This window comes from Oryctolagus cuniculus, chromosome 6, assembly GCF_964237555.1.
Source record: "Oryctolagus cuniculus chromosome 6, mOryCun1.1, whole genome shotgun sequence".
Classification (NCBI taxonomy): Eukaryota; Metazoa; Chordata; class Mammalia; order Lagomorpha; family Leporidae; genus Oryctolagus; species Oryctolagus cuniculus.
This window is the reverse complement of record NC_091437.1, coordinates 7,445,548-7,517,636: the sequence shown is the minus strand read 5'-3', so window position 1 is coordinate 7,517,636 and position 72,089 is coordinate 7,445,548.

Genomic DNA, 72,089 nt, shown 5'->3' with positions numbered 1-72,089 from the left:
CCCCATGCTGCTGATAAACAAGAGGCAGAGGTGTGCAGGACTGGCCCTGAGGGCCACTGGCCCCAGTACACCACCAACAAACCACACCATTTTGTGGTGGCATGGAGTTGTAATCTTCAGGTAAGAACCACAGTTCTCAACCGGGCTGCAGATGGCAGGGGGTGTGGACGGCTGTACGGACAGCGGGGCCACACGTATGGAATTACCCGTGCTGTGGTTCAGGGGAGTCTCTCACTGGGAATGCTGTAGAGTACTCCTGCTCCGTGACGAGGAAACCTGCAGTAATGTGCTAAACTGAAATGAGTGGCTGATGAGGACAGGCCCCCTTGATGGCCGTGTTTACTAGCTGACCAAACGGGGATGCTGCACAGACCTGCAGCTGAAGGTGGCCAGGAGCAGCGTCCACACCTGCAGACTAAAACCTCCACCTGCCTGGTCTTCTTCCTTCCTTGTTCCTTCTCTCCTCCTTCCTTTCTCGCTCGCTCGCTCACTCGCTCACTCAGGCTCTTGCTCTATCCCCCCACCCTCCCCCATCTTCCTCCCTCCCTCTCTTATTTTTGTTGTCCTGAGTAAGCGTGAGAGGAGTTCTTTTTCCTGCTACTATTCACAGACATGGTCCCTGATAGCCCGTGAGAAACAAGACTTTCTACTGAACTCTGCTGTAAGCTGTGCTGTATCCTGATGTGCCCAATTCTTCTGTCTAGGACAGAGAATAGAAAGGAAAATAGGATACTGTCCCTTTGTTTTTTTTAAAAAATTGGTCATCTTGTTCATGACATAAACCACTCTAATGAGAAAGGGGTCTGATGCACACGGAGAACTTGGACTGCAACTTCAGACAGGAATAGATGAGTATTTTAGATCCTCCCAAGAGCACAAGCAGATAAATACTCGCCTGTTAGGACCTGCAGGTGGCTCGGCCCTGCAAGTTACATTACGTAGCTTTAATTCAAGGGTAAGATATCACATCATATTTTACCTATTAAATGAAACCATAGCACATTCCCTTCTTTTTCATGGAACATATATGTCAATACCCAGGCACACATGGACATAAAACTAGGCTGAAAAATTCAAATATTTTCAAGTAATTTTTGGAAATAATATGCGTATCTATTAATATTCTGTAGCTAGACATATAAAGTAGAAACTTTGCTCAATTCCATATATCTCACAAGTTAAACTTTCATAGCTGAGAGACAAGTACGGCTTGAACAACAGCGACGTTGCGGGAGAGATATCACGGCTTTTGCAGTAGCTGGACTTCCCAGGCAAACGAGAAGGAAACGAGGGAAAATCTGGGATAGTCATCATTGTGCTGGACTTCAGTTTCTGCTGCAGCCACTCTGGAAGCTCCGAGCGCCTTTTCTTTCTTGAGATTTATGACATTTCATAACACTGTATGAATTACAAATCAAGATGTACTATGGAGACGGCACCGTATTGATTTCCTAAGCCTATAAGCATCAATCTCACTCACAACAACTTTCAGAAACAACCTGATTCTATTTTTCCTGGCCTGTTTAAATGTGAATGAACTCATATCATGTTTTGCTTTCTGTTTGCATTTTTCCCTCACAATATACCGGTATCCTTTGCTTTATCTCACTTTACGACAAGACACTGCAATGTTTCAATGTTTCTTTTATCTGCCTTTGGAGTTCTTATTGGCTCATGATCCGATATCTCCTGCTAACATGTACAGTCCATTTTTCATGAAGGTCTCATCTAGTGACGATACACACGCCTGACATAAAAATTACTTATGAACTTATTTTTCATAACAAGTTTACAATATTATATGATGAAGACACAGACCAATGGCATACTAGGATATGAGGTCCAGAAGTCCACGGGTTCACGGTTCCTGCAGGCTATGATATAATACTTCCAGTAGGAGTGGTCCATTAAGAAAATTGTGAGGGTCGTCTTCAGCCCACATGCATTTTCCTAAGTAGCTGGGGAATTCCTTGGATAGGAACTGTTTCAAAGTCGCCATTTTTAAGTTGTAAATGTAAGGGTTTGCCCCTCCAACTTACAGTCTAGCCAAGGTGGAAGCCTGGTAGTTCCTACGCCAGGTGCTTTCTGGGCTACGCTGATTCACAACACTCTTTCTGAGGGATATGAGCCGCTATCGACCTTGGCCATGGGCTCGGTCATCACAAAGACCCCTACAGGGACAGGATCTCTTGGCTCACTTTTTGTGGAAATCTTATTACTACAAAGCTCAGCTGAACCAACCTACTGCGTCTTAGACTACAAAACAGGAACACAAGAGGGCCTTGTTACTCTCCTGGGTTCACTCTTCTGACACTTGATGAAGACCTGGTCTGCCCACCCGGGGCCATGATGCACAAGGCTTCAGAAGCAGTCGTCACATCAGCAACACTGTGCCTCTGCTGTCCTTTGGTGTGGATAATCGAGAAAAGGGACAACGTGTCACCTGCTGTTAGCTCCTAGTGGAAAAAAATGAAACTATCACAGTACACGTGTCACCGACGGAGATTTAATGGAAAGTTCTCTCAATGAGTACAGCTGTAAGCCATGAATGGCTAAGAACTTTTAGAGAAACCCTCTTTCTTTGACCACAGAGTTGGTTCCTTGTTTGCATTGAAGAATCGACACTAGTAGGGGCACTGGGGATTTCACAACAGAGGCAAACATCTCCTGGGCTCTGTCCGTGGCCTGTTTAATGGATACTGGAGATTTTCTTTGCGCAATGAGGGAATGCCTGGTGTTATCTTGGACTTGTTGAACTCTCTAATCCTCTTCATTTCTCAATCACAAAATGCAGACATAGCAAAGGAGTACTTTATAATGTTACTGTGAAGATTAACTGAGCTAAAGTCTCCAAATAGTCTGTGGAACATATATACTGTCATACGTGTTCCAGGCATGGCGATGAAGGTAACAAAGACGGATATGCCAATGCCAGGAAGAAAGTCTGCATGTGAAACTGTCTGATTCCCACATGTAGCGGTTGGTCATATGTGTCAATTTCGATGACTGTGCTTCCTTGCAGAGAATGTCTATTTTCAAATATTTTAATACCAGAGAGTTCAGATAGGCTACCTTGAAAAGCTGAGGTTGTGAAATGGTGTGCGCATGCGTTTGCTCTCCTTTCACTTTATACCAATAAATAAAAACACAATCAAGTGGTTTTCTGTGTGTGTTATCCCAAACTTGCAAATCAATCATTTTTTCTGGGTTTGAGGGCAGAATTTGTCCCACTGCAAGTATTATAACTTCTCCTTCCCAAATGCTTAAACGTAATAAAGTTCAAATCTGTAAGGGAGAACATGCCTCAGACGCAGCCTGCACGCATTCCATTCCCTGTGTTCCTACCTCCGGAATCCTGGCCTTGACCCAGTGAAAACTTTAACGAAGCAACTCAGAATTGATACTCAGATGAGGCAACCGACCAATTTCATGCTCCCAACAGAAAACTCAAGCTTTGAAAAGGTCACAGGTGAATTATTTCACTCTCTATTGCTCTAAGTTTCTGAAAGCATATTTATCGTTTGCAATAGCACTCCTCTGGCCAGACCCTGCACGTCCCTTCAGGGATTTCGAAGACCACGTGCAACCATTTCAAGCCTGAACAATGCTGTTACATTCCTCCTCGGAGACCCAAAAGACATCCCTTGAGACAGAGGAAACTGCGTTGTCAAAGGATGCTTCTTCCTATCCAAAGGACACAGTCATGAAGCCGTTTCTTCTGAATATAACAGTTCTGGCTCAGAAGGATGACTTCAGTGCCGTTTGGCTTAAAATTGGACTTGCCTTTCTTAGAGGTCTCTGGGTCCTGATTTTAGGAAAACATTTTATTTTAAGAGTCTTCTTGTCCCCACACAGAGAAGGCAAGGAAGCCCAGAACAATCTGTAAATCAGGTGTACAGGTACCTAAGCACTTAGCAAACAAACAGGCTCTACCAAGAGCTGCCATCTGCAGTGAGGAGACACTCCACTCCTTCCACACCTTCCACTCACTGGGCTACGTGTCCGGTGGACGCTTCAGGGGCTGTGATTTTGCTACAATAAATTATAAACTTGAACAGAAGGATGCTGATCATTGGGTGATAAAACCATTTCTTTTCATTTTCAAGCAATGTTCACCCACAACTTGCTCATCCACCATTTCTGTATCTTTGATTTCAGTTTTCCTCTTGACCACGGCATTTAAACCCTTAAAGTTATCGTTGTCTCATTAAATTTTTCTCAGTGGAAGTTATAGAAAATTTTTAAATGATTTAAATGTTAATCTTTTTCGCATTGTCATGGTGTCTAAAGCTCTATTATCCACACAAGAGCTGGTGCATGATTCGCTTTTTCAACTTCAACACCTTGGCACTGAGAAGAATGTCTGGCACTTGGCCTGGTGGTTCAGATTCTGCTTGAAATGGCTGTATCTCCTACTAGAGTGCACGGGGTCAAGTACTCCCCACACTCCGACTGCCACCTCCTGACCTTGTGTGCCCTGGGAGGCTGCAGGTTCCTCAAATAGCTGGGTTCCTGTTGAGGTGGATTCGTTTCTGAGAGGAGGAGCGTGGTGGGGGCAAGAGGCATGGAGTCACCACACAGATCCTGAGAGTCGGGTGAAAGTAGGCCACAGGCCGGCGCCGCGGCTCACTAGGCTAATCCTCCGCCTTGTGGTGCCGGCACACCGGGTTCTAGTCCCGGTTGGGGCGCCGGATTCTGTCCCGGTTGCCCCTCTTCCAGGCCAGCTCTCTGCTGTGGCCAGGGAGTGCAGTGGAAGATGGCCCAAGTGCTTGGGCCCTGCACCCCATGGAAGACCAGGAGAAGCACCTGGCTCCTGCCTTCAGATCAGCACCGTGTGCTGGCCGCAGCACGCCGGCTGTGGTGGCCATTGGAGGGTGAACCAACGGCAAAGGAAGACCTTTCTCTCTGTCTCTCTCTCTCTCACTGTCCACTCTGCCTGTCAAAAGAAAAAAAAAGAAAAAAAAAAAAAAAAAAGCGGGCCAGAGGCGAGCAGCCTGCAGACTCATTTATTTTAGTTGCTACAGCTGCTTATATAGCCAAGACAGCCAATCCGGTCAAGGGGCTGTCTACGCCCTAACCAATCACAGCCTGTTGCCAGGCAGTTTCCAAAGCCATCCAATCACAGCCTGTTGTCAGTCAGGCTCTGTTGTCAGTGGCCATCTTGGCTTGACCTTCTCACCTTCCCATTCTGCCACAGGTTCCTGCCACCCAGGTGGGAGATCCAACTGAGTCCCTGGCTCCTGGCTGTGGCCTGGCCTACAGTAGCAGCTGCAGACTTTTTGAAAGTAAACAAGGAGATGGAAGAACTCGCTCTACCATCTCTCTGTCTCCTCATTTCAAATGAATAAGCATAAATATTTTTTTTTTTTTGGACAGGCAGAGTAGACAGTGAGAGAGAGAGACAGAGAGAAAGGTCTTCCTTTTGCCGTTGGTTCACCCTCCAATGGCCACCGTGGCCGGTGCACCACGCTGATCCGAAGGCAGGAGCCAGGTACTTACCCTGGTCTCCCTTGGGGTGCAGGGCCCAAGCACTTGGGCCATCCTCCACTGCACTCCCTGGCCACAGCAGAGAGCTGGACAGGAAGAGGGGCAACCGGGACAGAATCCGGCACCCTGACCGGGACTAGAACCCGGTGTGCCAGCGCCGCTAGGTGGAGGATTAGCCTAGTGAGCTGCGGCTCCGGCAGCATAAATAATTTTTAAAAAGATGACTAATCAAATGTGAATATGAATTCAACAAGGAAAGGAAGGGACGGCAGGCAGTCCTAGGAAGGGGGAACACATCCTACAAATACACAGAGCAATGGAATGCATATTTAACAAGAGCAAGCAGATAAATGGACTGGACCCGAGTGGCTGGTAAAGACGTGTGGAAACAAAATCAATAAGAAAAAAGGATACCAGAAAAAGAATTTAAAAAAAAAAAAAAAAGAAGAAGAAGTATGGAGACAAACGCAGTAAGGGTCGCCTAGGATTGGAGATAATTTCAGATCAGGGACTCCCCTTGCTTGGAGCACCCTCGTCTTCCATTGCTCTGAGAATGAATTACATAGCAAAGTCACTGATTCAGTTCTTTGTGTGAGTGCTCTGTCATTTATGTTTAACGTACAGGCTCCTTAAAGACAGGGACGACGTCAGCATTGGGATGTGACATCGTAGATGGTGTGGAGACAACCCAACGCTGAAACACTCCACCTGAATTCCTGTGGTCACTTTCCATTATAAATATTTCTCCAAGGCAATGGACAAAACCCCCCAAAGTTAAAAGCAAAACAAAACTAAACAAGTTCTGACTGTAAGATGCTTATGTCCCCGCCACAAATGCCTACCTGGAGATCAATAGTGAGAAAAGGGCAGAGTTTTATTGCATTGCTGAACTCCCAAGATACACAAGTTAGCATCAGTGCAATTTCCCTCAGACTCAAGGCACCTCCGCGCCCATCACACCACCAGACACGCACAGGAGCAGCCAGGGAAACTGGCAGACCACGTAAAGTACATACTATGGGGTTAATTCATCTTCTGACCATGAAGGAAATAGCAATACTGTTTTTATTTTATTTTATTTTTTTTATTTTTTGAAAGGCAGAGTTAGACAGTGAGAGAGAGAGAGAGACAGAGAGAAAGGCCTTCCTTTTTCCGTTGGCTCACCCCCCGAGTGACCGCTACGGCTGGCGCGTTGTAGCTGGTGCACTGCACCTATCAGAAGCCAGGAGCCAGGTGCTTCTCCTGGTCTCCCTTGCAGATGCAGGGCCCAAACACTTGGGCCATCCTCCACTGCCTTCCCGGGCCACAGCAGAGAGCTGGCCTGGAAGAGGGGCAACCGGGACAGAATCCGGCATCCTGAATGGGACTAGAATCTGGTGTGCCGGCGCCGCAAGGCGGAGGATTAGCCTAGTGAGCCGCAGCGCTGCCCAGCAATACTGTTTTGTAAGTTTTTTGTGCCCTGTGTGTCATGTGCAAAGTGACTGCATCACTGTTTACATCTGTTTTAGGGGAAGTCTGTGTGCCTAAAATGTACAAAATAAGGATTTCTCAAGTCATCTTCATCACCTCCGTTTAGGATAATCTATTAAAGAGGAATCTGTGATACTTGCTGCTGACACGGGTGGCATAGGGCAATGCAGTCTGTACTCTGAGCCCTTACACCTGCTCAGGGATCACACGTAGACTCCATCTCCTGATCTAAATTAAAGCTGTTCCTCCTTTTTCTCTGTTCAAACTCCTTGATGATATTCTAACCCAATTTACATAAAACATTTCTCATCTGTTAAAGATACCTCAGCCAACAGATGGTGCTATGTATAACATTTTTATGATAGTGTATGGTATTTAAAAATATATATTACAGCTGAGTTGCAAGTTTAATTACACAGTTAGAAGATATATATGAAAATAAATTTCCTGAAAACATGTTTCATAAAACTTGTAAAATGTGAGAAAAACTTGCAGAGTCACAGAAGAATGTTAGAGTTGAGTCAGAGGTCACAAGATTTTCAATGATGCATATACACTTGTCAGCGTTCGAGAACATTCCTGTTCGTAGAGATGAGCTTTCACGTTGGATTCAGTCTGAGCAGTCTGGAAAGGATCAACTGGCTTCCCCCGACGCCAGCTCTCCCGGCCAAGAACATCTTCCTCTGTTGTCTTCCTTCCACTCCCAATACGTGGCCTCCCCGAGCCTTCCTAAGTGATGTACACACTGATCTTCTAAGAACAAACTTTCCGTTTTTAGTGGTGAGGAACCACTAAAAAAATCTTTGAGCAGCTCATTTAAGAATACAAGGTTTGACTTTTAATTCTCTAACACCAACCTACATTTTAAGTCTACTCTTTCCTTCCCTCTGTCCCACAATCTTAGAACCCAGTCAAGACCCTGTAAAATCCTGTGACCAAGTCATTCTGAGATTCTTTCCAATGGAACCTGCAAACAGTCACAGATCAACACCAGCCTTAACTGTTCCTTTTGTTTAATGAAGATTTTCTCTTTTTTAAAGATCTATTTATTTATTTGAAAATGCAGAGTGATACAGAGGAACAGGAAAAGATCTTCCTTCGACTGGTTCACTTCTCAAATGCCTAGAACAGCCAGGCAGACTAGGGCCAGACTAAGGCCAGGAGCCAGGAGGTCCACCCACTGCCCATGTGGGTGGCTGGAAGCCAAGTACCTCTAGGAAACTAGAGAAGAAGTAGAGGTGGGGCTTGATCCTGGGAACTCTGCTGTGCAATACGGGCATCCCAACGGGCAGTTAACCCACTGTACCACACCTCTACCCCTGCATGAAACTTTCCTGATCACAAAGTCACAGGCACTGTGTTTAACTCTGAAAGTTCATAACACCTAATATTATTCCACTTGCTTTAATTGGATCCCCTATTAATTTTACTGTATTATTTTTAACAGAAACAATTCAATTCAGTGTATTCCTGTTTTATTGAGCAAACCAGAAACACAGTAGAAGGTACAAGTGGTAACATCAACACGTGAAATTGACTGATTCAATCAACCATTCCCAATTTGATTCTGGTATTTTTGTAGCAAAATGATATGCTTCATTGATCAACGGATGTTTAGTCTTGTTATCCTGGAAAAACATAGAACACCATGATTTTCTTTTATTTCTTATTTAGCTTCCAAGGAGTGTGTCACGGCTGGTTTTCCTACTCTTGTTCGCCTTCCCAAATGTGCCCATGTGGATCACTCACTGTTTGTGAGCAAGTGAGTATTCGAATTGGGAGGAAAAGAAACAAGGAGACCAAAAAACCTCGGGACTTGTTTTTCTAGTGAAAAACCAGCAGGGTAAACTGACAGCATTTGTTCAGCTCCGTGCACAGCAGTACACACACTGAGAAAGCACAGGTCTTTAAAATGGGCTCAGGGTGCAGCACTCAGCGCATTTGTAAATGACCGACCTCTCACAGCTGGGACTTTGCAACAGTTAAGCTAAGCTTGATGACTATACCGTAACTTTCCAGTAGATTTAATCTTACGATTCTTATCTCTTGGTTGATATTCATAATTTGCTGAGTTGTTGCTAAATCTTTAAACATGAATATCTTTGGCTCTTTGAACTTATTAATATATGATATAATGTATCTTCGAACAATTAATGGCCAGTTTATTAACTAGCTTTTTAAAATTTTTTGTTTCTGAAATTGAACCACATTTTTTGACAGTCGCATAATGCTTTTTGTAGACTACTGAACATTTTAAGTGATATATTTTTATAACTCCAAATTTTGTTTTTTTTTTTTTTAATTTCAGGTCATTATTGTGTTATAATGTTTCCTTTGTAACTCCTCTAGATGAAATCGGAGAATTATCTTTTATATGCATGGAGATTAGAAGTTTTTGGTGCTGGCTTTTTGTTACTGTAGTTTTTATCTTATTTGTTTTTTGATTTATGGCTCCCTAGGGATTTCTCCTGCCTCTCTCCATCTTGATATTCAGCTAAACTCTGGTGAGAAGCTGTGCTTGGGTCTACCCAGCCAGTCTTCCCCTCTCTAAGCCTCCGTGTGGTCCAGCCCACTTTCATGTCATGCCTCCCATGTTTCTCTGCCTCGTTTATCCCAGCTTCCTTGCCAAGTGACTGGTGGGTGGCATGGGTCCCCTTCATTGGGTCTCTTCTGAGCCTGAGCCCAGCTCTGAGTCGGCCAGCACACGTGGGCCCTACAGACAGCTGACATCCTAGAACTCCCTGAGATTCCTTGGTTATTCACTGGTTTTGTTCCCCAAACAGGAGTCGGACTCCAGCCTACTGGAGCTCAGGGACGTCCTGCTCGCGTGTCACTGAGGTGCACACTGGCACGGACAGTGCCTCCTGCAAGCGAGCCACTCAGCCAGCAGCGTGCACATCTCACGTGCACGGTCCACCTGGCCTGGGCGAATCACGCTGCCAAAAGACATGAAGTGCAAGTGGAACACTGCCAGTCAAGAGGACCACAGACTCCCACTGTTCTTAATCAAAGCTTGGTCGCCATCATGAATAAACATTTCTTGATTTCCTGTATGCATATTAAGGCTTTCCCAAGCATACACAGGTCCGTTTTGGAGAGTTGTCCACAGCTCCATAGTCACTTCCGATAGTGAGGATTTTCAACCTCCTCATTCCATCATGGCAACCCTGAATCAGACCCCTTCTTTTTCTCTCTAAAGATCATTCCTATCAAATTCATCAAAGAGCAGCTGTCTATTAAGTGATCCGCTTTTTCATTTTCTTCAATTTGACGGGGATAGGCTCTTTCCTACTGGGATAAACAATATTGATAGATTGCATGTTGTTAACTTGTTTAAGAGTTTTGGGTCTTTATTATAGCTATATATTTGGTTTAATGTCAAGAACTATCAGTCCAGTTATGTTCTTGAGATTAATCTTTGCCTTTTCTGATCTCATTTATTTATGACTTATGTAAACTTTTCTCCATGTTAGAAATAAGGTGTATGTTGTATCTTTCTTTCAAAAACAACTTGAAATGTATTATAAAGCAAATAGTAGCTAACAGTGCTTTAAAAAATTACTCGTCATTTTATTATTTTCAAGACTTGAATTTATAGAGAGTTATTTCACTTTTCAAAGAGAGCACATGAAGGATCCTCGGAATATTTTGTTTTCCAGGAAAGGTAATTGATTCAAGTCTTCACATTGTTTTCTTGAGACAGAACATGGTGTGGTGCTTTGAAGGCGACAAGCCCCACTGCTGAAATCAGTGTGCCACTGGCTGACACCTAGTAAAACTGGCTTCCTTGCAGTGAAACGCCAACCTAAGCTCTGGATGTCTATGGCCATTCAAAGCTCTAGAACATTTTTAACTTTAAACCTTAGGATTATTCATATTTTAAATGTGGTTAAATGAAAACTATTCATAGCATTTTGAGAGTTTTTTGTGTGAAAAAATCCATTAAATAAAAATGGTTTAATAACCACTATCTTGATATAAAACAAATATAATTTTTTTTAATTACATGACTTCATTAATTGATTCTTTGCCTACTTCATAACAAAAGATTCAGGAAAGAAACAGAAAATGAAGAAAAATTTTAAAGCACATACAATAATAGTTATTAGTTGGATTTTAAAAGAAAATGTTTTCTTCAATTTAAGGATGTGAAAGATTAAGAAATACTTCTCTGAACATCAATACCATTGGATATTTTATAAAATACCAAGGTAAAAAACAGAGGCAGAATTCCAATTTACTATAATGGTTAATATATTATATGTCTAAAATTATAGGTTAGATATTATATATCTAAAATAATAGGTGAGAAAAAAATGTATAAACATTATATGAAAATAAATACAAAACTCTGCTTTTGAATTTTAGAATGTGTTCTGTAAAAGACAAAGTAAATTCCAACAAAATTTGTCCACAGTATGCATGTGTGTATATACATACATATAAACATATATATCTCTACATATACATACACACACATACCCACACCCACACAACTTTCTCCACATCTCTCTCTATTTCTTTACACATGCACACACACACACACACACACACAGGAGGGTACTTCAAAAAGTTTATTGAAATAAAAGAAGAGCCACTTTTCTATATTGATACCAAAAAACCTTTGAAAGTCATGTCTTCAAAAGTTGATGAAACAATGTTCTTTATGAAAAAAACTATGCTTGGATTTCAATTGCACCAGAATCAACTTCTCTTTTTATTCCATGAGCTTTGTAAGCACCCTCACATAAAACTTAAGTTGTAGCTCCCTACAGGGCGGACTTGTGGCTTTATTTAACTGACATCAAATCATGAACCTAATGATGAGAGAGACTGTACAACACAGTGAAGAGTTTGCAGCACTGAAATGCCAGTGGTAACCCTACTTATCCAGTATGAATCATCCTGGACACCTTAAATTCTGATTTTTTCCCCTAGGATTTTTATAACCATTGGCTCTGAAATAGGATTCTACAGAAAGTAAAAAATGCTGCTGGCTGTACAGCATATTGGAAACATCTATTTCACTAATCTTACAATTACCCTTCTGTACTGATTCAGATTTACACATCAAACCTCATAAACAACTCTGAAGACATTTTATTTCAACCTCAAATAGTGGCCTCACACTTCATGGCTTAGCTTAGAAGTAAATGACTCATGTGTTTTCTGTCAAAGAAAAAGTAGTTGCAATATTCCGTAAGTGCGATTATTTCTAATAAAGCTTGTTCGTGTTCCTTTTGCCGTTTGGCTCCCAGAATGTTTTGGACAACTGAAAGTATTAAACCCATCCTCAGAGAGGAGAGAGCTGGAATCGTAAAGGATATTCCAAAACACATGCCATGGCAGCACTGCTTTGGTTCTGCTAGAAGCAGCAACACTTCTATGCGTGCATAAAACACATTTTTAGTGGATCCATTTCTACGTGGCACAGTCTTGTATATGAGTTTGGATATGAGAGAGAATCAGTGTTCAACCCCCGGGAAGTAAAGAATGGTGGAATGTCGCTCCCCCTCTTCGTGGAGGAACGACACAGGACCCTGCGCTGTTCTTTCATCTGCTCGGCCCTCCCCGGGTTTGCTGCTGGTCCTTCCCAGGTTGGCTACCGTCCCTTCCACCTCCGTGGAAGGGCGGTTCCCCCTAGCCACTTTCCCCACTTCCGCGGAGGAGCGGCACACCGCCGGCCGGCTCTCTCGGGGGCTGCTCAGATGTTCCTCAGGTGTTCCCCTTAGATGTTCCTGGTGCATGTTGTCTCTCTCCTCCTTTATAGTCTTCTTCCACCAATCCCAACTCTGCTACCCACACGCCGAGTACGCTGCTCTCCTCCAATCAGGAGCAGGTCCTGCTGTTTATTGGTTGAACTGGAGGCAGCTGTGTAGCAGCTGTTTCCTCCTCTCCCAGTGCCATATTGTGGGAGAGCAGATGCATAGAATAAGTCTTAATTCGAGTAACAGTCTAGTCCGAGTTGCTCCCCACAGTGGAACACATCGGGTGCTCAGCTCCTTCTGTAAAGACCGCGTCCAGGAAGATGCCCAGGGATGTACAGTCCAGGAAACACTATTTGTGCTTACAAAGGAAATTATTTACATACAGGTCAGAAGGGGGCTAAGCACTTACGATGGTGCTGTTTTGTCACTGGGAAGAAGAGGTGGAAAAATTGCTCGAGCTCATGAATAGTTGATAGTTAAGATTCTATACCATACAGCAAAGGGAAAACCCTTGCTACAGATACCTTACTACAGACGAACTCTGCTTCCATCTCCCCAAAGACCAATATAAAACTTAGCATCAACACAGCGCTGTGTAGAAGACACCCAAGAATCACTCTAGAGCCTCAGCTGTTAATCTCTTGCTGACACTCATGCCCCAATAATTTGCCCTGATATGTTTTTCTAATCATTAGTAAAAGTTTGAAATGGACTTCAAAGTACAATTTTATATAAGCTATTAACTTAAATTTGGGGGCAAAAAGGCCATAGGATGAAGTAAACTAAAACAAAACAGCATGGTACCCCTACCACACATTTTTAAAAGGCTTCATTTCTAGAGTTGTACGTATAAGAATTTATTAGCAAATGTTATGTGCCATATGGTAACTCTGATTTATAAACTGCAGGTGTTTCATTCCAGTTTTCCAATTATTTAATAAAAATATTTTTATGGCTAGGATTTCTCCTTATTCTCTTCCAGTATATTTTTACCAAACTGACCATGACCTCATCTGGCCACTTCTGTCCAAGTGAGTTTCAAAAATGTTCTCTGCAGAAATCTGGGGCCAGAGCTGTTCGGAACTGGGAGAGAGACCTGCAGTGTGGGTTGTCTTTGGCATAGTGGTTCTACCAACTGAACCCTCTGGGTGGATCTACAGCAACACTCCTGAACAGAAGACCTAGACTGAAGCCCTTTCGTCCATTCTCCAGTCATCCTCCCGTGAACTCTGCCCCTCCAGCACCTTCCTCTTGTTGGCTGCGATAAATCTGCCTTGCGTCCCATCAGGGATGCTGTCCTGTCATTCCAATGTCAGCCTGAAGTGGCACTGGCTTAGCTGGGCTCCCTGAAACAGCCTCTGGACCTGTGCTTCTCCCAGCTGCTCTACTGCTCCACAACAAAAGCCTTGAGCTCTTTATTGACATGACCTTCACCTCCACGGGGTGGTCCGCCAGGAGTGAGTGAGGGACTTTAAATCCTACTTGAGGCTGCCCATGGACTCTGAACTTGCCACAAGCCAGAAGTGGTCCAACCCAGGAGGACCGTCAGGCAGCACACAGCTTCTGAGAGCCTGGGGGTTTTGGAAGTAGGGTGGGCACCGCTATGCCTTTTAGACAAGATCACGGCCTGGTTGGCGAAGCTATATTAAGGGATGTTGTTAGTTTTACAGTTAGCAGTTGGATTCAAGAAATGCATTAGATAATGAAAGAAAGCTCACATTCCTTCTCTCTATAGACCCAGACTTAATGACCCAATATTCTATTACTGCGAGGGCAATATCTGATGCTGGGTAGCCTTTGGGAGCTCACTGAGGAGATGGTGAAGGGTCTAAGTTGTGTCTTTGCATCCAGAGAAGCCGGGATGGTGACGACGACAACGATGATATATGTATATACCTTTATATTAATATCATCTCGAAAAAGCGGTGGGCATCACTTACTGAGCACTCAGCATGTGTCATCATGCTACTAGCTTTATGTATTATGAAAACATAAAACCACCATGTGGCCAGATACTGGCATTTTCATGTGATTCTGCACAACTTATTATTTCATTAAATATTCAAAATAATTCTACAAAGAAATATATGTCATGCCAAACTTGCAGTTGAAGTGATTGCTAATATGACAATATTTATCGAGAAAACACTGCTTTAAACAGTTGGTGAGAATTAACCCATTTTGGGGCAGCCATCCAGTCTGGTGATTAAAGGCACCGATGTGTCACCTGCATCCCTTATGAGCCGGCATGAATTCAAGTCCCAGCTCTGCTGCTGATGCCAGCGTCCCGCTCAAGGTCAACATGGGAGGAAGCAAGCGGTTGCTCAAGTACTTGTGTCATGGTCATGCATGTGGGAGACCTAGACTGAGTACCCAGCTGCAGGCTTTGACCTGGCCCAACCCAGGCTGCTGCATGCATTTAGAGAGTGAAGCAAAGGACAGCAGTGACCACTCTCGCTCGCTCTCTCTCTCTCTCTCTCTGACTCCCATGGCCCTCAAATATAAATAAATACTTTTTAAAAGTTAATTTTCCAGTAAGAGTCGACCCACCTCACACTCTCAGTGCCCCCATGGGGTAAAGCATAGCCAGGGGTAAGATCTAACACCAGACAGGAGGCACAGAGCGCTACAGCATCTGCCCAAGGCCGCACAGACAGGGTTTGTTCAGCTCGGACAGCGACCGAGTGATTTAGAAAGCAAAGGCACTCATTTTTCCCTGACCTGGAAGCAGGAAAGGTCAAGACCAAGGGGTCAGTGTCAGTATCTTGCTGCATCATCATGGGGACATGGAGTCAACCGGTGGGAACGGGAGACAGACAGGAAGGAGCATGGAGCCAAACCCATCCTCATGGAAACCACTGCTGCAGCCATGGCAAAGACACGCCCACCAGGGCAGGATCTCGAGACCTGGTGAGCTCTTCAAGACCCCAGCTCTCAGCACTGCTGTGACGGGAGTGGGGTTTTCAGTCCACGAACGCTGGGGAACACCGGGGAACACAGTTCAAGCCGCAGCAGGGACGAAGCCACACCGAGGATTTCTGAGTAAACATGCTAAGAGGCAGAAAATTCGGTGCCTTTTGCAGCATCACACAGTTGGGAAGCTACAGAGACAGAATTCAGTCCAGATTTTCTGATTCCAAAGATTTTTCTCTTAGGCACTATTCTACTTAAGGCTGAGAATTGATCAAAATCGCCCCACACTTGAAAAGCATTCTACGGTTCAGCGGGATGAAGCATCCGAGTTCAGTTTTACATTACGTGAGGAACTAACGTTGTTGAATTTTCATTACATAATGGACACAGAGCTAGCAATTGACATCACTTGTCTATTTCCATCTTCCTAAGTGGAATTATTATCCCCATCTGAAAGAGGGAAAACCTCGGGCTCAGCAAAGCTACGGCCTTTTCCAAATCGCCAAAGCAGATGTTCAAACCCAATCCATCTCATTCCTGGGCTGTGATGTGTTGCAGAGAGCAGGCGCTGGAGCTACTGCGACAGCACTGATTGCAAAGTTGAGCTAATGGGGCTTGCGGAGTGAGGCTGAGATTGAGAAGATCCTGGAAGCTCTGCACACGTCCAGGGAGGAGGCACCTGGCATCGTGCACGCTGGACCCAACTGAGCCACAGCTCACTGACCACGCAAGCTGTGCAGAGTTCAGCGTCACACCCTTCACAAAGCTCCCAGTGTCTTCTCTCCTCCAGGAAGCTGTGCCCAGCAGGGCCAAGATCAAAAGTTCGGTTGCCACAGGCCTTTTCACACAGATTGCTACCAAGAAAGTAAACGATCTAAAATAACAAACACTGCTTTGGGGGAGGGACAGAAGATAACAGACTCCATTGCCCTCACTTATTGCAAGCAAGACAGGCTGGGCTGCAGCTGGTGCCCGGGAAACTCATTACGGCCACTTGGAGCCTTGGCAAGTACAGCGAGTAAGCTGAGAGCCCAGCAAGGAGCCTCCTGGCCCAGTAGTCAATCAATCTGCTGTCAGATCGAAACAGGCAACACAGACCAGAGCAAGAGGCAAGGCAGCAGATGAGGCCCCAGGAGTGCACGTGCTCAGCTGAGCGAGAAAACAGGACTGGATCCTGACGGGGGAAGCAGCTCAGAGGCGGGCAGGGTGAGCTTCGATTTCCATGAAGTATAAAAGGCGTTCGACAGAGGACTGGTGAGAAAGAGGTGGGTCTGTTATTATGAACGACCTGCAAACGCCTTATTGTGTTAGCCAGGGCCCTGGTGACAAAGAGCTGCCCACTCGCAGGGGCAGCTGCATTTCAGAGGAAGCAGCAGGGGCAAGGTGGGGGGACATCGGGACGCCAGGAGCCAGGGGCAGCACAGGGCAGCTGTGACTGTGGAGGGGCACGGCCGCTCATGGGGCCGTGAGGCTGAGCCTGAGCAGGTGCAAGGGAAACGTTGTTGTTGTTCTTGCCAGGGTCGCCCACCGGCTAAAACCACCCCCAAGCTCTATACTGCAAAGGGAGCTCGAGTGACTCCCACATGAATTTTCCCATATAGTCATACATGCAATGCATATTTCTTACGTGTGCTATACATGCCAAGCACTGCGACACCCTGAAGCCAACACCTCTCTCACACAGTGCACAGGCTAGCGGCTGGGACAGTCAATTAAGCAAGCCCAAGTGTCAAATCAAGAAATAAATGCTTGTCATGGAAGCAAAGAGCATTCTGGGATTGCATCAGTCACCTCTAACCCCAGATTTAGGGGTGAGGGAAGGTTTCCACAAGGAAATTCATATTCAGCTGAGACCTTAAGAGTGAGTCAGCGTTAGGTGACGGAGCAGTAGGCACAGGGCAAGACCGGTTCCAGCAGAGGAGAGAATGGAGGAAGGCCCAGGGGCTGTGGACGAGCAAGGTCCAGCGGCCGGAGTATGAGGCAGGTGACAAGGATGTGCAGTGGTCTCCATGCACCTCGCTGCATGGTGGATGGTCAGGAACTCCAGGCTGCCTGGGTGGTCCAGTGGGAGGGCAGGACAATGCCCAGCCGGTGTCCACAGGCAGCCCCGTGCCAGAGCACCAGGTACTGGCCACTGCACACAGCGAGCACAGGGAAGCTGGCAGAGGGCACGGCCAAGCAGCAGGCTGCCATCACCAAGGCAGGGGAGAACAGTCCAAGGGTCTGTTGGGTGACACGTGGGCAGCTTTCACCACACAGGTACCACCAGCTACCAACACAGGGCACTTCAAATCTGCACGGCAAATGGAATTGAAATGTGAGTTTATTTGGGTGCAAAATATTTTTTAAGCTATGCATAGCTTTTTTCACACTATACTATTTTTCATGAACTTTTTTGAGGATTCCTTATGTGCCTGGATTACGAACTGTTTTACAGCAAAATAAAAATCTTCCAGCTCCATTTTCCACAGACTTTTTTGAATTATCCTTGTATGTATTGGTCATTTCAGCTCTACCCATCCACATGCAATTATACTGCAAAGACATGTAAACCACATCATCTAATTGTGCACAATGCCTGTAAATTGTCTACAGACTCTTCCACGGAACACACCTAGACCCACCACAGCTAGCCGGCACTCGGAGCCAAGAGCTTAGCACACCATGGAATCCTTACCTACGGAGTTTGCACCTCCTTTCAAGACCCCATTACCTCAGGGACCCCAGGTTTTATTGATCCCTCTCCTACACACACACATCCAGATTGAACACTCTTTCTGGGCCTATCGGGAGATCCCTGAACACATGTGTAGATGAGCCAGTTGCCAAGCAACCAGCTGCATCCAGTGTGCAGCCTGCCGAGGGCGAGGTGGGGCGTGTGACAACATGTTGAAGGTTGTGATCCACCTGCCAGCCTCTCCTTGCCTCTCAAAATCAGCCTTTTGCTTCCGCAGCCAATGTGGTCTAGGCTCATTCCCCGTGAACCCCAACGCTGCCATTTTTATGTTGGGCTCAGGGTGACAGAGGCACCAAGAGTGCAAATGTCGGGGAATATTTCAGGTTCATGTCGGCACCCCATCTGCCTTGCACAAACCTGGGAGGGAGTTTCCCCACCCTGCAGTCAAGGTGCCTTCCCTCCCTCCCTCCCTCTCAGCCAGGCTCCAGAGAGCAGAAAGGAGGCCACCCCCTGGCTGGATGGCACCGGTTTCACCATCTTCTCATTCCTGAGCACAGCCAGGGAGGTACTGAAGATCACCCAATCGTTCTAACTCAAATGAATGAGCTCCGAGAAACAGCAACACGGGTTCGAGCGTGGTGCCACGGGCCTGCAGGGAGGCCCCGGGACTCCCACCCGTGCGTGGCTCAGGCTCAGTCCTTTGTCTTCTGTGATGGTGGACAGTGCTTGGGAGCAGCTCACAGAGCCTCTGGGACAGAACTCAGCTGCTTCGCTGAGTCGTGCAACAGAGGGTGTGCACCAGCTGCTCCCCGCCAAGCTCTGGGCCCTGTGCTGAGCACAGAGTGGAAGGGGTAGGGTGTGGGCCTCCTACCCTGCCTCCCGTCACTGTGGAGGTGACAGACCCCTGAGACCGACAGCCCAGGAAGGAGAGGAAAACTCTTCGGGCGACGCACTCTGTGTTCTCAATGTCCTTTCAGCAGCACAGCTCGTACTGAGAGCTGAGCCGAGCAAAGAGCAATGTTCAAGAGGCAGACCGAAAATGAGAAGTGACACGCAAGGTTTGAATGCAACAGCGCTGATAGCCACTCGCCACAGTGTAAGTTCTAGTAGGAGCAATTAAACCAGCTCCAGGGAGAACTAGCAGGCAGCAAAACACACTTGTCTTGAAATGAAAGATGATTAGAAAAAGTTAAGGCCCATCACATGGGCATTCTGCAGCCCGAGTCTGATCTGCAAACTTCATTTCGAGAGGAGGCACTCTGATCCAGAATGTGAGAATGGCCACGCCTCGCGGTGGGCAGAGGCGGCTCTGGATCCAGCTGGCTCAGCTTGGCCACACGCTGCGTGGATGCCCCAAGCTAGGCACTTAACCCTCTGCCCTCCTCCTCCTCATCTCTGCCGTGGTTAAAGTGATAATCATCATTATTTCAAAGGGTTCCTCTAAGTGGGGAAAAGTTCAGGACTGTAAAGTCCTTACATCGGTGCCTGGAACTTTGTAACACTCAATAAAATTTCTTGACATTATTATGGCCTGGAAAATATGAATAATAGTCATATAGTCGTTCTTTCCTTCTAGAGTTATTATATTGACTCAAGTAGCAAGGTAGTGAACTAAATATAGAAAAACGTCTTTAACTTTTTATTGCAGTAAAATATATATAGCATAAAACTTTCCATATATTATGATGTTTAAGTGTACAATTCAATGACAAGAATTACATTCACAATGTTGTTCAATCATCACCACTATTTCCAAAAAGTTTTCTGACATAGAAATTCTGTAATTATTAAACAATTATGCCCCTTCTGTCACCTCTTTCCAGTCCCTGGTGCTAATTATTCCTGATATCTTATATGAGTAGAATCCCAGGAAACCTGTCCACGTGTGCCTGGCTTATTTCATTCCATGTAACATTTTCAAGATCCACCCATGTAGACACATGTATCTGAGCTTCCTTCCTTTGTATGAATGATGCTGCACGTTTTGCTTATCCATGCATCCTTTAAGAGACAGCTGAGCTGTTCCCACATTTTGGCTACGGTGAATAACACTAGCATGGATGTTGGAGCCCAAGTGGCTGTTTGAGACCCTGCTCTCCGTTCTAGAGTGTCTATGTCTAAGGGTGGAACTGTCCGGTCAGAGGCTAGCGTTACACGTAACTCTCTCTCACTTCAGGTGCCCTTAACAAAAATATCACAGTGGGTGGCCCAGAAAACAAGCATTTATCTCGCACACTTCTGGAAGCTGTGAAGTGCAAGGGCACGGAAGTGCAAGCTGGGTATCTGGCAAGGTCTTGCTTCCTAATTCACAGAAGCCCATCTGCTCCCTGGGCCGTCCTACAACAAGGGAGTCCCCAAGGGCATCTGCCGCAGGGCACAGTTTGTACTCACAGGGCTCCGCCCTCACGGGCCCGTCACCTTGGAGGTGAGGATTCCACACAGGAACTGCACAGGGGACAGATTCGGTCCTGAGCGAGACTTCTGAGGCCCTGCCCGCCCACTGTCGTCAGCAGGCAGCACACTTACCTTCCCGCCAGCAATGCGTGGAGGTTCTAATTTCTCTGTGTCCTCACCAGCACTTGTCGCTGCTATTTCTACTCTAGCAGGATTGGTATCTCAAGGTGGTTTTGAATTGTATTTACTTTATGACTACCGATTGCCTGTCTTTTCTTGGAGAACTATTAATTCAAATATCTTACCTATTTTTAAAAATTGTGCTGTGTTTTATTATTGAGGTATAGCAGTTTATCATATATTCTGGATATCGAACACCTATAGGATACTGAATTTACAAACATCTCCTATTCTGCAAATTTTATTTTGCTTTCTTCACAATATTCTTCAATGTATTGCAGGTTTTCATTTTCAGAAGCTCAACTTTTAAATCCTTTGTGCTGTCAAGGTCATGAACGCTGGCTCTTAGGTTTTCTTTTGAGAGTTTCATGGGTTTTGCCCGAACACGACATAGCAAACACAGTAAACTGTTCTCAAAATTACACGTTTTGTATACTCTCGGTAGTGAGTTTTCCACCAAGAGCCATGTATGTGATGTCAGTGCTCTCAGGGGACAGGACACTGTGCTTGTGCTCAGAACATCTTCCTGGCTCAGGTCCCTCCCTGACTGAGCCCCTTGGTTGTACCTGAGAAGCTTACACATATGTAGTCGGTTGGCCCTGAATGACACAGGCTACCAAGGGCGAGGGCCCCTGACCTCAGCGGCACAGACCAGCTGAAACGTTGATCAACTCAAGGAAGAAAAACGTCTATAAATCCATAATACATTCAAATAGGTATTCCTTTGAACTAGCAATCTTAAAAGTTATGTAGAACCTCAGTAAGCTAGTGTTTCCCTTTGCTGAATAGAATTCAGTCGGCAAGAAATTCATCCCAGAAGCCTATTTAGATAAGAATTCCTTTAATGCACTTTGAAAGGTCTTAACGTCCAAAATAACAATTAGTAATGTTGTTAGGAACTAAAATATTTCACAAGACCTAGCAAATGCACATTAGCAAAAGATATTTAATTTTCCCAATTTAAAGCTAAGGACAACACAACTATGTTTTGAATGCTATCAGTCAAACTACCAAAACGAGATGTTTACCATGAGCTATTGCATTTTCTCTGGAGGTGTTTCCTTAGTGACAGTAAGGAGGGACTTAACATCACACCGTGACTGCCAATCGTGAACAGTGTTTCACTTACACTTAGAAATGTATAAGATGTCAGAGGATACGACTATGTATATTATATGTTATACTATACTGCTTATATACACACATAGTCACACATTGTGTTTTTGTTTTTGAGCAGCAAAAACCCACTTGCTGGTTCACGTCACAAAGGTTGCAATGGGCGGGAACCATCTGAGCTGGCTCTGGAAGCCTCGAACTCAACCCAGGTTGCCCATGTGAGTGGCAGCAAGCCAATTACTTAAGCAGCCCCCGCTGCCTCTCAGGGGCTGCATAGGTTTTTAGACCCAAATTCCTTTTACATAATGGGCCTTCAGGCAGCAAAACATGTAATCACAGCTAGAGTTGGCAGTTAATAAATATTTGATGATTGAATGGAAAAGCCTATTAAAGCAAAGAACCCATTGTAGGGAACAGAAATAACCAACACAATTGCTCAAGCAAAGGGGGAGTAAAAAGCACCAATTTTAATGAGAGTTTAACATGAGAGTACTTCAAAGTGTTTGTAGAAAACTGAATTAAAAGGTGTTTATTTTCATGCAAAAAATTTGAGATCCCTGCATAGTAGGAGTGGTCAAGAAGTTCTTGGAGGATGTGAAAAATCAGGCATGGAATTCACAAGTGTTTTGCTAAAGTAAGTGTATTTTAGCCCCATTTTCCCACAAACTTCATGAGGTGCCCTCATGTACGTCAACACCCCAAGCATTAACCCCAAGGCACTTCCTATCCGGAACCTCCAGAAATGAAGACAAATTCCAGAAGAATCATACGGTAACCATGGAAAAAGTGACGATGCCACTCGGGCAAAAGCACATGTGTGGGACCTGTTGACTTCCTGGCAGAGGAAGTCTCCCACAGCTCCTTGGGCACCTCGGAGGCAACGACAGCTTATGTGAGAACGCTTGCCTACCTGTCATAGCCACTCCCACCTCAGAGGTGAAGCCGGGCCCAACAGCGTCCCAGGGCAAGCACAAGTAAAGTTCAAAGGCCAAAGTTCAAGGATTCAAAGGACACTGATCCTTTGCGCCACCCGCCTGTTTTTGAAAGTCGGTTTTATACTGCACTGAACGTGTTCTGATTTTACACCCCATTTATGACTGAAATTAGAATAAAAAAGGAGCTCTCGAAAAAGCATTTTAATCTAGCTAGTTATTTCAACAAAACAACCCATGCAACACAACAAGCAGTTTCACTGGGTGCTTCTCTTTTCTAGTAAAAGGTTGGCTGTCTCCGGGTTTGGCAGATACTTCATGGTGAACACCACACCCTTAAGTAGAAACCACCAGGGGCAAGGGAAATATCCATTCATTGTCACTTAAGGCAAAGAAACATCTCTCTGGGTTAATTTTGTTTCTCCTTGAGGTTGAGTGTTCTGGCCTGTGTCTTACATCCACCAGCCTTGTGCGTTTTTAAAGAAGCAGTTGTCTTGTAAAAGTGACAAACCTGTGTCTTCAACCCCTTTAAGAGGTTTAGCATATTAGAAGCAGGGTCTTGGGTTACCAGCATGAAAATGGAGAGGAAGTTACAGACTGCGATGGGAATTTATGTTAAATGAGATCCTTCCTGAGCTGGTAAAATACACGTAAACAAGGAATCACAGCGCCAGGCATTCATCACCTTAGAGGTGGATTTTTAAAATATCCATAAACATCTGTATGGTTCAGAAATGATGCTCATTTTCACAATATTAGGCCTGTGCAGGTCTCATAATAGAAATAAATATTTGCAATGAATGTGTGCTTTGTACAGTGTGGAACCATTAGATTTTTTAGCTGTTCAGTCTTAGTGTCACGTTTGTCTTGCACCAGCGAGTGACTGGGATGACACTGACATTCATACTTGAATCAGGAGAGGTTTCCCATCAGCTTTCTTTAAAATCGTGGCAGGAACTGCAGCTACAAAGCCATCGTGTGCATGGCAAGTGAGGTCTGAAGTCATTCTCCAAGACCGTCCTGCTGTCAACAGAGCATTTCCTTTTTTGATTAATACTCTTCCCTGGTTTCCGGTTTAGAACACTGCTTCCTAGAGCTAAACAGGCAGTTTATGGGGTGCCTTTGACCTGCACTTCACTGAACAAAAGTACTTGTTAATCCACTGAAATCCCAGGCTCTGGTCAGCGTCTTCAGGTGATCCTGGACAAGGCAGAGGAGCCGTAGGCTTAGGTTTTGTGCACGTGCACCAAGCGCCGACACAGCGAGTTAGAATAACATTTATAAATCTCACTGTGTCTTCTAATCCAGCCCATCAAATGGTTTTGGATGAAGTACATTTAATGATGAGAGTTTAAGAGTTCACTCCGAGTTCTTCATAAAACATTCTAAAGGCCTGTGGATTTATATCCACTTATGTAACCCTTTAAGGTTACTGCTCAGATCTCTCTAACTTCAAAAAACACACTCTATCTGCATTCCTCCACTCCCTTCCTCAACATTGACTTGTCATATTCTATACCAGAGTTACAAAAACAATTAGAACCCAAAGGCTCCCATTTATTAGAGACAGTTGTCACTGGAGAAGCACGTTACCCATACTCAAAGAACAACTATGACAAAACCCATGACGTTAGAACACAAAGGGAACCAGGTGTTTCTTCTCTCCAACCGCTTGCTTGCACTGCGTTCTCTCAATTCTCCCCCAGATACAAGCTGCCTCTATGTCCTTCTTCCCTTTGCACAACCAGGCGCCACGCTAAAACCCTGCCTGTAGGCTGCAGTGAGAAAAACAATCAGAAAGACAGCAGCGGATGAGCTATGTGACGACAGTGTGGCAGTTTCAGAGCTCAACATGAAGGGCGTCAGTGTACATGGTTGTTCAGAAATACAAGAAAACGCCAGGTCTTCCCTATCCCTAACAGACTAGGAGCAGGCAGGAAGGAGTTCAATACCCACGAGGGTCTCCAGACCCAAGAGACAGGAGCAAAGCTACTTATACTAAAGAAAGGGCAGCAGCAAAGACACGCTGGCTCAGAATGCAGACTTGGTTCCTGGGTTTTAACGTTCACTTGCCATGGTGCTGGCTTGTGCCCTTAGAAAAGTCACTTAAAATCCCTGAACTCTGATTACCCTCCTGACTCCAAAGAGGCAGAAACTGAAACACCCCCGTTGCAGTCCAGGCTAGCAGGAAACACAACCACGATTTGAATCAGGGGTATCTAACTCAAGCTCGAGCTCTCTTTGGTGATGCCATAACCACACTCCCCCCCCCACGATTTCACAGAACACCCCTCCTGCACACAGAGCCCACAGGCTGTAGTCTCACACAGGTCAAATGCTGGCGTTCGAGGCTATAGGCAGGGTGCCTGGCTGGGCATGGAGATTGGATTTGAGATGTGGAAGAAGCAGTAGGAGAGGAGATGGGAGGAAAGAAAGGTTGGCGTGGTTCATGTGGACAGGTCTCCTCATGCCACATTTGAGAGGCTAACTAGCTTGATGTAATGATTTCTGAAAACTCTTAGCCCTGCTGCCATGAATACGTCTGAGTACGTGGCTTCTTTGTATGTTTACATAATTTCACATGAGAGATGAGCGATTATTATTCATGCCCATAGACGATACTCAGGTGCCAGTGAGGGCTCCATGATTCAGCAAGCATCCAAGGTAAGCATTGCTTCGGTGAACACAGAGCCCCGGCAGCTGCAAAGCGAAGGAAGGAACTGCCAGCTCCTACAGCCGACTTGTGCCCCCAGCAGCCAGGCCCAGCACAGCGGAGAAGGAACGGGCGCTGCGGTCCACGTGGGAACAGGGATTCGTGTCCCCTTAGGCCACGTTAGAGGCCTCCAGTGCAAAAGCAGCTCTCTGGAGAAGAACTTTTTAAAAAGCCGATCACTCTTCAACCCTCCTTCTTTTTACTCCTTTGCCCATAACATCTCTAACTTCCTCTAGACGGTGGCTTTGCGACAACTTGAATTTTCCCACATTTTTAAAAAATTTCATTATTTTGTAGCTTTTTAGAATGCAGCAGTGACTTTAGTGTCGCAAGATAGATGGCAATAACAAGTAATGAATATATCTCAATATTTAAACCACACATTGCAATCTATTTTATAATGAATGCTCACAGGGAGGCACCTCACTTAAATGAAAAGGCCTAGATTCAATCAAAGGACAACTTAGAAATTGTGTTACTGAATTATTTAAATATTATTCGCAGAACCATGGTTTTCTCCAAGTGGAAAAATGCCCTGTTTCATTTTTATCCCTACTACTCCTACTACCAAAATTATAAGAATGTTTACACCATTTTTTTTATTTGACAGGCAGAGTTAGACAGTGAGAGAGAGAGAGAGACAGAGAGAAAGGTCTTCCTTCTGTTGGTTCACCCCCCAAATGACCACTACGGCTGGCGCACTGTGCCGATCCGAAGGCAGGAGCCAGGTGCTTCCTCCTGGTCTCCCATGCGGGTGCAGGACCCAAGCACTTGGGCCATCCTCAACTGCACTCCCGGGCCACAGCAGAGAGCTGGACTGGAAGAGGAGCAACCAGGACTAGAACCTGACGCCTATATGGGATGCCGGTGCCGCAGGCAGAGGATTAACCAAGTGAGCCACGGCCCCTGTTTATGCCATTCTTAAAGGGAAGAAAAACAAACTCATGATGTTTGTATTTTAACTACAACCTCAAATAAATACTTGTTGATGGACACTAAAGCATTTCCTATCAACTTGAAGACAGAGGCCTTTGGCACTCTCACACAAAGAGTACAAATAAAATCATGTAAATAGAGATTAAGATTATTATCTTCAGATATACGGGTTTAAAATAGTGAGCAATTTTAGACTATTGAATAAGACAAATAGAGCAGAATAAAATAGATTCCACCACTTATTTATGAGTTTTGTGATGGGACTCTCATTTCCTGGAAACAACCAATGTTGACATCAAGAATAGGCTCATATTTAGGCTCATATTTTAGGGTCATATTTTATTTCGACAGTAATTTGCTATGTCCAGTTTAGCAGGTGTAAGACGTCCTCTGAGACTTATTGAGTGGAGATGCATGAGTGTGAGGAAGCTCATTTTCCAGGGGAGTACCTGACATAGTCATAAGTGGCATTTATGCAAAATTCAAAAAAAACACACATTTTGATGACTATAGTTTTCCATAAATATTTATGAAACTAATTACAGAAATTTGTCCTAGTTTGTTAGGGAATGGACTAACCAAATCTCAATAGAAAAGTAGAAAATTCAATAGGCAGAATCTTATTACATCTATAAACTAAGACTGGGATGGTATTTAAATGACTTACTGTAAACAACTCTCTCACTCTCATATATGTATATATATGTATATACATATGAATTACCTGAAAACAAGAAAAGGAACTTAATGAATACATACAGATAATAAACACTCATTCCACATATTTCAGAATACTAAGCCTATCATCTTCATTGATCTTTGACCAAGGTACAGCCATTGAACACCATGCTACCTTACTGCCTTGGATTTATATTAAATGATCCCAGAGCTGGTAACGGTGTGTGTTTCTTCCTCTAACTAGTTAATTTTTTATTTATGCTAAATTTTCAAAGACATTGGTGATTTTTAAAATCAGAAATACAGCCATTTTGCTTTGAATAACATCATCAAAAAAAGGAAAAAATATCTTGCTCAAAGAATGCCAGAAAACATTTGTAAATCATGTATCCAACAAGGCATTTGTATCCAGAATACATAAATAATTCTTACATCTCAACAAGAAAGAAGAAAAACCATGCAACTGAAAAATGAAAAGGGAAGGACTGACATTGTGGTACAGTGAGTTGAGCTGCCTCTTGGGATACCTGCATCCCACATCAGAATGTTTGGGACTGACTCTAGTCTCTGCTTCCAATCCAGTCTCCTGCTAAGGTGTACCCTGGGAGCAGCAGGTGATGGCTCGAGTATTTCAGTATCTACCACACACATGGTAGACTCCGATGGAGTTCCTGGATCCTGGCTTTGGTCTGGCTCTTGGTTATTGTAGACTTTGAGAGTGAACTACCAGATGGAAGATCTCTCTTTCCCTCCATCCTACCCCCAGCTTCTCTCTCTCTCTCTGTCTCTCTGCTTTCTACATAGATGAAAAGAAGTAAACATTAAAAATGAGAAAAAAGGAATTAAAATGGCTATTTCTCTGTAGAAATAGTTTTACAGTTATGTGACATATTAAGCACAGACTCAACATGACCAGTAATTTCACTCCTACACAGAGTTACTGAAGTCAATGAAAAGATGTAGCCACACAAAAATATGTACATGAATGTACATAGTAACATCATCCATAATATCCCCAAAGAGGAAAGACACCCAACACCCATCAAGTGATAAGTGGATAAATAATGTAGCCCATCCATATAACGGAATATTTCCCAACAGGACATGGAAAGGTAGTAGTAACAAACGGGAAAAACATAAATGAAGCTGAAATATACTCCACTGACAGAAGTCAATCCCAAAACATTGCATCCTGTTTGACTCCATTAAAATGATTTGTCCAAAACTGGAGAATTTTTTTAGATGTTAGCAGCTGCTCAGAGCTCGCAAAGGGGTGAACTGGGAATGACTGCAGAGTTTACCTCTAGGGTGATGAACACAAAACTAAATTATTGTGATAGTTATATGACATTTTAAATACACTGAAAACCAATGTGTCTGGTGATTTTTATTTTTTAAAATTAATTTTATTTGAAAGGCAGAGTTAAAGAGAGAGAAGGAGAGATGGGGAAAGAGAGAGAGAGCCAGTTCACCCCCAAATGGCCACAATGGCTGGAGCTAGGTCAAACTGAACCCAGAAGCTTCTTGTCGAGTCTGTCATGTGGGTGTAGGGCCCCAAGGACGTGGGCCATCTTCCACTGCTTTCCCAGGACATTGGAAGGGAGCTGGGTCAGAATGGAGCAGTCAGGAATTTAACCTGTGCCCACGCAGGATTCCAGCACTGCAGTAGGGGCCCAACCTGCGACACCACAGCGCAGGACCCGAACCTGGTGAATGTTATGGCATGTAAATCTTATCTCAATGAAGCTTTTAGAAACTTTGTTCTTTTTTTAACCTCTATGCAAATATTACCCTAAGTTTAAAAATTATTTTTATGTTTTATCTATGTTTTTGTGTTATTTTTCAAACACAGTTTTATTTTTCCTTTGGAAATAAGCCACCCCAAACCTGCTGTGAGCTGCAAATCTCTTGCAACGAACAAAACCTAACAGAAACATCTGCAGAGGAATCTCCACAAGGAACAGCAGGGAGGTGAGTCCGTGTACCCCAGGACGTGACAATTCTCCAGATTCGTATTAAACTGTGATCCTCTTTTGTAGATGCCATGTCCAAGAGTTTTAAACGTGTGTGTGTTAAGGAATAACATGAAACTAATATTACAGGCTTCAGCTGCTCAGACTGAATGCTATTATAAGGTTGAAACTCTTCCACTTTTTATAGTTAAGACCAAAGGAGCTTAAGAAGAGGTTCTATGGTTCTGAAAATCTCTTCCATGACACCCACCGGCCAAAGTCACAGAAAGCAACAGAGAAGCAACGTGAAGTCATGAGCACAAGATAACATGGTAATACGCTCTGGCTTTAAGAGGTTGAACAGACGTTAAAACAGAAGAGACGGCCGGCACCACGTTCCCTAGGCTAATCCTCCACCTGCGGTGCCGGCACCCTGGGTTCTAGTCCTGGTTGGGGCACTGGTTCTGTCCCGGTTGCTCCTGTTCCAGTCCAGCTCTCTGCTGTGGCCCGGGAAGGCAGTGGAGGATGACCCAGGTGCTTGGGCCCTGCACCCGCATGGGAGACCAGGATGAAGCTCCTGGCTCCTGGCTTTGGATCAGCATAGCACGACGGCCGTAGCGGCCACTTGGGGGGTGAACCAACGGCAAAAGGAAGACCTTTCTCTCTGTCTCTCTCTCACTGTCTAACTCTGCCTGTCAAAAAATAAAAACAAACAAATAAATAAATAAATAAAATAAAAACAGAAGAGACAGTATGTCAAAACAAAGGATTAGCTGATAGATTTCTCTGTCACATGATAAACATAATTTGGAGGTGATTTTTCTACGGTAAATTAAAAAAAAAAAAAAGACTGGGGACAACACGACTTCAGCAGCAGTCATGAGATGAGGGATCTAGCCTGGGATGTGCAACTGAGCACAAAGGCTACCTATATGGGTGCCTGTGTCCCCTCCTACCAGTAACATGGGGTGGGGCTTAGTCTCTGTTACTTGGCTTCTATGTGTAGGTACAATGGATCAGTGTCTTTAAACAGTAATCATTATGCCAAGCTATGCTGTGATATGATTAGGCCATTAGACACAATAATTATGTAACTAACAAGTAGTATGACAATCAGAAAAAAACCTAACCCTCAGTATCTGTGAAAAAGCAAACAGCACACTGGAGTGACATCTGACATAACCTCCAGGTCTCACTTTTCTGCCACCACCAGTTTTGCGGGTTCTGTTTTCCGTTGCTGCCTTTGTCCTTAGGGTCTCAGTATAACAGTTTGCTGTGCAGCCTCCAAAATGTATTCTCACACTTGCAATGGCCAGAACAACTCCTAAAGGCCCCATAGTGATTTAAAAAAAAAAAAGTCCAGTGGAGAAATCCCGAGAAACAAGGACCTCTGTGTGAGGACGTTTTCAGTGTGCGAGATGGGCTACATAAATCAAGCACAGGCCGCAGAGGTGCATGGAAGACACCGTGGAGCGTGGACAGGCCCCTCCGGTCTTGTGCTGTGCACGGACCTGGGTGCTGCCGCGGGGTATTTCACAGAGGTGAGAGCACTCTTCCCAGATGCCTTTAAAGACAGGAGGTTCCTCTGGTGGACTTCATTTATTCAGACCTGCTCGTCCCCCTGAGCATTGATCCCACCTTGGAGGGGCCACAGTTTGTTTTCCCACGCCGGGATCTGCGCTTCCTGGTTGCCTATGACAACAGCTCCCGGCAGAGCCCTTGGGGTCTCAGGCTGTTTGTGATCCTCCCTTCCTCACTCCTTGTCCTATGGATTCAACCCCACTCCCTGCACCTCTGTGATCGAAGATGGAACTGGCTGATCTGCTCACGGCAAGCATTTATTTACTGGGCGGACAAAGCCCCAGGCCTCATTTGTTGAAACAGCCCAACCAATGGAATTTAATTTAATGGAGAAAAGAAGGCACCACATTCTAACAAAAAATGACCAAAGAACAGACACAAACACAACAATTCAATACTACTAATGGCTACAGATACACAGAGCTAATGCTAGATTGACTGAAAGGTTGATAATTGGATCTATAGCTATACACCTATATTGGTTCCCTTTTTGCCCAGACAAGCCATTTCTAAGAGGTCTAGAAAACATTTTTTCAAGCTCCTTCACCAGGATCAAATAGGTTTCTGATCGATCTGCTCATGGCAAGCATTTATTTCCTGGAAGGACAAAGCCCCCGGTCTTAGTTTGTTGAAACAGCCCAACCAATGGAATTCTAACAGGGAAAATAAGAGACACCTTTCTAATAAAAAAGGACCAAAGAACAGACACAAACACAACCATTCAATAGGTACTAATTCAAATCTCCCAGTTAACCTAAATTTCTTCCCCAGCTATGTTGACCTTCACTCATATCACTGCTCTTGGAACAGGCATGGGCAGTGGAGCGATGGGTTCTTCTATTTTCCTGTGGCTTGGAGTACACCATTCACAGCGAAGCGACCACTTGGGATACCCGGGTTCTCCAGGAGTTGAGATGGACTAGAAATAACAAGCATGAGCCTCGTTAAGAGCACCACAATTTCTACAAACGTCACTGCTATCCCCACGCAGTAGAGTGTGCGGCTGCCGTTCATTAGTCTCTAGTCTTCCAGTTTGTTACCAGCATGGACGCAGCCTTGAACAAAAGATGTCAAAAACAGAAAGCTTAGATTTTTGTATCTAAAGGGGACTTTTTAACGGTGATCATCCCTGTGCTAATGAAAGGCCCGATTCACTTGCAGGTGTATAGTTGCAGTCTTGCACTGGAGTCCCAACCACCTCTTAGCAGAAGTCCGGCTGCCATGCCTGGCTGCTGATAGAATGAGACCGACGTGTTCCCATCCGCCTCAGCCCACCTTCACTCCTAAAATAGTCACCTGTTCACAGTCAGTGTGTGATCTTTTCCCACCATCCGAACAACACAAAGTTTCTGTGGATTTGTAAATTCAAGCTGATTATAGTATTCAAACGCAATCAAGCCAGGGTCTATTTTGGGTTGCTGGAGTTGTCATAGCAATCAATTTAAAACCCTCTGATGTATAATTAATTGGCTAAATTTATACAACCAAATTATAATACAAGTATCCACAGGATATTCTATCATGTGCTGTTAATTCATTATATTAATTATCTCTGGAGCACACGGGAAGGTTTCCAGTGCGGAGAGTTCTGGAAGATACGTGAGTCTACAGCTCCACTGAGTTCCCTACAGAAACGTGATGTTTCATGTAAGTAACCAGAGGAGGGGGAGGAAGAGGAGGAAGAAGCAGTGCCCAACCCCAGCCTGGATCGCGCTACGGAATCCACTAGCTCCAAGAGTCAGGATCGACGGAGCACAGAGAAGAACAACACTGGAATCAGGGCAGGGGAGGAGATGAACCACAAGGATGCTGAATGCGCTCAGCTACCACGGCCACCGAGGGCTAGAGAGGTGAGACTGTTGAGCCCGGGAGAAGAGGGCGTATCAATGGCCTTCTATGTATGAGTGGTTTCCACGCAGAGGACAGATGACCTGACATGCTCCACTTTTTTTCCTGATATCAGCACCCAAAGAAATAGGCTTATTTTCAGAGACTTCAGTTAAAGATAAATAAAATGGCCTTGCTAGTGAGCACAGTTAATCACTGAAATTATTCAGGCCATAGATTCTCTTTTCTGCAGGGTTATAAAGCACAAATGGCTTTGATTCGAACTTTAGCCAAGGTAATGAGAGCTGATCTCTGATGCCTTCTGTCAAGGTTCATTAGCAGAAAACCAGAGCTAAAAATCATGAAGAAAGCCACATGGCTCTTCAAAACAACTTCTGCAAATTGAAGCTCGGTGACAAGTGACTGCAGGTAACTCAAAGCTACAAAGGGACCTTTATTGCTTTATCATTTATTTTTGAGAGAGAGAATGAGAAGGAAGAGCCCCATTCACAAACTTACTCCTCAAGTGCCCGCAACAGCCAGGACTGGGCCAAGGACAAACCATGAGACAGGAATTTAAGACTCCCATGTGAGCAGCAGCACAATGACTAGGCTCTGACTGGTGCCTCCCAGACTCTCCATTAGCAGGAAGCTGGAGCCAAGAGCCAGAGCTGAGACTTGAACCTGGGTAGGCGCCTATGGGATGGAGCCCTCCTATCCAGCATCTTTCCTGCTGGGCCAAACACCTTTCCCACAAAAGGGTATTTTGTGTTGCTCAGGCCATTTTACTGAAGGAAGTTGAAACGTATGAATTCGTGATTGTTTCAGGTTTGAAGAAGGTCTAATAAAGTTCTCTAAATTGAAAGATGCATTTAACAGGTAAAGTGAACAAATGTCCTTTTACATACAATGGAAAAGATATACATTTCTATACAACTTGTTGAAGCATTTAAAAAGTTTGAATTTGGAAAATTGTCGCAAGCACAAAAATGCTCTTAAAAAGTAACTACAGAATTTTTAAGCAAATATATGGATCTTACCCCTGAGAATCCTAAACTCAAGAGCAAATTAGATTAGCCTCTAGCCCAGCTTCCTGCGAATGCACTTGGGAAGGAAGTTGAAGACATGTCAAGCACTTGGAAACATCACACATGTGAGAGATCAGGATGAAGTTCCTGGCTCCTGGCGTTAGCCGGGTCCATCCAGACTTGGCTGTTACAGGCATTTGGGGAATGAAGCCGTGGATGTACAATCCCTCTCTCTTTCTCTCTCTGTCATTTTCTGTCTCTCCCTCTCTCCCATCCCTTTACAATAACTGAATCTTATAAAAATTAAAAAATGCAAAGCCAGAAATATACAATAATTGTGAAATAGCTCGGAGGACACAGAAGATGGAGCTACAGACTCTACTTGGGAAAGCAGAGTTGAAGTGGTTTTCAAGAATGGACAACAAGGCTTCAAATAGAAGGGACATGGTAGGCAAGGCTGAGAAAACCACAGAGAAATGCGAGAGGACTGTGTTCCAAAGAAATGTGACAGTGTGGGGCGACTGGATAGTAAAACAGGAGTAGAACACCCATCAGAGCCAGACGCTTGCAATGCCAGTTACAGGGTTAGGAATTCAGCGCTCAGTGGGAACCCACGTGCGTAACAGCATCCTTAGCCTCAGCTGGGAGCTCTAATTCAGCGGATGCTGCTGCTGCTGTCTTTCCAGGCATTGGAGCTCAAGATACAGGGCACAAGGCTATGGGGAACCAAAGACGTGTGTCGTGCATCTTTATTTCCCGTGCAGTCTGATGAACTCATGCAACATTGTATAAGAAAGGCCAACTGTATCATTTCTTTTTACCCAAAAATGTTTTTAGAAAACGTTCTAGTAGATAATGATGCTGACTGTTCTGCTAGATTGGAATATCAGACAGGCAAATTGACAGAAATTTCCCATGTCTACAATCACCGCCCAGTGCACTGGAAAAATGACTGGATTTTTTTTTTTTCTTTTCAATCCCAAAGACAGAAAATGTACTTGAGTGGATAAAGTAAGGCTGACTAATTGACGTGCACAGCTGCCTTCCAGGCTGTCATCCACTTGACAGGATCGAGCAGCCTGACATTCCAAACATGAATATTTCATAGGAAAACTGCAAGTCTTAGCAAGAAGCAGCGGAGGGAGTTGGCAAGGAGGGCAGTGAGAGACGCTTGTAACCTCGTTGCCACCGGGTACACATGGCCAAGCCTCCAGTGAGCTTGGAATGGCAAAGCCCTCCAGCAACGCGCAGGACTTGGACTTTCAACTCAAAGACTTTAAGCCCTTAATGTTCAAATAATTGCTGAGCATTTTTTTTTTAATTTTAAGATGTGAAGTAAGAAATGTTTACAGGTAACATATATGGTCTGGTAGAGCTTGTGTGAAAGAAGCAGCTACAGGCTGCAAGGTTTAGGAGTCACTGTAATCTGGGGGATTACAGGACAGCGGCTGTCAGGAGTGCAGATCCCTAACCTGCTCTATGTGTGTGCAAAACGCACCCGATGATCGGCCAGGGCTAGGTAACTGCAAGTGCACTTGTGACAGCAGAAACGCGACGCTTTCTGCCTCTGGGCTAAACTTGCAATTACTGCCTTAGAAACCAACGTGACCACTCCAGCTGAAGCCATACCTAATGGATCTAAGTGGTGTGATGAACATACAGTCCTTTAAAAATCCAGGCTGGAAGGAAAAAGTAAATAGAAAACTCCCACAGATCTGCCAACACGGAGGAGCAGCGAGCGCTGTGGGCTCGTATGCTCCATTCATGTGAGAAGGAATCACCCACGAAAGGCACAGTCCAGGGGCCCGAACTGGGGTCATTTTCCTATTTCCACCTTCTCAATATACTTCTGTTTTTGGAAGAATGATGAATTTCAAAAATACCATGCATTCATAGTAATATGCAAATCAGGTCACTGATTAATTATCTAATTCTAGTTTCTAAATACCAGAAAATATTCTAATATTCTAGTAAATGTTTTGGAAAACCTATGGAAACAGCAGAAAAATGTGGTAATTTCCAAGTAGTGTAGGGGACAAGATATGTAACTACAAAAGTAATGTTATACATATAGCAGCATCTTTTATATTTTAGTATCACTAAATATCAGTAAATATATATTTTAGTACTAAGAATAAATCAAGAACATTCAAATAAAATATATGCAAATACGTAAATAAAGTATAAGTATTTTTTTAACTTTCTTTTGATTCCAAACCATGAAATATCTATTGTTCCAGCCACAACTGTTCTTTCTCCAATTATCATTTTTGATTCCGTGCCAGCATCTGTTGTTCTAAATTTTCTGAAAAATCATATTCACTCCTGGATTTCCCAGTTCATGCATGAACCAAATTTAGATTTAGTTCATACTTCTTCATTGGGTTGAGAGGAGACCAGTTTATTTCCAGTTTTACCATATAAAATGAAATCTATGTCCTCCTTTGATCATTCTTCAGTGTATGGTAACCTGCTTTTGTCAGCACACTGCCCTCTGAAATGCCAGGGACTACATCTGGAAGACATGGGTCAGGACAAAAAATCAAATTTTGCACGAGTCAACTGTAAAGATCCTCAATTTTAGTTCACTCTCTGGTGTCAGAGCCCCACTGATCAAAATGTATTTGAAAAAAAAAAAGTGTCTTTTGCTACATATACATATACGGATTTTGAGGGATTAATAAACTCTGTTAGCACGTTCCTAAATATAAGTAAGGGAATGTCTTCCTTTGGAAAATGTCTCTAATATTTAAAAAAATGTCATTGGTGAGGTATCACTCATTGTTAAAATTATGGGGTGAAACTAAAATCCAGATTCATTCTTAAAAACTGTGTCCTGTAGCATACAATGTAGCCCATTTTTTATTAAGTGTTCTGCTAACAAATAATCGGGAAATAGTCTGCCTGTATTCATTGCATTTGAAATCCACGGATTTGGGATGGATCCCTCTGCAGTTCAGGTCTACGTGGCCTGTGACTAGCAGGCCAGGATTAGACTCTGGTGCACACAGCTGGTGACAACTCAAGCTGCCATGTTCATTCCCATCGCCCACTCCAGCCCCCATCCCACCCAATGCACACCTGCGGCCTCCAGCGCTGGCCAACAGAATTCCTTCGTCCTTCAAGCATTACTCTGCTGGAAGCCAACAAAGACGATACCACCTGTCAGTCTTACCCTGTGGATATTTCTTTGAGTAGAAACTTAAATTTCACACCTAATTTCATAAGATTCCCATTTTACAAAGGGAGGAAAAACAAGGGAATTAGTACTAGCTTCCTGTTTGAGTAAATGGATTATAAACTATGCCTACCCAACCATCCGCCACCCTAGCACACGGAGGACTACGGAACTGTACCCAGAGCTCTCCCTGGATCAGGCCCCTGCCGTCTCCCTCCTGCCTGCTCTAACCTGCCGAGGACCTCACACTCGCAGTCTTGGGGGAGCAACTGTTTCCCACAGAAAATGGCTGAGACAGAGACACTCCCACTCCAGGTGACTGTAACCTGGTTAACAGGACGTCAGAAACCGAAACGCAACTCTGCTTCACTTCCTTACAATGGGACAGAGCAGAGAGATGCAAATACTGCAGAGCTGGTCCTCGATTATTTGGGTGAATTGGGATCTATAAATGTCCGCTCCATCTTCATCACGAATGCTCTCAAGCCACAGAACAGGCTGCATCAGAACCTGACAGCTCCCGCCAGTGCACAGCCAAGAGCGTCCACTGGGAAACTGAAGCTCACGGACGTCCCCAGGTTGCACGCAGACGCCAAGTGCGATTCCTTAGTGTCAAGTGCTGCAAGCTCCCTGGGGCCTGTGCTTGTGTGCTTGTGTGGCTGCACTCACACAACCGCACAAGGTATAGGGTATTGTTCGACTAGTAGTGTTGTTTTTAAGTTTCATAGTAGAACAAATTAAGGACAGAGATCCTACGTGGGGAGCATGTACCCCAGTGACTCCCGTTGTTGATTTAACAATTGGCACTCTTATTTATGATGTCAGCAATCACCCGAGACTCTTGCCATGAGCTGTCTAGGCTATGGAAGCCCCTTGAGTTCACCGACTCTGAACTTGTTTAGTCAAGGCCATATCACAGTGGAGGTTCCTTCCTCCTTTCAGAGAAAGGCGCCTCTCTCCTTGATGGCCTGTTCCTTCTGCTGGGGTCTTGTTCACCAGGATCTTTCATTTAGATTGTTTTTTGCCACCGTGTCATGGCTTTCCATGCCTGTGAGACTCTCATGGACCTTTTAGCCAGATCCGAATTCCCAAGGGTTGATTCTGAGGCAGGAGTGCTGCCATTCTATGAGTCTGCTGTGTGTCCTGTTTCCCCCACAGGATCATTCTCTCCCTTTCAATTCTATCCTTCATTATTTGCTTACACTGGTCTTATTTATGAAATCTCATCGACACATACCCTATCTTTTTGATCGGTTGTGTATTTATACTTATCACTTTACCAAGTGTGCTGGCATTGGTACCTGCCTCCTTGGTAAGACTGAGTTGAAATCCCCTGGCACATTTCTAGTTCCACCATTGGAGGTAACTCAAGTGAGCATGTGCCACATACTATAAGTCTTCAGATATCTATACATTTATTTGTTGTGGGATATGCATAATTGTGCCACCCCCCAGTAGCCCCATCACAAAATAGTAACCAGGGCCATTGTAAAGTAAAGACTCTGGTGAGGGGAGACAGCAGAGGGAGTCACCGCCTTGGGAGCCAGAGTTGCCATGCCACTTTGAACGTTGCAATGCTGCTATAACTCTGTTCTCACGGTGTGCTGATTGGAGAATTAGCTTTGCTGATTGGAGAATTAGCTTTGAGTACTAGAGTCCTTTGAAACACACACCTGCTCTATATCAGTCTTCCTAACTGGCCCCAGTGGAAGCAGCCAAAAATGGGTTTCCTGGCCTTTTTTTTTTTAATGTATGTATTTGTTTTGAAAGAGATAGTTATAGAGAAAGAGGGAAACAGAGATCTTCCATCTGCCGGTTCACTCCCCAGACAGCCACAATGGTTAGCACTGGGCTAGGCCAAAGTCACAAACAATGGCCCTGGTTACTATTTTGTGATGGGGCTACTGGGGGGTGGCACAATTATGCATATCCCACAACAAATAAATGTATAGATATCTGAAGACTTATAGTATGTGGCACATGCTCACTTGAGTTACCTCCAATGGTGGAACTAGAAATGTGCCAGGGGATTTCAACTCAGTCTTACCAAGGAGGCAGGTACCAATGCCAGCACACTTGGTAAAGTGATAAGTATAAATACACAACCGATCAAAAAGATAGGGTATGTGTCGATGAGATTTCATAAATAAGACCAGTGTAAGCAAATAATGAAGGATAGAATTGAAAGGGAGAGAATGATCCTGTGGGGGAAACAGGACACACAGCAGACTCATAGAATGGCAGCACTCCTGCCTCAGAATCAACCCTTGGGAATTCGGATCTGGCTAAAAGGTCCATGAGAGTCTCACAGGCATGGAAAGCCATGACACGGTGGCAAAAAACAATCTAAATGAAGGATCCTGGTGAACAAGACCCCAGCAGAAGGAACAGGCCATCAAGGAGAGAGGCGCCTTTCTCTGAAAGGAGGAAGGAACCTCCACTGTGATATGGCCTTGACTAAACAAGTTCAGAGTCGGTGAACTCAAGGGGCTTCCATAGCCTAGACAGCTCATGGCAAGAGTCTCGGGTGATTGCTGACATCATAAATAAGAGTGCCAATTGTTAAATCAACAACGGGAGTCACTGGGGTACATGCTCCCCACGTAGGATCTCTGTCCTTAATTTGTTCTACTATGAAACTTAAAAACAACACTACTAGTCGAACAATACCCTATACCTTGTGCGGTTGTGTGAGGGCAGCCTGTTGAAATCCTTGCTTAGTATATACTAAGTTGATCTTCAGTATATGAAGGTAATTGAAAATGAAACTCGATGAAGGGCGGGATGGGAGAGGGAGTGGGAGAGGGGAGGGCCACGGGAGGGAGGGAGGTGGGGGGGGGAAGCCACAACAATACAAAAGTTGCACTTTGTAAATTCACATTTATTAAATAAAAAAAATAACTATATAACAAACAAAAAAAGAAAAAGAAAAAAAGAACTTAATACTTTACCCTTTTAGTATATTTTATGTTCTACTTAAAACTATTGGTTGAACTCTGTAATTAATACACAATTACTCTTAGGTGTTTAATTAATGCTATAACTAGTACTCAAATAGTATTTTACACTTTGTGTTTCTATGTGGGTGCAAACTGTTGAAATCTTTACTTAATATATGCTAAATTGATCTTCTGTATATAAAGATAATTTAAAATTAATCTTGATGTGAATGGAAGGGGAGAGGGAGTGGGAGATGGGAGTGTTGTGGGTGGGAGGGAAGTTATGGGGGGGGGAGCTATTGCAATCCATAAGCTGTACTTTGGAAATTTATGTTCATTAAATAAAATAAAATATAAATATAAAAAAGAAGTGGAAAAAAGAGACTTATAGTATGAATGTGGCTGTCTATGTCAGTCTCCCCATCCCATCTGAACTTCCCAGAAATTACATAAAACAATAAAGACCTCCCCCACACCCCACCTTTTTGCACTAAAACTGGGAGAAACCAATGGTGGGGATATAGGAAAATCGTATCATGGCATGGACCAGGCAGAAGGCGCAAAGAGAGAGCTTGGCGGAGAGAGCCCCAGCAGTGGCAGTTCTCTGAACTACCAGATAAATCGCTTCCTGATAGTGAGGAAACACTCGGTAGCACAGACATACATCACGCTGGGATCCCACGCTTTCTAGACAAAGTTTAGAAAGAAAGTCGAAGTTCAACTACTTATCAAAATGATCACACGGCCTAAAGGGACAGAAACACAGGCAAAGGCAAAGCCATAAACATAAGTATGTTTGCAATGACATCATATCTCATCTTTGCGTTTGCTATATATTTATATATACAACACCGACTGCCAAATAGTAAATATTTACTGAATGAATACATAAATCAAGTTGAAAAAACTTGGCAAAGAACACAGCTTGTAGAAAGGAATTTAAAAATGGATCTAGGCCTATTTAAATATGCTCAACCATCAGTCATAATAAGAAATAATTATTCCACTTTTCATCTATTAGATTGGCAAAAATTCAAATGATTGCTAAAAGTTCCCATTGGAAAACCTGTGAACAAACAGTTGCTATGATGCATCACTGATGAGCATGTAATTTGTGTAAGATTTACGGGGAGAAAGGTGGCTACATTTGTCAAGAAGACAGAGACCAGGTTTGACACAGCCTTTCCCATGTGTGCAGTATCCTAGAGACTTGCTCTTGTGTGTAATGCTGTATGGGCAAGGTTCTATACTGCATCATTATAATTAAAGGTAAGATCATTAGAAATCAAATTCCCATTGATAGGGGACCAGTACTGGTCATACTAATTATAATACATCCATTCACTGGGAATATGATATGGCCTTAGAGAGAACGACCTCCCTCAAGATGTCCAGGTCATATGATTAAATGAAAGAAAAAGTGTTGAATCTAGACAGCTTTCAGGTCAAACTAACTCCTGGGTCTTAACGATAAAAGGTAAAAATGTTTGCATTTGGTCATTTTTATACACACAAACCCAGGAAGCCCTTGGAAAAAGCCCAACACAGCTGTTCCCTGTATGGGTAATGAAAATAGAAACTAAAGACAGGATAAAGAGGTATAGGAGAAAGACAGAAATACAGCTTTTTACAGCTTCAATTTTGAACCATGCAAAGGAATTTCCTACTGAAAAAAAGTTCAAATTGCAATTAGGAAATAAACTGTGAAAAGAAAAACTAGCGAGCAAAATAATGTAGTGATGTTCAGATCCATTACAGAATGGCACTGTCAGGTTTACAGCAGTGAAAGTCACTGATTCGTTACTCAAAATCTTGGGTACTGAATTATGCCCACAGTTCAAGAAGTGGGAGATGCCAGAGGACTGCTCTCCACGAGCCCCTATTTCAGTGATGTAGGAAAAGACATAGCAGGTTAAAAAGAAGGAGCACATTGCTATCAGCTGGTATAAGATCAAGGGCTTTACTAAGATAAAATAGAAAGATATAAAGTGACCTGCAGTCTTTATTACACAGTGGTCTGGGAAATTCTCTTTGGAGATTGACAGTGGGAGAGGTGGCATTTGAGTGACAACACTGAGGGAGACATGCATATGTTAAGTGGGCAAACATCCCAAGCCCAGGCCAGCAGGAGCAATGGATTGGGGTGGGAACAAATTTAGTGCCTTTGAAAGACACCACACGTGGAGAAGAGCCAGAGAGGCATGAATGAAGAGGTAGGGGCAGACCCATCGCACACAGCCACCGACAGCCCAGATGGCCAGGGCGAGAGCTCTACATGACATCCCGCTCTGGAGGGCTACACGGAGGAAACACGTGCTCTGCCCTGTGCAAATCTAAGATGTACCCCACTGTCTTGTTTCACATTTGCCGTTCTCATGGTCTTCTAGAAAATGCGGGTGATGGGGCCGGTGCTGTGGCGTAGCCGGTAAAGTCGCCGCCTGCAGTGCCAGCATCCCATGTGGGCTCCAGTTTGAGTTCTGGCTGCCCCTCTTCTGATCCAGCTCTCTGCTATGGCCTGGGAAAGCACTAGAAGATGGCCCAAGTCTTGGGCCCCTGCACCCATGTGGGAGACCCAGAAGAAGCTCCTGGCCCCTGGCTTCGGATCGGCTCAGCTCAGCCATTGCAGCAGTTTGGGGAGTGAACCAGGATATGAAAGACCTCTCTCTCTGTGTCTCTCCCTCTCTTTGTCTTTAACTCTGCCTCTCAAATAAATAAACATTTGAAAAAGAGAAAAAAAAATGGGGGTGGGATAAGCAGGGTTCACTGATGACTGCTTGTGGGATTGAGGGAAAAGAATCAAATCCTAGGTTTGGGTTTATGGAACTGGGTATAGGATAGTTACATTTTTAGAGAGGAGATGGCATGGAGGAGCCCCAGGCTTGGGGGCTGGAATGCACAATTCTACTGGAGACACCTTAAGCCTGAGAAGCTCATCCAAGGAGAGAAGAAGAGCCGGTAGCTGGATAGTGTGGGAAACGCAGGAGAGAAGTGGGGTCGGGACTTAAATACTCAGGAATCATCACTAGACACCACAGGACGAGGGATAAAGGAAGTCACCACGGGTGACCACAGACACACACGAGGTGATGAGGACAGCTAGAGAGATTCCACAGCAAGTCAAGAGAGGACGCCCAGCAAACACTGACTTACACGATTAAAATAAGAGAGATTCTGCACAAACAAGAGCAATCAAAACAGAACTACTACGGCAGAAAAACACTTGTGTTGACCTGATTTTCCAGGCAAGTATTGTGGTTACTAGAAATGATACATAAGGATGCAGATTTACATTTTAAAAGGGCAAAGAATATTAACAACTTATATAAGCAGAGACTTTAAAAACATAGGAAATGTGTATTTTTCTCCATTATTGAACAAATAGCACATGAACATTTCTCAACATGTCACTCCACTCTTCTTATGTGGGTAAAACAATTTTGCTTAAACAAAAATGTTCAGATCTTGTTAGACTGTGATGCAATTAATACAACTGAACACAGCTGTTTGCTTGAAAGGATCGCTATACACTGAAAGACCATGCGTCCTCCCACTGCCACTCATCATTCCGCCTTCTGTTGTCACAAGTCCTCCAGACAGGAGACCTCCATGGTGGCACAGACACTGTAGGAACCACATCTCTGTCCAGATGACAGACTGAGCTCTCCGGCCTCCCCAGACAGCCCACCACAAGGATATGCAAGCTTCTGTAAGTGCATCTCTAGCTTGGTGGGGCACTGGATTCCACCGGAGTCCAATTCTAGGAGACACTGAGGCCCAAGAAGTAGAGACGTGCACCCTCCTGCATTATCTCATCGGCAAAGCAAGTAATTCCTACGCAAGCAAATCCGAAAGGGCAGCTTAAACATCAGGTCCCTCACAAGAGGCCTCCAGTGCTATAGGAGTATGTCGCACGTCTCAGCGGTGCACAGAAGCCGTCATCGCTGAAACAGTGAGAGCTCTCTCCAGTTTCACGGAGATGCAGGTCAACAGGAGAGAACGGCTCCCTCACCAAGCTGGCCTTTCACTGGGAATCTGTTAGGGTTGCCTACCAATAACAAACAGGAAATCACATGCAGACTCAGTATCTTAATTTACTCTCATTTAATATGGTAAATATAGCACAAGTTTATCACAGCATTTCATTACAGCATATTAATTCAGTATGCGATTTTCCATGCGTAGAGTGTACATGGCAGCGATGAGCGACAATGATGGCACTGCAGTGACTCAGGTTCCAGGCATCCTTTGCTCAGGACATTCGAGGGTAAGACAAGGATTTATGGGCTGCTGCTTGCTTTAGGGAATGCAAGCCCGGAGAGCAGACCAGAGAGACATTGAGGGAGAAGTGGAGAAAAGGAGAGTAAATGACAAGGCTGGTGCCTACTCACTGCCTTATCTCTTACAACCGGTCTCCAAGAGAACATCCTAACTGCATCTCAAAACCGTCTTTCCAAAGCAAGGGAGGCAGAACCACGTGTTCTCCACTGTGTGTCTCTCCTTTGCCAGAGATCTGCCCTTCAGGAAGTGGGGGCTGCCTTATTTGCCATGTGCAGGAGCACCCTTGACATTGAAAAAGCTGCAGACTGAAGAGCAGGCCTTGGGCAAGTCGAGGAGAACCAGGGTCCAGAGAAAGGTGCTGTGGCTGCACCTGCTCGCATCTGTGCAGAGCAGGTGGCCACAGCAGCAGCCGGAACAAGGCAGCGTCTGGTAAAAGTGCGAGACACAGTGCCTAGGAGCTGTGGCTGACACGACGCATCTGTCCCCAGACCACACTTGGAGAAACACTACACAGTGCACTGTTCCCACAGGTGTGTATGAGCCAATGCCTGGGATGCCCCCTCTAGACACCCTGTCCTCTCCCAGCTCCAGATGCCCTGGGCTCCACATGGACTGCACTTCTCCCCCTGATATCACTGGAGAGGCACCTGCTGAGTGGTAGGCCACGGAGGGGCCTCGGTGCCACCTGCCAGGCCATGGGGCTACTCCTGTCCAGCCACTTCTGCCAGCCCAGGGGTTCACTGGCATTTGGAGGCCCAACGAACCTCTCTCTTGAATGCTAAACCCAAATCTTCTTTCCTGTGGCTGCCCACTTTCCCCACTCAGCTACAAAGGGGCAATATATTGTATGAGAAGAGAGAAAGAAAAAGGTGAATTCCAAAAAAACCATTAAAAGATGCTGACTTTCGGCTTATTAAACTGCATGTAAAGATTCTTGTGTCTGTATAATTTACGATCCATAAAGCAGTAGGGAAATATTTGATAAACAAGCTAATTGAGCCATAAGTAGATCTAGAGTTAAAAAAAAATATGGAATTAAGCATAGAAGGCCACACTATCAATAAATTGTGAGAAGACTGCAGAGAGAGATGAGAGTCTTCCCACCTTAGAAAGTGATGTGTTAGCAGTGTTTTGAGTTTCCCTGACACGAGTGAGATAAGTATCCCCTATATCACAATGTATCACCCGGTTAGGAACATGCCTGCTAAATAAAAAATCAGGTTCAAAATTACAATAAAAAAAAGTCAGACCACCCATCCGATTCCACTCTTTTAAAAGTGCCTGCTGTGCCTGACCTGCAGCTAGAGAGAGCCCTCCCTGTGGTCCTCAAGGGGCTTCTGTTTAACTGAATTCATAATTTAATAATAGAGGCTGTTAGAGGATCTGTGAATTCAAAAGTAAGGGACGGGAAGATTCTACAGAAAGCAGGACATTTGGACAATTGCCACTCAGGCATTCAATATTTATTGAATACTGTCTTAGACAGAGCACTTTGCTAACTACTGCAAAGTGCAAAGATGATAAAAAATGCTTTTGCCCTCTGGAAATTCATGGTCTTCTATGAGAAATGATGGATAAGCAAATAATCCCAATAATTTGTAGAAAGCAGCTTTTTTGTTTCATTAATTGGGGCGAAGAATGGTGAAAGCCAGAATGGTCTCTGGAGTAAGTAAACCCTATCTCTATGGCAAACTTAGTGTTAAAACAAACAATAAAGTGAACTGACTTCAGTACATCACACACACACACACAGTTAACTTCCTGAAACACAATTCACAATCATCAAACCCTCCCTGGCCACCACTCCTGAATGTGACCCCTGTCCAACCTGTCCTGAGTGTGACACAGAGCTGACATGACCACGGAAAGGAGGTAGAAAGAGAGACAAACTCACAGTAATTGAAGACGTGCCTCTGAGGCTCTATATTGACTTCTCATTACTTACTCTCTTGAATTTCCTACTGGGGTAAGCGAGCAGGAATGGGGATTCTGAACTGTCCTGAGCCCAGGGCCACATCTCCCAGCCACTTCCTCTACAGGGCCCCAGCCAAGGCCCAACCAAGCGCCAACCAAGTGGTAAGAGGCTCCGTAGGGAAACAGGCCAATGGACAAGGGAGAGTCGCTTGAAGGAAACAAGTTGCCTTTTGCTTAATCAAAAATACTTACTAATATTAAAAATGGATGTCCTCCAAATATTAAATATTGTTAGTTGGTCAAGAAAACATCCACTAGAACTAAGTATCAAATATGAATCCTATGAGTGGCTATTGGTTATAAGCTTGCGGGACAAAGACAGCAGAAAACTTTTTCCTCCTTCTCCTCCTCTCTGTTTATCATCTCCCACCTCCCCCTTTATTAAAAATAAGGAGCAACGGCTCCAATGAATGACTGCCAACTACTACGGAAGCTCACACTTGAACTCTCAAGGAGAAGGAGTTCACCAAGGAGAAAGCTAAGCAAGATCCCCCAGGTGGGAGGCCAGAGGGGACAGGGACTGCCAGCTCCCTGCCTCGCCCAGCTCTGCCGTCACACACAGGACACGTGGGCTTCGCCTACTGTCCCTCCTAAAACCGTGGCCAGTTACAGATGCTCTGACTGCTAAGTGCTCCTTTGCTACGTTTGAACACATCGTTATTAGCAGCGCGACTCGTGTTTATGGGTCACGGTGCTCCATTTCCGTACACGTGTACGCTGAGTACTGATCGCAATGCAGTCATTAGCACTTCCTCTTCTTTGATGCGACTTTCTAATTGAAGCCTTGGAGATTCTGTCTTCTGTTTGCTCGCAAAATACACACCAGGTTGTGAACTAAAGTCACTCCACTGTGCTGGCTAACACCACAAACTTACTCTTTTGCTGTAACTCTGATTTGGTACCCACTATCCAATCCCTCTAGCCTTCTACAACTACCCCCCCCAGCTTCTATAAATCGCCATTCTGTGTTCAGAGTGAGCTACTTTTAGCTTTACACATGAGGGAAAATAATTGGTATAAAGTATATATATATATGTATATATATAGTCTTAAATGTTGTACCGGTGTACAACTAAATTGGTTTACTGTAATATCATATATACAATAAGATCAATGTATTGTGTTTTTATCCTTTGTGAATTAAAGACTGTCGCTTTTTTATAAATAAAAATTAGTCACTGTTCCTGCTTAACCCACTGGAAGAATTAGAGGGCTGATGCTTGAGTCAACACCAATTAGACTAAACCAGACAGCTTCCCTCTGAACTCCCATCTAAGATGACAATGCAGGAGACTCCGGGCAGTGGCACTGAGCTGAAAAGCCGAGGGAGAGGCTCTGTTTTCATTCCAAGTGCCTTCCCTCGATGGTTCCCTGGGGCTGCGCCTGAACCCGCCTCTTCCTCCTCCTCTGCTTGACCACCAGTCCCTCGTCATCCTACCCCTAATGCCAATGCAAGACTGCAGTAGCATGAACTCTGCAGTTGATAACCGTGTACTAAAACGACTTGGATGCACTTGCCTCAGATTGGAGTGACTTTACAGCACTGTTTATACAGGAAAATGCATTCTTGCTTTTCAAAAGAAGCGTTCTGGGCTCCCAAAGGTCATCAGAATGTTGGACACTCGGGTGTTCAAGAAGCTAAAGGACAAGGATTCAGCAGAGAGGTCCACGGGGCTGGGATTTTCTTACTCTGTGTGGCGGGGTGAGGACAGTGGGAGGCGAGCACAGGTCAATTCTTTTATTTCTTTGAATTTTACAGTAGATAATGCCAAAGGGTGCCTGGCTATTTTAAATGTCAGCTTTACCTTTTGTTGATGAGTTCACAGCATAATCTCTTTCTAAAGGTCTACCAGAAGTTAGCGGGTGAGATCTGTCTTGATATGGAGAGTGTTCTGTGTAAATAATTATGAAGAAAGTAGACGTGTTCCTCATGGCGTAAAGTCCAGGAAAGGTATAAAGATACACCAAAAGGACAAAGTGGGGGAGTTTATTGTTTTCAGTATTTGGGATCAGGAGCTTCAAATGGTGTAGTCTTGGGTTGGAAGTTCGATGGTGTTTGCTGTACCATTAAAACTGCATTTGAGGTTTTCTCCAGGACTCATCTGTGTTTCTCAGCATTCTATGTTCCAAAGCTAACCTCCCAGCTGGCAGTGTCCGCCTTTTTTCTGTCACCACTTTCCCTCCAATCTCCTGCCCGTCACCCACTGACACTCTCTTATTGATGCCAGATTCGCAGCATCTCTCTTAGAAGTTGTCCCTGCACAAAAATCTTCATCCCATTACCCTTGCCAAACGACTTCTATCTTTCACTTTTCTAGAACGAGTGAAACACTGGTTTTAAAAGGCCTTAGGTGGAAACCCCAAAACAGTTCCATTTTCCCCCCAATCCGTCTGTCACCCAGGGGTGGCAGACACATCTGACAGCTAATACTGGTGTCCAGGAGGCATTGTGATTGCACAGGAAATCAATGCTTCCACTGTTTTAGTTTCCTTTCATGTTGTGGAGGCAAGTGAAGTGGAAACGAAGCAACCAGAGATTGAAAACTTCTCGTTCTGATTATTTGAAAACAAGCTTGTTGAGTTTTCCACTCGGAGGACACTCTGGGTTTGGGTTTTTTGGAGCTGTGCTAAAGCGAGCTTTGAGTGCGGCCCCTCTAGCACTTGGAAAGCTGTTCAAAGGTGCAAACAAACTCTGCCAACAGAGGGAAGAGAGCAAAGGAAACAGCAGGAGAACCGGACCCTCACGTGAAGGAGAGAGAAATACTATTTCTCATTTCAAAGGGTGCTTACCTCTGAGGATTGCTGCTGCCCTCCCAAAGGCCCACATCTAAAATAGATGTTAGTTTTTCCAGGAATCAGAAATACGACACATTTTCTCAAAGTCCCATCCCAGCACCGCTGAACAGATCCTTGACTATAATGAAAGATGGCCGAGACCCAGCCCAGGGTGGGGAGACTGAACTGTAGTCTCACGTCCAAGCCAGGAGGAGACGGTAAGCAAATACCCCTGCGGACCCTGCAGGACGGCCTGGCAAACCCCAGATGGGAGAATCCATTTGCCCACTTCCCTTGCTAGAGTGTGGGCCCTGCTCTGTCACACCCTAGCAGACCACCTGCTTCTGTGAGCACTTCCTGCAGGGCTCAGCTGGGGACAGACAGACAGGACCTAGGATCAGACATGTGCCATCAGTTTTGCATTCTTCCAGGGCTTTTCCCACACTCTGACATGCAGCAGTGGTGAGGGACCACTGGACACGAGTGACACAAAACGACGAGATGTCCCTGGCTTCCCTACGCCAGGGAGGCTTCCAAAATGCAACAGAAGGAGCAAGAGCTTTTCTCCAGAGATTATTGTCAGACAATTTGAGAAACATCGCGAGGACGCCACAGAAGGCCCTGATGGGATCAGATTCTAATGGCTGCACAGTGAGTGACGGGCAGGCTCTGCAGCAAGGACAGGGACGTGTCCATCAGGGACAGACCACACACGCCAGCGATGAGCTCAGGGATCCCTGTCGCTGAGTGACACTGCAGCTGTCACCAGGCAGCACAGCTCATTATGCATATGTTTGCAGGGATTCTGGTGCAAACAAACTTACTGCACTGCCAGTCATGTCAGAGTACCACACGTGCAATGTGCACAGTCCGCAACATTGAGAATGACAACAAATTACTGTTTGGGTTTATGTGTTCGCTGTACTCTTTGTCATTTTGCCATGTACTCCTTCTCCATATAAAAGTTTCCTATCGAATAAGACACTGTGTGATGCCCACGGCAGTCTCACACAGCTCCTGTCTGACTGTGTCTCTGGGCTCCATACCTGTCCCTGGTGCTTGGTTTAATCTTACGTGGCTTTGTTTGTTGTGGCCCTTGGAGCAATAGGCTGCACCACAGATAGACAGGCCACAGAACTCAAGCGGGCAGTAGGCTCCACCCTCCAGGTTTGTGGATGTCCATGCCACAGGACCACACTGCAAGGACACCTCCTGGCCATGCGTGTCTCAGGAAGCATGACTGTTCCTTTGGCTGTTTCCATTCCTTTATACTCTTGCTGGGGCCTCAGTTGTGCCCTGTAGGGAGATCCCCCATCATTTTACTACTAAGTCTCCTACGTGCGGATCCTTATTTTAATCTCTGCTCTTGGTGAAAACCCAAGCTAAAGTTAGGAGGAACATATTCCTATTCAAAGCACTCACCCGTAGGGGTTTTGAAGTAGAAATTTCAATTTGTTTTAAAGCTGTAGAGAAAACAAGACTCACAGAGGAGCACAGAGAATGGAATTAAGATTTTATTCAATGCCATCAAGCCTCGTCTACAGAAGTCATCACTGAAGACTGCTCCTTCTCCTGCTACCATTCTATTGCTTCTTTCCTTTAAACTACCTCAAAGAATCGCAACTTAAAAAGCTCGCTCTCTGCCTCCCTGTCTCCCCCCCTCCCTCTCTCCCTCTCTCTCCCTCTCTCCCTCTCCCCTGATCAAAGTGCCCTGTCTTAGGCTGAGTGCACCTTAGGCTGCGCTTTCCCAGAATCCTATTCAACCTTCTTCAGGTTCCGTCATGCAGGGTCCACTGGATCGCTTTAAGATTTGGAAATGACCAAAATTCAAATCCTCTAATGAGTTTGATGGAAAACCTGAGGCTCAACATGGGCAACACAGCTAAGCCAAGGTCCTGCGTACAAACGTTTCACAGCCAAGACGTTACTTTTCTACTGACTTCATCCAAATGAAGAAACGGAATGAGTTGTTTCTATAAGCACACATTTCATCAACAAATGCAACACTTCCCTCGTGATATGTCTTCTCAGTATTTTGTTTTATTCTTTTCCCCAAAACATAGCAATTCATATATTCTATTCTACTAATCAAACTCGCACAAGTCATTGTGCTTCATTTGTCTAATGCCCCCATACAGTCACAGAAAAATCTTCTGAAATATTTTCAATAATGCAGGCAGTCAACATACATTATTTCAAAACTCAACCAGAGTGCCAGGAGCAGCACGTTTGGATTTAGACAAAGATGGTGCACATGCACCATAGCAATAGAAGTGAATAGTGCTGGGTTATCAAACCTGTTCTGTGCTTCGTCGCTGACTTAGGAATACCCTCTGGGTCTCTGGTGCAGAGGGTTCAGTTCATCAAACTTTTCAGTTTTTGCACACAGTCGACATCATTTAATGAATGTCTCCTCCTTTGCTTTATTTATTCTTCTTCAACTAGCTCACCTATGTCCCCATATGTCATTTCCCTTCCCTCCATCCTCAACCAACTATTTAATGTAATTAATGTGTTTCATTTTAGTTAATGTGCTTTTACCATATTCAAAATTTATAATGCAAACATTTTAATTTACTTAAGTGGTATTATTTATCTCATTATACTGCTTATAATTTTTGCTAGGGATGGGTTCAAAGATCCACACAGAATTTTGCTTTAGCTTAGAATATTGAAGTCTTAAGAGAACATTGTTCTGAAATGAACAATAACAAAAACAAAGAAAATCTATGAAACTAGCTTTGTCGGATTTCTTTAAAATCCCTTGGTTTATTTTTGAGTCCTGGTGTGGGCTGAAGTCTGAAACCAGTGGAGTAAACGGAATTTCATGGTGACAAACTCCTCTGAGATGCAGACTGGTTTTCCTTGGCACCCTGCCCAGAGTCATAGCCATTACAGTGGGTACAGACAACTCACGAAGAGGCACATCAGCGCAGAGAATAGGCTAGTGTGACTGTTTGCAACCCTTGAGGGTCTCAGACACAATTCTCACTTGCCAGATCTCTCTCTTGAGCCTCTTGCTCATGCCTGAGAAAGCGCCTCCTGTTGATGAAAGTGCAGAACTGTTGCTGTGGAACGGGTATCAATCCACCAGGGAAGGCAGCCTTCTCCAGGTAAGGCCGAAGCCACCTTCCTCCGCGCAAAGCAGGAAACCTTCCTGCTCAGGGGCCCTAGGAGGAGAGGAGCTGCCACTGGAGAAGGGGTAAAATAAAATCCAGCCCTTAGGCGAAACCTCCCCTTTCCTGCTGCAGGTTGGCTGTGACCCACGCAGGGCTAGAAACTCCAGCTAAAACAGGAAGCAGAATGCTGTCCAGCAGCCCCTGGGCAAGATGCCACACCTGAAGGGGGGGTTCCATTGCTGATGGGAGAGGAATAAGACTACTGAGGTTCATTTCCTGAGGTCTGTGCTGAGGGACCAACAACTAGGGAGCACAAGTATGCTGAAAGATACAGTCCACTCCCATCTCCAATGTCCTTTTGCATAAAATGTCCAAAGTCTAGTGAAAAATAAAATCACACAGGACACAACCAAGTATGAGGAAAGGAACCACCATCAAGAGTTAGACCAGGCAACAGAACCAGACTCAGAGATGGTACTTATGTTGAAACTATTCAATGGGGACTTTAAAATACCTGCAATAAACATGGAAATAAGAACATGGATGAACAGTAGAGACGAGAGTGAAACACAGCATCTAGGCTGAAGATAGCGTTAAAGAGCCGTATTTAGAGACTGGATGCATTAGAGCAAATTGTCAAATTTTCCAAACTGAAATAGAAATATACAAATTTGCGGGCTGGCACTGTGGTGCAGAAGGTTAAGTAAGCCACAGCCTGAAGCACTTGCATCCCATATGGGCACCAGTTCAAGTCCCAGCTGCACCACTTCTGATCCAGCTCTCTGCTATGGCCTGGGAAAGCAGCAGAAGATGGCCCAAGTGCTTGGGCCCCTGAACCCACATGGGAGACATAGAAGAAGCTCCTGGTGTCAGCCTGGCCCAGCCCTAGACATTGTGACCATTTGGGGAATAAACCAGTGGATGGAAGATTCCCTCTGTGTCCCCTTCTCTCTGTAACTATGCCTCCAAATAATTCAAAAGATGGCTGTCCATCTCATTCAAAAAAAAAAAAAAAGTGAAAAAAAGACAAGGGCCAGCCACTGTGGTGCAGTGGGTTAAGCTACAGTTTGCAAAGCCAGCAGAGTCCATTTCAAGTCCTGGCTGCTCCACTTCTGATTCAGCTCCCTGCTAATGCACCTGGGAAGAAGTCAATGCCAGCTCAAGGACTTGGGCCTCTGTTACCAAGTGAGAGTCTGGGATGGAGTTCCTGGCTCCTGCTTCCAGCCTGACCCTCTGGATGTTGTGGCCAGCTGGGGAGTGAACCAGTGGTTGGGAATCACTCTCTCTCACTTTTCCTTTCAAGCAAATAAATAAATCTTTTTTTTAATTTTTATTATTTAATAAATGTGAATTTACAAAGTGCAACTTTTGTATTGTTGTGGCTCCCTCCCCCCCACCAACCTCCCTTCCTCCCACGGCCCTCCCCTCTCCCATCCCACCCTTCATCGAGTTTCATTTTCAATTACCTTCAAATAAATAAATCTTTAAAAAGAAAAAAAACGGAATATCTAACATCATTGTTAAGTGGTCTAACACACATATAACTGAAAGGGAAAGCTTGCAAAGGATTTGAAAATGAGTCAGTACTTTACAAAATTAAAAAAAAAAAATTATAAACCACAGAATGGGGAAGCTCAAAGAACCCGAAGCAAGATAAGTAAGAATAACACACATAGGTTAATCAAACTCCTAAAATCCCAAGATGAATACAAAGTATTAAAGGCTGACTCAGCTTTAACGCCTTGCATATAAAGAACAGAGGTTATAATAATCCCAGAGAAACACAGTCATTATTTGAGAGCTGTTTTACTTTTAATATAAGTATCCAATGCTATACAGCACTTAGTTGTGCCCAACGAATTCTGATAAGCCATTTATTTTCATTCAGTTCAAAATCCTCTCTAATTTTTTTAATTTACAATCCAGAAGAAGAGGGAATGACATATAATCGAGTAACATTCAGACCAAAACTCTACAGGAATGCTAAAGCAGAAAGAATGTAACAGATAAGTGTGCAACTAGAAAAAAAAAAAGTTCTGTCAGATTTCTCTTTACTTTAAATCTCTTTAAAAGACAAATAAAAGAAAACAACAATAGGTCTTGGAGAGTGCATGAAGTAGTAAAACGCATGACAGCAACAGCACAAAGCAAACATGGAGAAAATGGAGGTGCACTCCACATTCTATACTACATGGGGAGTCAATATTATTTGCAGATATGCCATTATAAGCTAATGAAGTCTATCTGGAATTCCAGAGCAATCATTAGAAAATGACAAGGAAAAAAGGAATGCAATTAATAACCCAAAATTGTAAATTGAACAAAATAATGAAGATGATTCCAAGCAGGCTGGAGAAAGGAAAATCGGAACAGAGAGCAGGTGACACAACAGGAAGCAGGTGGCACAACCCCCACAAACCAACACCTGCTTTTGAGTGATCAATCTAAACACTCAGAAGGCAGATGGAGGCTGTGCGCTCACACAAAAAGCCACACCCAGAGCTGTGCACACTACAGGACACACGTGTAAAGGGGGAGATCACACACCCTTAAAACAGCGATGAAAAGAAACCAGTGGTTATATAACTATCATTAGAGGTATATATATATATATATATATATTTTATTTTTTTGACAGGCAGAGTGAACAGTGAGAGAGAGAGAGAGACAAAGAGAAAGGTCTTCCTTTTCTGTTGGTTCACCCCCCAATAGCCGCTGTGGCCGGCGCTGTGCTGATCCGAAGCCAGGAGCCAGGTGCTTCCTCCTGGTATCCCATGGGGTGCAGGGCCCAAGCACTTGGGCCATCCTCCACTGCACTCCTGGGCCACAGCAGAGAGCTGGCCTGGAAGAGGAGCAACCAGGACAGAATCTGGCGCCCCAACCGGGACTAGAACCCGGGGCGCCGGCACCGCAGGCGGAGGATCAGCCTAGTGAGCCGCGGCGCCAGCCTCACTAGAGGTATATTAAAAACAGAGCATTTTACTAGGGAACAAAATCAATTAAAATTTAAAGCACTTTCACCTCAACAGAAGTGGAATGCAGTCAGTTTCAAGTTAGCATGGTACATTCACCAAAAAATACTATAATCTGACCCACAGAGCAAATTTCAAAGAATTTAAAATAAGAAAATAAGGGACCAGCACTGTGGCACAGCAGGCTAAAGTCCCAGCCTGCAGTGCTGGGATCCCATATGGGTGCTGGTTCGAGTCCTGGCTGCTCCACTTCTGATCAGCTGGAAAGCAGCAGGGGCTTGCCCAAGTCCTTGGGCCCCTGCACCCTCGTGGGAGATCTGGAAGAAGCTCCTGGCTTCAGATTGACTCAGCTCTGACTGTTGCAGCCATTCGGGGAGTGAACCAGCAGATGGAAGATCTCTCTCTTTCTCTATCTCTACCTCTCTCCCCGTAATTCTTTCAAATAAAAAAAAAAAAAAAACTTCTAAAAAATAAAATCATAAAATACATAAAATTCAGCATGACAGAATTAAATCACAAATAGAAGTGTAAATAACAGCAAGAATAGATACATTTCAAGTGATCACAAAGTGAACAACACATTATTATATGCCCATGGTTCAAAGAAACCACAAGAAGTCTTACAATGCATCTACTCTTACATCAGATGCTTATATTACAAAATGAAGATCCCTCAAATGATACTGGCTTCCACTTTAATAAACTGACAAGAAAAAAGGAAAAAGCAAATTAATTCAAGTGGAACCAAAGAAATAGTAAGTACAACATTAATAAAATTGAAAAAACTAAAGAAAAAAGTGAATAGGGCGAGATTTATTTTTGTTTTTATTTTATATTTTAATTTTTTAAAATATTTATTTATTTATTTATTTGAAAGTCAGAATTACACAGAGAGGGAGAAAGAGAGGCAGAGAGACAGAGACCCCAGGATGAGACTGTTTAAAAAGCTCAAGAAACTAATAAAACTCTGGTCAGACTGATGACAAGAAATACAGTTTACCCACATTAGGAAGGAGGGAACACAAACACCTCTTACATGCTCTAAGAAAATATTGAGGAAATGGGGCCGGCGCTGTGGCACAGTGGGTTAATGCCCTGGCCTGAAGCGCCGGCATCCCATATGGGCGCGGGTTCTAGTCCTGGCTGCTCCTCTTCCAATCCAGCTCTCTGCTATGGCCTGGGAAAGCAGTAGAAGATGGCCCAAGTGCTTGGGCCTCTGCACCCACATGGGAGACCCAGAAGAAGCTCCTGGCTCCTGGTTTCAAATCAGCGCAGCTCTGGTCATTGCAGCCATCTGGGGAGTGAACCAGAGGATGGAAGACCTCTCTCACTCTACCTCTCCTCTCTCTGTGTAACTCTGACTTTCAAATAAATAAATCTTTAAAAGAAAAAAAACAGAATGAGGAAATGACACAGCCAACTTCACATCTCCTCCCTCTCTCTCTCTCTCTCTCTCTCTCTATATATATATATATATATATACATACATAGTTATATAGATATATATAGTTATGGAGTATATATAGTATATATATTGAGTGTGTGTGTGTGTGTATATATATATATACACAAACATATGCACACACTCAATAACTACACAGAAAGGAAAATTCCGTGAAAAACATAAACTACCAAATCTCACCCAGGAATATACTTATAACTTGAGTTACCTAATAACAAACAAATCAAAATACAATTCTTAAAAACAAAACTATAAGCTCAGGTTATTTATGGTGGATTCTATCAAATATTTCAGGAATAAATGATATAAATGATACATAAACTCCTCCATAAGACAGAAAATATACAAGTGATAAAATAGAGTTTGTGACATTTTCCATCACATTTTATGAGGCCACATCATACCAATTATAACTGCCAAGGACATTACAATGAAAGAAAACTAAAGGCCAAAATACCTAACATGAACTCAAAATCTTTAACAAAATATTATGAAATCAAGTTTAGAAACATGTAAGAACTAATAATTAGTGGCTCTCCCAGTAATGTGTTTTTCAACACTTGAAAATCAATCAATGTAATTTACCCACAATTACAGAGTTCAACAAACTATAAACATATGAAATTGTTTTAATAGAAGGCACTAGACAAAATTAAAATACACTCATAACAGAAATTTTTATTAGACTGTGAGTTTCCTCAAACTAATAATTTATGAGAAACCTATGCTAAATACTTTACTTAATTGGCAACGATAGAATTCTTTATTTCTATGATAAAAAATAAGTAAAAACTAGTATGTCCAATCCCAAGGCTTCATATTAAACTTGATATTGGTGTTCCAGGAAATTCAAATAGAAAACAAAAATAAATACATGATGTACAGTTTGGAAAAGAGAAATGCAACTGACTTTATCAACAATATATACTCTACTTAAAAATAATTTCAAGAAACCTAGAGAAAAACCCACTCAAACCAATAAGTTATTTGGCAAAGACACAGGAAACTAGTCGAAACTCCTCTGTATTTATGTGTGCTAGAAAACAAAATACATGATTTTAATTTTTAAAGTTAATATGTTTGTAATTTTGTTCCAACAATGACCAGTAATCAAATGAACAAAATGAATTCAAGACCAATACACAGATCCTAGAAACTATTGTTGGGAAATTCAAATAAATGAAGAAACTCCCCTTACTTATGGATCAGCAGACTCAACGTTATTAGGATAGTTCTTGTTCTTACTGTATTGAATGATCTACAAACTCATGGAAGTTCACCACAAACAGCAGCAGTATTTTTTTTCTGTCAACTAAGATGCTTATTCTTGAAATTTTATTGATAAGAAAAGACAAAGAATAACAGAAACCATTTCAGGAACAGCAACAAAGTTCGAAGACTCACACTATCGGATGTCAATATCTACTGTAAAGACATAGTAATTAGTAAGCTCAAAAGAATTTTGTGGATTTGATTGGAGAGCTAGGTAGACACAGACCGACCCATTAAGAAATGAAATATATTGAAATACATCCACATGCGTAGGCATACGTGGCTCCAAGTTAATTCTATTAAGAAAAGATTGTTTCTTACTTGGCCCAGGAATAATTGGACATTCATGTGACTTAGAAATTTTGCCTTGAATACTACCTAATATCAAACACACAAATTACTGCAACACAATCATAGGCATGAATTTAAGTATTTAATATATAAAATATTCAGAAAATTTGTAACACAAAGTATTTCCTAGATATAATACCAAAAGTACAAGTCATTAAAGAAACCATTACATACACTGAACTACAGGAAAATTAAAAATATATGATATCAACAACACTGTTAGTTTTTATTTATTTTTTCCATCTTATTTGAAAGGCAGGGAGACAGAGACAAGCAGAGAAAGATGAGTTCCATCTACTGGTTCACCCCACAAGTGCCCACAAGCACCAGGGCTGGGCCAGGTGGAAACAGGAGTCCATACGGCCATCCGGGAATCCCATGTGGGCACTGAACCACCACCTGCTGCCTCTCAGGTACGCATTAACAGGAAGGAGGAATCAGAGCAGAGCTGAGACTCACACTCCAGAACTCAATGCAGGCACCACGAGCAGCGTCTTCATTGCTGCTCCAAATGCTTCCCCCACAATGACTGTTGGAAAATGAAAAGAACAGTCTCAGACTGTGAGACAATGTTCATAAACACATATCTAACAGAAGCCTTATATTCACAGTATGATGAGAACGCTAAAAATTCAACACAAGAATACAACCAACCTAATACACAAAGGACAACAATACTGCCTGTGATATTTCAACACAGACAATAAGCAAATTGCTGATAAAACACAAGAAATCAATGCTCCAAAACATAGCTATCAAAAAAAAGTAAATTAAATCCAGAGGGATTTATCAGTAAAGACATAGCCCAGTTTTAGACAGAACTAAAAATCTCTCACTTTAACAAGTGTTGAAATCGTAGAGCAACTGGAAATTCTACACATTGCTAATGGACATATAAAATGATGTGATCACTTGGAAACCAGTATTGCAATTTCTCATAAAATTAAGCATACTCATTCCATATGACCCAGCAATTCCATTGCCAGCTATTTACTTAAGGAAAATGAAAATGCTCGTGCAGAATTCTGCTTACAGATATCTAGAGCTGGTCATTCCGAACAGCCCAGATCGGGAAGTGACACAGATGAACACCAAGTGGCAAATGATGGCATTTTGGCTTTGGCCTGATAACTGAACCCAGCTCAGCAATCTAAGAGGTGCCAATACTTCCAAGGGACAAATGACAACAACTCAGAGAGAAAGGACCCCACGTGGTGTGATCCTATAATATTACAGAAATTTCGGCAAGTATTGTAGAATGAGTTAAGAAGAGTTCTCTCCCACCCGCCCCAAGATAAACACAACAGTCTTTTTGTTCCCTCTGGAGTTGATTGTGTGCACAATATATTGGGACACCAATTACTTGGCTAGAAGAAAAGGCACTTCAGTTTCTTCTGGTTTTGTTTAAAGCCCATGTGTTATTTAACATGCCTCTCTGAAATTCTCTCAGATAATCCCAGACTTGTCAAAAAGAGGAGAGAGAAGAATCTAAAGAATAGTGATGGAGCGATGCATTCAACAGACCGAGGGACAAACTCCACAGAGACTGCTGGTTGGATGCTCTCGGGACTCGGGTGTGTCTCATGCACCTGCCTCCTCCCTCCATCCTCAGACCCCTGCGGTGGCTGCGGTGGAAAGCAGCTGGTGCAGGAGTGCTCAGCAGGGACCCACAGCAGCAACCCTGCAGTTCTTGCATGCACTCCGCCCTGAGTCTCGCAGCAACTGTCCCTCGGGCTTGCGGAGGGGCCCTGATCAACCGTCCTGGTGAACTCGCACACTGGACACTACCTGCTGAGGTGAGACAACAAGACCATAACCGGGGGAACGGTCTGTTAAAAGGTGCTGTGTACCACATACACAGAGGACCGCTAGGGCTAGGGCTAGGGCTAGGGCTAGTTAGCTAGGGCTAACTGGACAGTTCACACATTTCCCTTTGCATGGAACAGTAAGCAGGTAGAAGGAGTTCTTCTTACTGTCAAATTCCTTATAGTCTGAAAAACTGTTGTGCACTTTATTCTATTTCATGTGCTTCCTGAGTGGAAGTCAAAGCGGAAAAAGCAAAAGGGTATCAACCTAATTAGGAGAAGGAAGTGCCAGCAGTACACTTCCCATAGGAACTTGGCCTTCTCATCTTAACGTGGACACCTAGGAGTAAAGCACTGATTTACTTAATATTTGCTTATTCACTATGCCATCGATGAAACAATTTTATTGCACCAGACACATCTCATTAATGGAGATAATCATTTGACCCTTAATATTCTCATAATGTTTTCTCTGGTAGGTACAAATTTTAAGTCTCTCTCTCTCTTTCTCTAACTACTTGAGTAGTCCCCAAAGAGATTAACTAATTTCAGTTATCCAAAGTAACATACACGGTTATTTGTCCAAGTCAAACAGATGTACAAAAATGTACTCCACCACAGATAACAAAACAACCAAGACATCACTAGGGAATTGGAAGATGGATATGACAGAACCACCCACATCACAGTTCAGATATATCAGGAAAAAGAGAATACACAAGGCTGGTAAAGACCTAAAGAAAAACGAGAAAGTTTGCCTTCCCCCTGTAAACTCGGAAGGAGAGCAGGGACTTATGATGTTAATGGTTTCTACAGGGCAAAAAAAAAAAAAAAAAAAAAAAGGTATGAGCAGTGTTGAATGACATTTAAAAGACAGATTATATAATGATGCAGCATGTTTGTGGACTGGAAGTATAGGAAATACGGGAGAGATGATTTTGAGTTCCCTTTGCATTAACAATAAGCAAAACTTATAAACTTGCTATTAAAATCATAAACGATTCCATTACTTAACTTAATGATATGGATTACCTGTCAAAATAGCAGTCCTATTATATGTCGCTATGAAATTTACAATATTCACGGGCAGAAGTTTAGTATTTTTCATGCAGCAAAAATGCACCAATGCTTCTCTCTCTCTCTCTCTCTGCCTCTGCCTCTCAAATAAATAAATAAATCTTTTAAAAAATGCACTGATGATGTAAGGGAGGGGTGTATAGCCTCAGTTCTTGGTTTAATTTAGGGAGCACAGTGACCCCAGTTAACAAACGCCCTTGGCCTTGATTTTCTAGTTGTTACTCTGCTTTTCCATCCATAAACAGAACTGTGGTATCAAAGTCTTTAAAAGAAAAAGACCAGTAATTGACTCACCATGGTCTCAGTTTTCCCATTCACAAAGTGGGGACAGTGTTAACTACCCAGGAATTCGTGAGATGGCTGAAGCAATATTTACCAAACACTTGACACTGTACGGGCCTAGGACATGTAAGTGGCCAAAAGAATCAGTCTGTTAACTGGGGGACATATAAATTAGCAGATGCACCGTGTTTGTTTCCTTTTCTGTTTCCTTCAGTTCAACTATTCTATCACGACAATCGTGATTTCTCTCCAAAGATTCCCTACGACAGTGACATGGATAGAAGATAGTGAATAAAAGAGTCTCTCCAAAGATTCTCTACGACAGTGACATGGATAGAAAATAGTGAATCGCATGAAGTGCCTCACATAGTCTGGAACAGGACGGCATCGTGGCCAGGCATTGTGGAGCGGCTGTTAAGTGGGATGCGGATGCTGGCATTCCAAGTCAGAGTGCTTGGGTTCCGGTTTTGCCTCCCCTTCTGATGCACACCCTGCGTGGCAGCAGGTGGTGGCTCAAATACTTGGGACCCTAGCACCCATGTGGCCAGGCTGGATGGAGTTCAGGGATCCTGGCCCTGGCCTGACCCACTCCTGACTGTTGCATTATGCGAATGAATCATTAAAACATCTCTCTATATCTCTCTGTCTCCTTTTCTCGCTCTTTCTGTCACTCTTTCAAATAAACAAACTTCTAACACTAAATATGAGATTGGGATTAATGACTGGACTATTCCAAACTTTAAAACAGGGATGTCTCTAGTACCAGTCCCCTCGGCCTCAGCCTGGTTTATTCAGATCTGGGCTACACCTCTAACAGTCGGGACAAACTACCTGCTCTAAGACAGGAGAGATGAGCGTGTCACTACACAGAGCTCCAGCACATGATGGTGGCATTACAGCTCAGCAACGGGCTGCATCGGAAGGCTCTGTGCAATTTTCATGTCATGGAAAACAGTGGGACCATCCTACATGCTTGATATTTTAACCAACATCAGCAGAGACCATGGGAGTTTCTTCATGGAACAGTGCTGGGCTTTCTCTTCTATTGTCTACGAGTTCAATATAAATATCATTTTATTACAGGAGTGGTTTTGGTTACGAGCAGGGATGATGTAGTTCCTTATTTGACAGGGAAAGGAAGGAACTGGGCCAAAGTTACACAACTGGGAATAAAAAAATGCCCCCCACCCCCCAACTATCAGGGAGGGTCCCTGAAGCTGCCAAAATTCCTCCAGGCTGCTGGCGTGATAGGATGATGTTCAGCAGGAGCCTGGTCTTGCTCGAGTTGGAGAACGTGCTCACAGCCCCGTCAGAGGCACCGCAAGGACCGTGGATGGGGGCTCAGGAGGTGGAACCGTAGCTCATCCGTTATGTCAGCAGCGCGAAGGCAGCCAGAGTCCCTGGCAGCCAAGACTCGTGACCTTGCTGCAAATCCCACGTCCTTCAGGCCTATCCGTCCACTCCCAGCTCGCTCTGCTACACTGGGCTGTGTCGCACTGACACAACTCATATCCATATTCTGGAATCCAGACAGGATTCTGTGTGTCCTCCCCACGTGGCCCGGCATCACCCCGCCGTGCTTGTGGGCAGCCCGTCAGGAGGTCAATACGGGGCTGTGATTTATTGAGATGTCAGCTCCCTGACCGCAGTCAGAACCCGGAAAGACAAGCTACATCTTCCTCCCCTTTTTACAGCTGTATCGCCTCACGCAAGGAACCCTTCAAAGAGTTCTGTCCGGGGAATCAATACGCTTCTATATTTATAAGCCTAATCAGAGCCCATCTGCTTTTCTGCTAAACTCCTGTTCAATGACAGAGTCACATAATCAGAATTATAAACTTTATTGCATTGATTTTTTTGTTCTACTTGTTACTCGGACCGCAAAAAAAAATAATTAAATATTTTCATTTTAATAACTACGACTTGACACAAAATCATTTCCTTGGGAGTTATGTTGCTATTGTCAGGACTACAGCATCTTCTACTCCCAGTCCTGCTGTTTCTCATCCTAATTATGAGATTGCACAGGTTCAAGACTGGTTTTCAATGCTCTGCTCTCAGAAGGTAGCAGCCGTTCCCCGGGCCATGTACAGAAAACCAGTTGGCCGCCTGGAGCTGACCTTCCCGGGGCAGACCCACAGAGCAGATCTCCAGCTCCACACTGGGAGTCCTGCAGGTCAAGTATGAATACCTGCCTTTCCCCACAGTGCACCTGCTGCAATTTTGCTGAGGCAAGGGCCTCGTGCCCATGCGCCTGTGCCAGCAAGCACCTCTGAACCTTAAACCACGCTTCTTTCACGTACAGAGGGTGCGACAGAGCAAAGAAAGGTTTAATTGGCTCCATCACAGCATGGAGAGAGGGCTCAGAGAAGACAAAGAGGGCGTTCTACCTAGAAAGAAATAGAGCAAAATCGACACGGCATGTCACAAAGCAGAAAGCAGGCGGCACTGCAATCCGCCGACCTGTCAGGCTGCTGCGTCTTTCTGTGTGACGTGGCTCCTCATCTCACGCCACTCCCGCCCGTGCACACGTGTTGTGTGCTTTGCCGAGAAGGTGGTCGTCGAGGTAGAGCCAGCTCATCTCCACCTGCCACGTGCACGCAGCCACATGGACACCCTCTGTCTGCAGTCGGGCACTCTCTCCACCAGCACAGCTCCTCTGACCAGGCAGAACAACCAGCCCGAGGCACTGGCTCAGCACTGTCACAGCACTGTCACGGCACCTCTGATTGCCTCTTAGGCTAACATGAGCCACAGGAGGTCCCGACACCACAGCACAGGTGTCCTTTCCAACTCAGAGGCTTTCTCAGCCACAGGATTTCAGGATCCCAAGCTGGACTTCTGTCTCCTAGAATTCCCTTTCCCATAGCCAAATGGCCAGCCTATAGAAAATCCAAAGGGTAGCCACTGGAAAACCAGTATCTCAATTTTTGTTTGTGATAGGAAAAACTTCTTTTTAATTTTATTTGAGCATTTCTATCATTCTAGTAGACACAGATATAAAACAAATTATTCCTGTCTCAAAATTTACTTTTTATGTGTGTTTCTCACCATTCTCTGTGCCCTATTATACTAACATGTGAAATATACATATATAAAAATCTAATTTATTTATTTAATTTATTTGAAAGGTTGGAGAGGAAGAAGAAAGGGAAACTGATAGAAAACAGAGAGAGAGAGAGAGAGAGAGAGAGAGAGGTGTCAATCTCCCATCTACTGTTTCTCTCACCAAGTGCCTACAACTGCCTAGACTGAGCCAGCTCAAAGCTAGGATCTAGGAACTCAATTCAGGTCTCCAGGTGGTTGGCAGGAACTGTAAAACAAGAGCTACCGTCTGCTGCCCACAGGGTGTGCATTAGCAGGAATTTCGAGTTGGGAGCAGAGCTGGCCCTTGAACCCTGGCACGCCAATGTGAGATGCAGATATGCCAAGTGGCATCTTACATACTATGCCAGACACCCACTCATAAAATACATGTTACTCACGCATATAAAACGCATTTCTACTGTAATAAAAGTTATGAACGGTGACAAGTACTACAACTATAGATTACATGTAAATTTTCCAGGTGCAAAAACTATCTTACTTGTTTTTCCTCATGGACATGTGTGGTTTTTACATACACTGCCCAAAGCCAGTCTTTGAGGCCAATGACTTCCAATCAGAGCAACCACAACACGGGGTCTCCAGTAAATATAGTCACACTCCCATTATAAAACATGTCTACACCTAGTTAGCACATTAAGAATCTGCATGTTCAATGTTATCTGCAAAAACTAAGGAAAATACTATTTCAAAGAAGAAGTCTTGTGGCAAATATGACCTTGGCTCAGTGGCACTGCTAGAACATTTTTGGTGCCAAGGAAAGTGGTGACCTCTGAGATAAACAGGAGGCTGAACAATTATGAAGGCCAAAACATACATTGCATTTCCTGTACATCATCTTTATTATCTATCGGGCTTGACTGGTCTCTACCAGGATTATCTCTGATATCTCATAAGATATTGCATTTCATTTATTTTGACATAGTTTTTGTTCTTCAGTAGAACACCAGTCTGAGATTTATTTCTAGAATTCTGGGTTACTGACACTAATAATTATCAAAGAGACTCCTTAAAGTCAAGCTTACTGCTCTGTAAAGTGAACACACAAACTATTTGACTCAACTTCACGTGTGCCTTAGGTTTAGATCCTTAGAAATTTTGCACTTGAAGGTCTGGCAGTGGTATATACAGTAGTGGGAGTTGAAGGACTGTGAATCAATAAGTTATCAAAGAAAAACATGGCGAGAAAATGGAAAATATCACACTGTCACATCGTAGAATGTGACATGTCAATCATACCCTAGCCTCTTCTAACCTACTCATCATACATCTTACCTGGACAGTCCCAAACGTCTTCCATAGGTCAGCTTCTTACATGTCTTTTCATCTTCAATGCCATTATAACTTGGCATGCCAACTGCTGAAATACAGCATTCCATTCATTGACAAACCTTCCATGCTACCGTATAACTAGAGGTAACATCTCATTTCATTTATCACGTATTATCTCTGTTTGACCTCTCCTATCTTAGAAGGCCTACTGTCAGGTGCTGTAGTGATGAGAACAAAGACTGTGGCAGCTCGGATATGATGATGGAGGTGTGTCTGTCTCACTTCCACACTCCACAGGGCCAGCCCAGGTTGGAAAGACAAATCTTCCTCAGGCCACTCAGGACCCAAGTTCCTCATGCCTGGTTACTCAGTCATATTCTACATGGCCCCCATCCACACGGTTAAACCACATCTACCCAACAATTCGCAGCACAGGGGAAGGAAGACAGAAATGAGATCACAAACCATTTCATTTTAAGCCATGAACCAGCAATGGATCACATCCATTTTCTCCACATCCCACCAGCCAGGACTTCATCACACATGCACATCTTGCCACAAAGCAGCCTGGGAGGAGTCACTTCTACCTGTTTTGTCACGTGGCTGACAGAAGCTGATGGTGTGGGTGGGACAGGAAACGGAGTTCTACTGTTTTAATTTAAAACAGGATGATTGTTAATGGGGGAGAGTTAGCAAATGCTTCCATAATTCATTTAAGTTAATTGAGTATATTTTACTGTTGACGTTTACCCTAAAACCAAAACTTGTATCTTTGATTAAAGCACTAATTATACACAAAACAAAACAGAATTCTGCAGACAATTACTCCCTTTTTTTCTGACCAAAAAAAAAAATCCTCCCTGACATGAAATGTTTTCATCTAAACTTTTGTGTACATCTAGAATTTCAAAGTTATTTCCTTAGAGAAAATCCCAGAAGCCTGTTTTCTGTGGCAAACAGAATATAATCTTAGGACTTTTGATATAATGACCAAAATATCCTTCCCAACTTTGTACTAATTTATATTCCAATGTAAAATGTGCTAAAGTGATTTTCTTTGAACTCTTTTGTAAAGAGTTTTATTGAGGTGTAACTTATACACCATAAAAGCCAACCATTGACATTTATATCTCAATGACTTTTAGTAGATTTACACAGTTATAGAACCATCAGCACAACATTAGAACATTTCCACCACCCTAGAAAATTCCCTCTAGCCCATTTCCAATGTCAGTTCTCAGCTGCAAGTCCCAGGCCAATGTTGCTCTCTGCCTCCTAAGAGATTTGCCTTTTTTAGAAATTTCATATAAATGTAATCATCCAGTACATAGTCCTTGGGTCTGGTTTCTTTCACTGTTTTACAATGCTTTTGAGGTTTGTGCATTTTGTAGCATAAACCCATAGCGCTCTCATTATTATGACGGCACAGCATTCTATTGTGTACATACGATGCATTGTGTTGACTATTTCATGAGTTGATAGATATTTGGATTGTTCTGGCCTTTTGCAATCAGGGATAATACCACCAAGGAAATTTTTAAGCCTGTGCACAGAAAACCATTTTTATGATTTTTCTCTATCTTGCCAGAACATTCTTAATATGTCTATTTTAAATGTGAGAACACACATATTTTCTACAATCATTTGTTACATGAGAAAGGAATGACTGCGGCATTGCTAAGAGCAGCAGAGATTTTCCAGCATGGGTGCTCATTCAAAGTGACAACTCCCATGCCAACGTCCTTTCCATGCCATAAATGTTTCCCGATTTCAGAGTCTGGAAGAGAGGGAGTTGCTCGATTGTTGGATGGAGAAGAGGTGACAATTTCTCCTTTCAAAAGTTCTTGGCATACACTGCATTATTCAAAAAGTGGAAAGCATTGTACTGTGATTTGAATGTGCTACATGCATTTTTTATAGTATAAATCCATACATCCTTTCAACGATATTTGTTAAGCGCCTACCATGTCCCAAGCATTGTGTTTAGTATGAAAGAAGCAAAATGGAACAGAATCCGGCCTTTGTCGTGACAGAGCTTTGCAAGCCAAGGGTGTGCCACAGTCCTGGGTCATTCATAAAAGAGAGGCATGAGGCGACCTAGAGAAACACTCTATCCCACTCTGAGAGATCAGGATGGTTTCCAGGAGGAGGAAGAACCGGGCGGAAACCTGAAGAGCAAGGTCATGCAAGACAAGTCGACGAGAAAGTCAGACCCAGGAAAACGAGACGTGCAAACTCCCCGAGACACTGCCGTGTGGCAGCTTTGGGGAAATCCAGACCGTTCTCATGGTGTCACCACAGCCTTGAGAAAGAAACAACGGAAGGAGGAGGAGAGGCAAAGGGGGCAAAACTACTAAGGGGTTCCCAGCCACACTGAAAAGCGGCTGCCAAACCCACTGTCCTGAAGTCCCCAGGGTCCTCCACCATAATTTCTCCTCACATGAGCAAGCTCACCAGAAATTTACTCTAAGGAACGGATTGCTGAGCCAGTAAAGCATGCAGGGCCATGGTCCAAGGTGTCACTGCTTCAACAGCACCCTAACACCCTCAAGTAGATGTAAGAGAGTTAGACGTGAACAATAGGGATCTCTGTATGCGTTCATTCACTAGAACGTAAGCTCTAAGTTACTGCATTTCATGTATTTAGTGTACCACTATTTTAATATTTTATAACGTAATTCCTTGTTTATCAAGTGCTCTGAAAAAAATTTGTGTAGCCAAACAAGGCAGGAATATGCTTTCTATCATGTAGATTTGGAAAGGCTCTGATGTTTTTCAAGCATATTTGTGTTTTGGATGAAGTCATCTTATGGACAATGATCCAAAGAAGAGTGCAAGGTGGTGGGCCAGCACTGTGGCGCAGCAGGTTAACGCCCTAGCCTGAAGCACCGGCATCCCGTTTGGGCCCCAGTTCAAGTCCTGGCTACTCCACTTCTGATCCCGCTCTCTGCTGTGGCCTGGGAGGGCAGTGGAGTATGGCCTAAGTCCTTGGGCCCCTGCACCCGTGTGGGAGGCCCAGAGGAAGCTCCTGGCTCCTGGCTTCAGATAGGTGCAACTCCAGCCATTGAGGCCAATTGGGGAGTGAACCATCGGATGGAAGACATCTCTCTCCTCTTTCTGTGTAACTCTTTCAAATAAATAAATCTTTTAACAAAAATGAAAAAAAAAGAGTACAAGGCGGGATATGATAGGGTAAGTTTTATTTTGACCATCTACTCAAGTCAGACAATGCCATAAATACATCACATATTTTACTCCTCTTAACTCTCATAACTTAGTTATGTGGATCTTACCAGTCTTTGCACATAGGTCAAAATCTGAGCCTTTAAAAAAAAAACTACCCAGGGTTGGCAGTGTGGCATAGTAGGCTGCAGCACCGGCAATCCATGTGGGCAGGGGTCTTGTCCTGGCTGCCCCTCTTCTGATCCAGCTTCCTGCTAATGGGCCAAGGAAAGCACCGGAATATGGCCCAAGTACCTGAACCCCTGCACCCTTGTAGGAGAGCCAGGAGAAGCGCCTGGCTTCTGGCTTTGCATAGGCCCAGCTCTGGCCATTGCAGCCATTTAGGGGGTGAACAAGCAGATGGAAGACTTTTCTGTCTCTATATCTCGCCCTCTCTCTGTCTGTAACTCTGCCTCTCAAATAAATAAATAAAATCTTTAAAAACAAAAATTGCTTAAGATTTCACAATGTGCAAGTGGTAGAAGACAGATTCAAACCCTGGCATCCTAACTCTGGTTAACCTTACACATAGTTACTATGCTGGACTGCCTCTGATAAGCCAGGTAAATGGAAACTTCCAGCTGGATTCAGGCGGATCCCTTTAGACGTGGTGGTAGACAGAAGAAATTCCAGACACAGAGAAAAGAGTTGGTTGAATGGAGCATCACAGCTCCAAGACATAAGAACGCCACCCGTTGCCCTGCAAGTCCACAGCATCACAAGGGCCAGGGCAGACTGGGCTGGCAGGTAGAGAAACGCCAGAACAAATGGGCTCCTCCTGTAAGCTGGGCTCAGGAGGCTGGCCAACTGCCAAAACCAATGGACCCGCATGAAGAGTTCCGGCAAGCCGGCGCCGCGATCAAATGCACAGTTCAACAAGCACACCAGGGGTGAAAACTGGCAAGTGGACGTGTGGACAGCAGGGAAAATTGGCACAACTGGAGATATGCAAATCAGCTAGGAAGCTGTTCCAGTTATCCGGGCACAGGCGGCCTGCCGTGATAAAGGTGAAAAGCAGTGGGTGTATCTGGAAACTTAGAGGGAGTCTTTACACGCTCACGGCAACATACAGTTGGCTGCGAGAGCAAGAAGAGATGGATTTGGGCAAGAGGGAAAGCTTGCATCTATGAAAAGAACTATTTCTTTCCTCTACTTTTTTCCTCAAAGGAAGGGAGATGCTGGAGCATGTAGGATGCTGGAGCAGGACACGGAGATGGTGTCAGCTTTTGTTGACTTCGTGAACCAGGAAGTCAGGTCATTGCTGATCGTGCACAGCGGGTGTGGTCGATCATAAACAAGAGCAGACACACTGTCTGAGGGCCCTCAGTGAACACACACACACCATGCTTCATGCCGGTGATGGGAGAGAGCAGCAGACGCCCTACAAAGTGGCACTCCACCTGCTGTTCTTGGAGGACCGCGATGATGCTAATTCTTGTATTAAATTTCAATTAATAAGACCACAATGAAATGCCAATACCACCTTGATTTTAGTCCCATGTTTTATAAAATCCAAATTCTTACAGAAAAGTACAGATGCAAATCTAGGAGGAAGTAGTTCATTGGATTTTGAAACAGTCAGCAAAAGTAAGAAAAGCATGAGAAGTTTAATATATATTAACAAATATGTCCATTTATTATATAAGAGCAAATTTGCAAATAGATAATGAAAACAGATTTTTCAATGAATGACTTTATAATAGCTATATTTGAACTAAAAGTAAGGAAAATTAAAACATATATGAAGATGGATGATTTTTCTAAGTATGAACCAAAATACAGAATTCATAGAAGTTTAATATGCTTGATTATGTAAACCTCAAAATATGCCTAAGTCGCAAAATAAAATCATGAAGAATGCCAAAAGAAAGATAAGAAAGGGAAAATATCATCTCATGTTTGAGGAGGGTTCAAAAAGTTCATGAGAAAGGTTTATGGTAACAAATCACACATGCATTTAAAGTTTTTGCACCAAAATCCTTTTAATTCCACTTACCACAAACATGAAGTTCCCCTGTAGGGTAGATAATGGCTAATGTCTTTATTATACAAAACACTCCAAGAAAATAACAAACACCATCTAAAAATGGATAATGGATATCAAACAAAGTTGCACTTAACAGGAAAAGCAAATTGGACTGACATGTATGAAAAGGTATTTATTCTCACTCATGCAAATCAGAAGAGCACTGCAATTAAATTCACAATTTTATTACATTCTGGCCTACTACATTTTGTTGGAACTTGTGTACAGAATGAAAAATTTAATTTATTGGTGTGAATTTAATTTAGTACAACCTCACTGGAGAGAAACTTGGCAATGTTAATACTTTGATTACATATTATATTCCAGGTTTCAATCTAACAGTATCTTATAGTGTGTGAACGCGTATGCACATATGCACACAAGTGTCACATATGTAATATATTCATTGTAGTTTTTTAATAGTAAATCATTAGAAACAACATAATTGTCCATCACCAGATTGTTGGCTAAATAAATTTTGGCATCATTTTAAAAACCAGCTAGACACAGAAAAAGCTACAAGTAGTTTCTAAGTGAAAATCATGTTGCGTGAGTTACACGTCCACCTGCATACACACTGTTACACACTTCTCATTTCTCCACTCTCTCTCCCTCCACCCGTCTTATCTACGAATGTGTAAGAGAACGGTCTCTCCTCCAAGACAACACAAGCAACTGGTAGAGGCATCTGTTTCTAGGGAAGGGAAATGAAGGCTTAGAAGACACGGCTGGAAGACAGAGTCTTTTCATCAAAAATCATTTTTTTAAACAATATTTTGTCCATTTCACTCATACACAGTAAATTTAAAAGTAATCAAAGATCATTACAACTATACTACATACATACAAACATGTATATAGCTTAACTATCACAAACAAGAGAAAATGTGGTATTTTTCTTTTAGGGTCTGGCTCACCTCATTTAGCATCATCTGGAGTTGCATCCATTTTGTTACGACTTCATTCTTTTTCACAGCTGAGTAGTATTCCATTGTGTATATATACCACATTTTCTTTGGTCATCAGTTGACTGGCATCTAGATAGGTTTCATATCTCAGCTATTCTGAATTGAGCTGCTATAAACATGGAGGTACAAATAACACTTTCATATGCTGATTTCATTTTCTTTGGATATTTTCCTACAACTGGGATAGTTGGGTCTATTTTTAGCTTTATGAATACTCTCCATACTGTCATCTATAATGGTCATACTAGTCGACATTTCCATCAACAGTGTATTACAATACCTCTTTGTCTACATCCTCACCAGCATTTACTGTTTTGTGATTTCTGGATGATCGCCTTTGTAACTGGGGTGACGTGAAACCCTCATTGTGGTTTTTATTTGTGTTTCCCTGTTGGTTAGTGATCCCGACCATTTTTTCAT